This window comes from Urocitellus parryii, chromosome 3 (genome assembly GCF_045843805.1).
Source record: "Urocitellus parryii isolate mUroPar1 chromosome 3, mUroPar1.hap1, whole genome shotgun sequence".
NCBI classification, from domain to species: domain Eukaryota; kingdom Metazoa; phylum Chordata; class Mammalia; order Rodentia; family Sciuridae; genus Urocitellus; species Urocitellus parryii.
The window spans coordinates 197,966,244-198,037,121 of NC_135533.1; the positions used below are offsets into that span (position 1 = coordinate 197,966,244).

Sequence of the window (70,878 nt, forward strand, 5' to 3'; positions counted from 1 at the left end):
TATCAATTGCGGGGCTAGCACAATCATCCAGGAGATGGATAGTTGGTGGCTCTGTTCCAGGTGGTGGTGGAGAAAGAGGTGAAGAGAGGGCAAATTCCAAATGCATTTTGAAGCCAATCTGACAAAGAGGTTTGCTGAGGATTAGATGGAAGTTGAGAGGAGTCAAAGATCTTCCCAGGGCTTTTGACGTAAGCAGCTGGAAGGATGGAGTTGCCATCAGTTGAGTTGGGGAAGGTATTAGGTGGATAAAGTTTCAGGAGAAATCCATGAGTTGTAGTATATGCACAGTTGACTTTGAAATGTCACTAGGTGTCCAAGGGCAAATGATTCCAAATCTTTGCTCTTTGACTTGATTTATCACTTCCCCCTAAAATGAGGAAGCCTGATATCAGTCCCTTTCAGCTCTCATTTCAGCATCTCTGGTGCGCAGCACAGTGCCTGGACCACAATCATCTCAGAAAATAGCATTTGAGTGAATGGATGAAAAAAAAATTGTATACTGCAGAGGTTCCAATTGAGGCCAAAGTGTGTCTTATTCAAGCTCCAACTCCACACTTGTTTTCCAGTCAGGAAGTGAATAACCATTTGGTTCTGTAAACTGCAGCTTCTAGTGTTCACTGGAAACTCATCTTACTAGCTCATCACTTGTTAGTTGAAGTCCTTCTTCCCCGAAGTAGAGAGAAGCCTCTCAGAGAGAGACACAGGAGCTTTCTGTCCTTCTTTTATAAGTGTGGCCCAGCCTGGATTCTGCTGGAGACTTATTCAGTCAGAAGACAGGGCTTTGACAACATCTCAGCTCTAGGAGGGGCCGAGGGACTGAGGTGGAGCAGGAGATGCCTCCTCTTGGCTTCTTTCTTTGTGTGTGGATGTGCTGTTTGTGTTGTGCCCCCATCTCCTAGGAAACCTGAAGAACATTCTAGAACAAGTTCTCTGGGAGCTTTCCTCTCTGCTCAAGTTCAAATCCAAGTTATTACAGACTGTCTGTTGGACACTTGTCAGGGGACCACAGCCAGGTGCCTCCTTTGCCTGGTGTCCAGCACAGAATAGGAGGAGCCCTTCTGGACCCTCTGTTCTTTCACCTAAATTCAGGCAGCTCGGCCTTTTGCACCAGTGTGACTCTATAATGAGCTGCCTATCCAACACCTGACCTCTTGTGTCACCTACTTCATGGAGGTTTCCTTAACTAAAGATTGCCAAACAAACCTTAAAGCATCACTTGTTGTAAGGTGATCATTAGTTAGTGGCTCATGCCACCTGCAACTCCACCCAAGTGTTCCATGACACTTGAGCGGACCCACATGCTTGGTCATGTGCTTGGACTTCATGACAATGTTAATTGTCCAAAATGCATCTAACCATTTACTCTCAATTTCCATTCTTATCTCATTGTGGACAGTTTGCATACTGACATGAGCCCTCAGACCATTCTTCAGGTAGTGCTGGTGTGGGGACTTCCATGGTATAAAGCACCTTTTTGTTAAATATAATGAATTTCTGGTTAAGTGATGAAGCTTTTAAACATAATTTGTTATTTTTTGTTCTAGAAAAATCCCCCTCATGGCACAGAGCAGTGGGGAGAAGTTGATGCCTTGGGATGGGCCTTTCTTCTCTTATTTAACCTCAAAACAAACATCATCAGTGAACATTTCCACTTGATGATACAGCCACCCGTCATGCAAAGAAACATAAATGCATGGTTTTCTTCTAACAGAAGTCCAGGATCTATAGGAGATGTCCAGGCCACATCTTGTCCTTCTTGACCCTGACTTGATGAACTAGAATCTGTGGTTGCATTGTAGTGTTAACTGTGGAATTGTTTAAGTAGGGGATGGAAGATTGAAAAAGCAAAAGAGAAAATTGATAAAGCAATGGTACTGATAACCACGGGAATCAGAGCCCTCAATTCTGTAGGACTGGGGGAGCAAAGGAAATATGTGGCATTGTTTAGACAAAAAAGTCAATCTAATTATTAATTTACTGTCTCTTAGCTTTGAATTCACCATTATATACCCTGCTGAGGCTTCTGTGTCAGGTGCTGCAGATAGGGAGAACCATGAGGGCAGGAGGAGAAGCAGGAGACCTGTTTCTTCCTGCCTGTGAGCTGTCTCCCTCTGCAGCACTTCTCCACCCTGACATCAACATCGCTCTCCCTCATCCTAGACCTGCCTCAGCACAACACTCCTTCCTCCTGCTCAGGGAGGGAAGTGGAGACACACCCACCCCTCAGAGCTCTGGGTTCCCCTGCTCAGGACCCCCTGCTACGGCCTTCTCAGTTTATTTTATTCTAACCTGTTTCCTTTGCTCCCCAAGTCTTACAGAAGTAGGGGCTCTGATTCCTGTGGTTATCAGCACTATGTTTTCCCAACATTCCCTTTTGCTTTTTCAATCTTCCATCTCCTTCTTAAGCAATTCCCCATATTCCCTCTGTTGAAAAAGAGACAGTCCTTCCTACTGGTTGATAATTGTGATGACATTCCTCCAGCACCTAGTTCAACTTTGTCCTCCATTGGTTGGAATTCTTTGTGAGAGTAATGAAAATTTTCATTTTAGCAAGATCCAAACCATATGTGGCCAGGCCTATTAGACGGGCTTTCCAGGGTGGAAAATTCAGAGAAGGAAGGAAATCGTGATGATAAACCATGGCTCTGAGGCCTGTTTAGAAACAAAGATCCTAGCACATTGCTATGATGATGCATATAAACTCTAGAGTAGAGGCGGTCATATCAATTGCGGGGCTAGCACAATCATCCAGGAGACGGATAGTTCGTGGCTCTGTTCCAGGTGGTGGTGGAGAAAGAGGTGAAGAGAGGGCAAATTCTAAATGCATTTTGAAGCCAATCTGACAAAGAGGTTTGCTGAGGATTAGATGGAAGTTGAGAGGAGTCAAAGATCGTCCCAGGGCTTTTGACCTAAGCAGCTGGAAGGATGGAGTTGCCATCAGTTGAGTTGGGGAAGGTATTAGGTGGATAAAGTTTCAGGAGAAATCCATGAGTTGTAGTATATGCACAGTTGACTTTGAAAGGTCACTAGGTGTTCAAGTGCAAATGATTCCAAATCTTTGCTCTTTGACTTGATTTATCACTTCCCCCTAAAATGAGGAAGCCTGATGTCAGTCCCTTTCAGCTCTCATTTCAGCATCTCTGGTGCGCAGCACAGTGCCTGGACCACAATCATCTCAGAAAATAGCATTTGAGTGAATGGATGAAAAAAAAATGTATACTACAGAGGTTCTTATTGAGGCCAAAGTTTGTCTTATTCAAGCTCCAACTCCACACTTGTTTTCCAGTCAGGAAGAGAATAACCATTTGGTTTTGTAATCTGCAGCTTCTGGTGTTCACTGGAAACCCATCTTACTAGCTCATCACTTGTAATTTGAAGTCCTTCTTCCCCAAAGTAGAGAGAAACCTCTCAGAGAGAGACACAGGAGCTTTCTGTCCTTCTTTTATAAGTGTGGCCCAGCCTGGATTCTGCTGGAGACTTATTCAGTCAGAAGACAGGGCTTTGACAACATCTCGGCTCTAGGAGGGGCCGAGGGACTGAGGTGGAGCAGGAGATGCCTCCTCCTGGCTTCTTTCTTTGTGTGTGGATGTGCTGTTTGTGTTGTGCCCCCATCTCCTAGGAAACCTGAAGAACATTCTAGAACAAGTTCTCTGGGAGCTTTCCTCTCTGCTCAAGTTCAAATCCAAGTCATTACAGACTGTCTGTTGGACACTTGTCAGGGGACCACAGCCAGGTGCCTCCTTTGCCTGGTGTCCAGCACAGAATAGGAGGAGCCCTTCTGGACACTCTGTACTTTCACCTTAATTCAGCCAGCTCGGCCTTCTGCACCAGTGTGACTCTATAATGAGCTGCCTATCCAGCACCTGACCTCTGGTGTCACCTTCTTCATGGAGGTTTTCTTAACTCCCCAATTGAGTTTATGTCCTGGGCAGTGCTAGGGGAATTGTGAGTTCTGGGTCATTCTGAAAGCAAATGACAGAATCTGTTACCTGTGGGTAGCACTGAGAGAGAGAGAAGCCCAGAAAACTTTCAGGATTCCTGACAACACTTGATAGACCAGCCTTTTGACTTTAATTACTTCAATGAAGGCATATATGTCACTTTCTTTCTAGCTTACACATGTTCAAAGTGGAATTTTTCAAAGTGATTAACCAAATAAACCCTAACAGAATGTCATTAAATTCTTCCAGGAGACTCTAGATGAATCTAGAAAAGACATTGAGCTGATCTTGCATCCCCACTCCCCTACCCCAGTCTCTGAAGGTGAGCCTGAGTTTGTAGAATGACCCATCTCAGTTGCCTCTAGAATGGGAAGCTTTCTACTCAGGGCCCTGGGAGCAAGGGTCTGTGGTCACCATATGCCCCAGATAGTTACCCTTTACTCTTCCTGGATCTCCCAGATCCACATGCTGCAAAGCTCTGTGTGATAAGGGGACAGACCCTGAAAAAGATGAATTGACCCAGTGCTGTCATCCTTGTAACATTTCTGAGTCACCACCTTTGAAGGAAGGACATTCATCTTTGTGATTCACAATGTTCATCTGCAGAGACTCCAACACTCCCCACAAAAACACAAGGCAGGAAGGAGCCAAGGTTCTTGGTGGTGTCTCCCATCCCCTGGCTAATTTCTGACAGCTGTGATCAAGAGACTTGAATTGGCCTGACTTTTCTTTTTCCTTTGTTGTCAACTTCCAAGGAGTCATAGGTAAAGTTGACAATGGTTTAGCATTTAGATTTATTTATGGTTTGTTTTTTTTTAAGCAATTAAGTTACCGGATTAAGTTTGTGCAAAAATGAAGATGCTTATCTATGTAGTATCTACACAGTCAACCAAGGGCAACTGGCTGTGTTAGCCATCCTACCCCTGTCCTAGTGGCCATCTGGCAGGCAGGTGTCCTTGAAGAACAGTATCTGAGTGACTTGTGCTGAAAGGGTAGACAGTGCCCTCCCCACAGCTTTACAGGTAGAAGGTGAATCCAGGAAGTTCAAGGACCACCACTGGGTGCATCTTTGAGAAGTTGAACAGAAGCTATCATGCTGACAAACAACTTCTCTTGGAGGTCCGAGGGAGAGAGGGAACTGGTGATGGGACTAAAGTCCCAACCATAAGCACTGGCTTACGTAAAAAGGAAGGGAGCAGCTCCTGGTGGAAAGGAGCCAGGAAACTAGTCATGAGGACTAAAAAGTCACCATAGGCAGTGACCGTTCTTCCTAGGCCCTCCTTACTGAAACCTGCAGCAAATCCACCCCAGCAATGTTATTTGAGGTGAGGCATGCACAGTTACAGTTGAAACTGTAGAAGGGTCAGGCTCAAGATATGTGAATTCAAAAAGGAATTATCTAGGTTGTTAAAATTAATTTAGGGATGGTCTCATTGTTTGAATGACCTAGAGTTCTTTTGAACTTGTTTTCCTGATAAGACTCATCTCTAAAAGCTCATCAGAGGGGGAAGGATGTACTCTGATTTGGCTCTTTTTTTTCTCTGTTGGGAATGACAGAACCATTTTGATGTTTGGAATGTGGGAAGCATTTTACTCTGTACATAAATCATCCTCGAGGCTCCAGGTGGCTCTCTATATACAACCAGTGAGTCACAGGCAGACAGATGAGCCTCGGTGGGAAGACTTGGGGCATCCTCTGTTTGGGGATTTGTATCCATCTGGTCTGGTCTCTGCTTTGGTCCATCATCCACACTTAGCCACAGTCCTGGGATCCACCATTCTCTCCAGGAAAATTTCATAGGGAGAAATTTTGAAAACAAGTTGATTAACCTTTTTTCTTAACAACTGGTGTGATGGGCAAACTGGGAAGACTTGTATTTTAGGCACTTTTGTCTAGAGCTTGCTGTCCCATGTCAGGGGTGAGGGGAGTTTTGAGCACTGAAAAAATTTTATTAATATATTTTAATGTGTTATTTGAAGCATCACTTGGTGATTTTTTAAAATCCAATGTCTTTAAAATGATCCATGTTATTGTATTGTAAATAATTTAGATGATTAAAATGGATTGTTTTAAACAATATTTAGATTATAGTTTTACTTTATTTCAGTCACATGTTTTTTGTTCTAATTCACATAGGAAATGCACTTGATTAGAAACAGTCCATATCTTGTCCTGACAGTGTTCTGTATTTTAGATTTTTATGTGTAGGGAAGAGCCTCTATGTGGCATACGATTCAGAGTTAAGTTCACACAGTTAAGTCAGTAGTTGGCTGGCCGGATGGACCATTCAGGTGAATTATCTTGGATGCCTAGATCCTTAAAGGTGAAGAAAGTGTGAGATTAAAGCTAGGCCCACAGAAGATGTTGCAGGTCAGTCTATTCAGCATTTATACATATGGAGCCCTTTTACCTGGGGAAATATCTGGAATCATGCAGTCCTTGGCATCTGATCTGGTAGTGAGTGACCCTGTGTGTGCTTATGTGTGATATGTTTTCAGAAGAAAAAACCTGCAAGCCAACTACCTACAGTTTGCCAGCGTAGAAGAGTTTGAATAATCGAGGATTAACTGAATTTAAAACTTACCAAATTCCATATCAGCATCAGAATTCAGGGAGAGGAATAGCAATTGAATATAAGAAAAGTCTGGGGCTCTTTATTGGTAAATGTAAATTAATACATTTTAATCCCTGCACATTAATCGCATCTCAGCCTTTTGACTGAGATCAAGTGTAATACCTCCCCCATCCACTGTAGCACCCAGGAACTTTCTGGTCAGGTTGAGAGAGAGGAAGAATTTAAGTAGAGAAAGCATTAATTCTAAGAAGTCCTGTCCTTCATGTCCCCAAAGTGAGCAGCATGAGATGAACCCACATTACCATTCTCTGAAAAGAACTTGTTTAGAGGGGCAGGGGCTTTGGTGTGTGAAATAGTCTTGGTGACTTCCGGAGTGAACCCTCACCCTGAGCCCCTGCTGCCTGCCAAGGAGAAGGTTTTACGTGTCTCTTGCTTTGGGAATCTCCTCTCTTCCTGCACCCAGGGCTGTCGCAAGCATCCCTTTGCTTCTCTGTGGCAAGCACGAGGAGCTCTGGCAAGCCCATCCCCAGGTGACTCACTGTCTCTGTGTTGTGTCATCCCAAGGAAGGGAGGTGCAGCAGCGGCCAGGCCATCCATGGTGACATGGGAGAGCTCCCGCATCCAGGCATCCCAGTGGTATTTTGGAGGGGCCGAATCTCCCGCTTTGGCACTTTTGACCCTCGTTGATCTTCCTTGGTCTTCTAAAGCTATCCATTGCTCTGGGGAGTGGTGACTTCTGAATTTTTAGCAGCCTTTTCTTATCCCCAAAACCCATTTGTTTAAGATGGGTTTTGCTTCTGTTGATGCAACTGTATCTCTAAAACATCCTTCTTACCCTACCTGTTGTGATCAAAGATCTAATACTTAATGGGGTGGAGGAGAAAGTGTGCATTTGTGACCTTTTCATTTGATCTTCTGGCCATGTGTTTTGATGGGGGTATATTTCTAATGTTAAATTCAGCCTTGCCTTATTTGATTTTTTTTTTTAATGTTCTCTCTCTTTCACCTGTTTTGTCTTAATTCTACCTGTTGACTGCTTTTCCCCCCTCTCCTTCCTGAATAACCCATCATCCCTGATATTTGGGATGGCTTTTCCAGGCCTTCTGTTGCTTCTGTTTCTAGACCTTATCGCAGCAAGAGAATCGTGATTGTTAGGTTGCCTTCTCTTCATAGCTTCGTCCCATTTTTGTTTGGCTTGCAGCAATTTCTCGGTTATCTGAGTTCCTGAACCATTTCATTTATTGCTTGGGGAACAAAGATTCATAAAGCCTATTTTAAATGTTTTTTTCCCCCTCTCCCTCCCATTTGCCTGGAGTTCCCAGTGGCTGTGAGGCTGCTTGCCGTACCAGGCGCCACGGGAGCCTCCTTTGACACACAGAGCCCCACCAGACCACAGTTGGGGCATCGCAGTCTTGCCTTGCTCCTCTGGCCCCGCTCACCATTTTTGTGCTTTGGCTTTGTCCTCACTTCCTTCAATGTATGTGCCTCCCATTTTTTTTTTTGTTTTTTTGGTTATCATTTGTTGTTTGTTTCATCTGGTTCCTGGTTTTCTTTTATGACATAGTCAGCTGTGTGTGGATCTGTAGGGTTTGGGGCACCAATCAGTTATGTTTTGTTTGCCTTTTTCTTTTCTTTTCTTTTTTTTGTCAAACCCGAGAGAAAACGTCCCATAAGGAGCTAGAAGTTTCTAGTTCACAGCCTTTGGAATCTTCCTGGCCTTTGACTCCTCATGGCCCCTGAGATCCTAATCCGTTTTCTCCCAGGAGGTCTCTGGGGGGCTGAGCTGCTGCAGGGGCACAGGTGGGTAGGGAGGGTCGGGGGATCATCCCAGGACATCATTGTGCATGCTTTTTGGTGCAGCCTCTTTTTTTTTTTTTTCTCTTTTTCTTTTTTTTCCCCTAATGCTTGAGTTATGAATGAGGATGACCTCTACAATCATGATGTCTCATGACTACTTGTTCCTTCACCAGCTTTCTGATGCATGGTCTTAATACCTGTGAGTTTACTTTGCTCCAGACCACAATCTTCAGTCGCCTCAACAACCACCTATTAGAACATTAAAAGGAAATAAATTGAGGATCCCTTGTTGCTCTCTTGACTTCACTTGAAATCAGACATCCTAGAAATGGCAAGAAAGGAGCCAGGGGGAGGTGTCAAGGAGGGAGCAGTGATGCCACTTGCACCACTGTGTGTCAGACACTGTCCTGGAGCTGGGGCACCCCAGAGGGCCCTGAACTCTGGAACTCTTGCCAGGTTGCTGTTGAGGCTGCTGAGATGGCCACCTCCCACCATGTCAATCACAGGTGGACAGTAGTGGAGCCAGCTTCCCGCGCCCCTTTTTGTGTGAGCAGAAAAGGGAGCGGCACAAGCCTTGCCTAACTGCCAGGTGCCAAGTGCCTCTCCCCGCCCGCTCCATCCCCTCCCCTGGGCCGAGTTTTGGCACCTGTTTGCCCATGTAAAGCAACAAAAGAAGAAAGCAGATCCTGACCTCTGTGCAGGAAAACCAAATTTACCCCCAAGACCCATTAGCACCTCCCCCTGGAACTGGATCCACTACTGGCCCAGGAATATGATGAGGAACCCTGGCTGGATTGGGCCGGAAGCTGGGATCTGATGTTCTGCAGACCAGTGCTCAAAAATGTGGTCGTTTTTTGAGGGACCACCTTCCTCACCCAGATCCAGTTAACAAGGTAGCTCATCACTTCTTGCATCTGCTCAGGGCTGTGCTGGAGTTTTGTTTTTATCGTGGTATACTTGGATGCAAGGAATATGTTTTGTTCCCCGATTTAGCGCACCAGCCTGGGAAGTGCATGTCACAGACCAACTCCACCTTAAAAAGTATTTTTTGAGACCCTCAGGCTACTCACTGAGCTGAGGATGTTTGAAAAAGTCACTGTGACAGATGCAATGGCTGAAGACATGGAGAAACTGAGGCCCTGACTGAAGAAGGTCCACATCAGGGAATTGGTGCTTGCCATCACAATAATGCCTAAGATGCATAAGCTCATGTTCACCTGTGGGAGAAAGTGTCGCTGCAGCCATGCCCATCCACCTGCAGCTCCCCTTACAGCTCACCCAGGGACATAACTGTGGCAGCCAGACCCCTACTAAGATGGCACCACAGCCCATGGAGACTCAAAACAATCTAGGGCAGATTTTCACTTAACCCTCAGTGGGCAGCAGACCCATCTTCCAGACGGAACAGTCAGAGAAGACTCTTGCTGGCTGTGAAACACTAACCCAGAATTAGTATTTTCCTGTGAACACAGACCTCTCTTACTGGTCCCACAGGAACCAACGCTTGCAGACCACAGGGCCTGGTAGTTATTACTTGGTATGTGCTTATAAGTGTGTGTGGGGGGGAGTCCTTACTTCCCAGGATCAGGTAAGGCACAAATTGGCCATACCTCCCTCCACGAGGCACCCCAATCCCCAAGTTACAAGTTCATTCAGGCCAGCTCCTCAGGGCATTCCTGGGCCTCTTTTGTGCTAAGACTTTACCTGTGCAGGTGTTTTCGGTGCATTCTTGCTTATTCCTTAACTTCATTTTACAGATAAAGAACCAGGGGCACTGTATAACTTGCCTAAAGTGCCTCAGTATGAGAGCCCATAGGATTCAACCCTAGACACTGTAGTTCCACGCTTTTAACCAGGACACAGTCCTGACTGGGGATACACCATCGGAAGTGATGTAAGTCATTCCAAGCATCACTTCAAGGACCTAAAGAATTTTTTCTTTCTTCTTCTTCTTTTTTTTTTTTTTAAAGAAAAAACCTTGAGAGAAAAGGGAATCTTTAGAAGCCTCCTATACAAAACCTATATAGACCTTCTTGCTTGGCTGAGAATAAGGAAACTGCCTGCAGACATGCATGCCTCTTCCATGGATTGGGCCTATCTAGACCTCCTACTTATTTCTCTTAGGTTTACCAGAAGCTAAATATTTGAGAAAAGAGTGCCTTTTTTTTTTGGTGGTGGTGGTGTTGGGGATTGAACTCAGGGCTTTGTGCATACAAGGCAAGCACTCTACTAACTGAGAGTGCTTCCTTAGAATTTACACAAGGCATCTTATGGTCCAGTGGCAGCCTGCTGACATACAAGGTTATGAAGGCTGGGTGGCAACTGATAAAGACTAAAAAACTTCCCAGTCCACAGAGTCATTTGTTTTACTTTGGACCACTTACCCCAAGAATCACACTCCACAGTACACCAACTGCAAGCGTGGCAGCTCCCACTGACTTAGCCCTAAACAGACGGTCGGGTTTGAGCCCAACTCTGGGTTGGGGATGCAATGAGACTCCTCTATCAAGCAGAGACTGGGGATGGGAGGCGAAGGGGATGCACCTGAGCCCTGGAGGGAGGCTGCTGGGGGGGAGGGTTCTCAGTTCAGGGGAATTTCCAGACGGTTCTTTCCAGTATCCCCGTATGCCTAGGGTACCCCACACGCCCAATTTTCCTGGCAATAGGGTAGACCGGCCAGAACACCCGATAATGACAGAAGAGCGATGGGCAGCGGGTTTCTCACCTTGGAATCGCGTGCAGAGAAAGTCTGAGGCACAGGGGACTTAAAATGAGAGGTGGGAGGTGGCGGTCTCCCCCAGAGCGGAACTAGCCCAACCGCAGGGAAGGTTTTAGACCTGTCAGGAGGAGGCCTCGTCCGCCGTCTCTTACCGCCCGCGCGGGACCCGGGTCGGCGCGACTCGGGAGGAGGCCGCTCCCGCCTGCCCGGCTCACTGCGGCGCCGGCTGCAGGCCCCCCGCCCGCCCCGGAGCCCGCGGCGCCCGCCCGCCGCCCCCCGCCGCCCGCCCCGGGCTGCACCTCGCTGCCGAAGGCCAGCTTAGCGGCGGCGGCGGCCAGGGCCCCGAACGCGCCGGCGCACAGGCAGTTGAACGCGCCCCAGAAGCGGCGCCGCATCGCGCCGGCCTGCAGGTGCGGGGGCACCTCGGCTGGCGTGTCGGGGTAGGCGGTGGCCGACACGGCGCCCCTAGGGGGCTGCGGCTGTGGCTGCGGCAGCGACCGCGCCGCCATGATGCCTGCCACCCGCTGCCCGCCGCCGGCTGTCAGCCGCGCGCCCGCCCGCCGGAGCCCGAGCGCTGAGGACGTGCCCACGTGACGGTCCACGCTCCGGAGGCGGCCACGTGACGTGCTTACGTGAGCCCGTCGTCCGCAGCTCCCGTCTTACGCAGGGTGGTGCCGGGCCCGCAGTGTAGACGCCAGGTCCGGGGCCCGCGTGGCGGCTGTGGGTGCGGAACGACAGCCGCTTGCAACCTGCGGCCTCAACCCCGGCCACACAGCGCTGCCCTGCACCGACCCCCGCAGCGTATTCATGCCCAGTCCTGACTCGTCGGAACCGCGAGTCACCTGCATTCCCACGCCTCCTGCCCGCTCACCTGTTCTTTCTAGGTCCAGACACGTACAGTGAAGAGCTGCTTCGACAGAGGGCGCTGGACACCTCCGGACTGAGAAAGGAGGCTGGGGTGGAGAGAGGGTGGTGCGCCCTACGTGGGAAGTTAACCTGAGGGTAGGCAGTGAGAAGTCGTCCATATGCTCAGATCAACGTCACCTCTGATCTTCTATGCAATTATGTGTCTTTATGATGTCATTTAAAAATTGCATTTTCTTGAAATCATAGAACTGTTGGAATGTATGCTATTTCCACTCTCCAGGAAAATTAGTACTTTTTCTCTATGCATATTTAGTTATATAGAGTACAAATGTTAAAAGTATTTTATATATGGGATCCCCAGCCCACCCCATCCCCCAGCTTCCATGCTGAGAATTGAATCCCTCGCCTCCTCGCATGCTCAGCAGGTGAGGTGAACTACCTCGCCAGCCTGGGACTTTTCTAAAACACAAATGATTTCACAGCACACATAATGTTCAACAGCATTCTGTTCCCTGTTCTGGGAGTTTTCATTGGAAGTCTTTGTGTGCCACCTTGCTTCGCCCATAGAGTGGATTGTGGCTCAAATAAAGCTGTAGAAACTTCTTTCTACAGCTTTATTAAGAGGTATAACTCAAAAACTGTAAAATTCACTTATTTCTTTTCTTTTTGGCAGTATTAGTGATTGAACCCAGGGCTTCTTACAGTCTAGGCAAGTGCTCTTCAAATAAAAATAAAGTAAACCCCCGCTCAAAAAATGTTCCCCTTAAAATTCTTTACTTTGAATCTTCAAGAAATCAAGTGGTGTCTGCCTGATCAAGACTACATAATGTACAAGGGGTTCTCTTAGAACAAGCAATGTCTTTTCTAGGACTAGCAGTTGAGCATCTTCAAGCCACCTGCTCTGACATTTTCACCAGTCCTGTGGTGGTTCCTCTGGTTGTCTATCTGTACTAGCCTGCCAGCTCCTTGAGGATAGTTAATTACACATTCAGTTGTTTTCAGATGTCTAAGGCCTAGTGCAGGGCATTGCATTGAAGCTATCTGGAGCTGGACTGAGGCTCTAATGAGCTCCTCCAAGACAGTAGCAGTGCTACTGGTTAAAGGACCACACTGAGGAGCAAAGCTTTAAGTAACTGTTGTTCTAAGTGCACATGGGCATCCTGCAGCATACATGTCTCCTCACAGGACTTTGTCAGGGCAGAAAAATACATGCCTTTTTCTGTTCCTGCTGCAGCACTGGATAGTGCGACCAACTCATCTGTGACCTTTCTACAGATGTTTGAATACACTGTGGACAAACTTACTAAAAAACGATGCAAGCCAAAATTGCCTCAACTGGGTAAACGAGGGGAATCTCCCATTCCACATTTACTTAAAAAAAATTAAAACAAAACTTAAAGATGGCTTATAAGCAAAAAAATGATCCATTGAGTTCTGGGAAACCCTAGACTCCTCCTCACCTAGAAGAGCCAGATGTCATAATCTAAAAGGGGGCAAAGAGGGAATTTTAAAGCATGAAGCCCCTGGGGTGATGGTGGGGGCTTGATGACCTGGGCAATGAGTGCCTTCTGCCACCCTTTTTTCTCCAGCCTTGCCTCAGTGTCGTTTCTTTTCATGGTGTCCATTCCTCTGTGCCTGTCTTTTCTTCTGTTCAAACAAATGAGCACATAATCTGGGCCAGGCCCTTCCTGTTCCAAGCATCATAGTAACCTGGATGCGTAAGACCAGATCCCTGTACTCCTTGGGTTCTCAATCCTAACTCCATGTCCTGAGGACTACCTTGTCTTCTTTCCTTGCTATGAGTGATGTTACGGGTTAAATTGTGTCCCCTAAAAAGATAGGTTAAGGTCTTAACTGCTGGTAGCTGTAAGCGTGACTTTATTTGGAAATAGGGTAATTGCACATGTAATCGCAATAATCTAATCCAATATGACTGGGTCCTCATAAGAAAAGCGGTGCAGGGGCGTGTGCAGCTTGGTGGTAGGGTGATTATCTAGCATGCATAAGGTCTTGGGTTTGATAAAAGGCGGGGAGCAGTAGGGAGAACCCCATGATATATGTGATACTGTGAATGGAGTGACACTTCTACAAGCAAAGGAATACAAAGGATTGTTGGCAACACCAGGAACTGAGAGAATGGCATGGGACATATGCTCTTCCGGGCCAACACACCTTGATTTTGGACTTCTGGCCCCAGAACTGTGAGAAAATAAACTGTTGCTTTAAGTCACCCAGTCTGTCATTTGTTATGGCAGCCCTAGCTAACACAGGTGATAAGACCCAAGCCTCTTCACTACCAATGTCAGTACTCTACCTTCTCCCTCCAAGGCAGTTGCTACCTTTTAAATTCCTTTTACATACCCGGCCCTTAGGGATTTACTACTATTCCTTGAGACTTCAAACATACATTAAATTTAAACTTCTTTCTACAGCTTTATTAAGAGGCATAACTCAAAAACTGTAAAATTCACTTATTTCTTTTCTTTTTGGCAGTATTAGTGATTGAACCCAGGGCTTCTTACAGTCTAGGCAAGTGCTCTTCAACTGAGTTATATCCCCAATTCTTTAAAAAAATTTTTTTAAATGTATGTGTTTGTTGGTACTTTGGATGAACCTAGGGGTTTTCTAACATTGAGCTTCATCCCCAGCACAATTTTTATTTTGAGATAGGGTCTTGATAAGTTGGCTCATGATGGTCATGAATTTGCAGTCCTCCTACCTCAGCCTCCCAAGTGTCTGGGTGTGTATGACCATGCTTGGCAAAATTCACTCAAGTGTACAATTCAATCTTTAGTCATTTACAGTTGCATAGCCATGTCCACAAACTACATTTCTGCCACTTGAAAAAGTTCCCTCATGGCATACAGTCTTTCATACTCCAAGTCAAGCAACCAATGATCTGCTTCCCATTGTTTTGCATTTTCTGAACATTTCACATAAACTGTGGGGAGCCATTCTCACACGTGATCGGGTGCCTCCCATTAAGGGTCTGAGGCACTTTGGCAAAAGTCGAACTTTTTCCCGACCCTTTCCTGATGAGAGAGCCCATCCGTGTGGGGGTGTGCCTGACCACTGACCCAGGGGACCCAATCACTGACCCTGACCTTGGAGTGCAGCCCCCCCTCAACCTTCATTGGATGGAATTCTCCCCTGAATCTCTTGTTCCCTAATAAAAGGCTAGTCCCCAGCATGCTCTCTCTCTCTCTCTCTCTCCTGCTAGCCCTGAGTAATTCCTGCTGTCCTGCTGGGCAGTTTAGAGGAGCGAACCAGAGAGGGGAGCCTTCTCGGACCTAGCAATAGAAATAAGGTAATGGAGTCTTGTGTTTTTATTTCGATCTCTTCTAACTAACGTTATGCCTAGAACCTCATTAATGAAACCACTGAGCAAGCCGCGTGGTAGAATTTCCTGTAGCCAGTAGAGGGCACTTGGAGACAGCAGAAAACTTGAAGGAATTGGCTCTAATGATGGAAGCACAAGATCAGGTATGTGTGGTTTGCTTTCCTAAGAAGAGATCCAGGGTAGGAGCTGAACCTCCCAACCCCTCTACACCACCACCTGCCAGGAAACAGTTTGTCATGGGTGCACGGTGGGAGGAAATGCCAATGGAGGAGACTCGGCCCCTCACATTCCGGATCCTTTCTAGAGCGTCAGTGGTTTCTGGAGGCTACAGTTGCCTGGGGGTCGGTGGGCAATGCCAGACCAGCAAGGACTCCCTAGGTTGCAGGTCTTCCCACCCGATTCAGGGTTCTTCCCACTCTTCCCACTCAGTCATATCTCAGTTCCATGCTCCTCTGGGGATCCAGAGAGGGCCTCCCTGTGCATGGGCAGTTGAACTGGTCATGGGCACATTTGAATGAGTCCCTCTGCTTTGGGGGCAGGAAGTTGGGAGGCCTGGTTGATGTCCTCCAGGTGAAGTGCAGGGAGGCATGTCTGGCCAAGAAGAACACTTACCCACGGGTGTGGATGGAAGAGAAGAAACATCACAGATTGAGAGGAAACCACTTGCACACCCTCCTGCCATACCCAGGATCAAAGGAAAGCATCTTAAAAAATAGTTTACAAAATGCTCTGTGTTATTAGGGTATTTCCCACCTTTTGAAATTAGCCCACCTAATTAATGCATCTTCCTTTTATACCCCCACCCCAAACATTTGCAAATAAGTTACAGGCATTATGACCCTTTTCCTCCTTAGCATTTAAATATTTTTTTGTAGTTGTAGATGGATAGAATGCCTTTATTTTAATTATTTTTATGTGATGCTGAGGATTGAACCCAGTGCCTCATGCATGCTAGGCAGGCACTCTACCACGGAGCTACAGCCCCAGCCCTCGCCTTAACATTTAGCCTGTATTTTCCAAGCCCCATAAAGCCCAGCACAGTGATTAAATCCAGGACTAAAATGTTTGTTGAATAGTATCTAGCAGACACCATGCTAGGCTAATCTTGCTCTGAAGCCCCGAAGAACTTAAACCAGTGAGGGAAATCTGGACCTGTAGCTTAGATCAGCAACTTGGGGACCAGCAGCTCAGCAACGCATAGCAGATGAGACAAATCCAGGAAAAGGAAGCAAGAGAGGAACCTGGAACATGAAAGGCAAGGCAGAATCCATCAAGGTTTCCATGAGTTTCCAGGGAAGCCATTGGAAGAGGAGATTTCTGAACTACAGGCAAAGGTTTAGGGACCTCTTTTTAGAAGAGAAAGAACAGAAAAGAGAGGTGTTGTTCTTCCACATCCCAAAATATATAAGCCCACAGTCCTCCTCGGTTCCTCTATTACCTGTGACACTAAGGCCTTGAATAGCTGTAGCCATATCCAACCCCTGCCTCTCCTGGGTGCCTGACCCCAACAGTGGTGTCTCCTGCCACCCTCAGGCCCCGAAAAAGCAACTGTACTGTATTCTCAGCTGTTCTGGTGTTCTGCAGAAACTGGAACCGACCAGCCAAAGCAGGTAAAGTTGCAGGGCTCAGGAACCAGGTAAGTAGGCCCCTCAGCCCATCAGCTGTGGTCTAGCCCCTGGTCTCTGTCAGTGGCTGTGCTCTCAAGGATGGAATCCCCACCCACCATAATTGTCCCAGGGATGAAGAGGGAAGGCTCAGCCAGATGACAACAGCCAGCCAAGCCTCGGGGGCTTTACAGACATATATGAGTGGTACTTCTCAACTCTCAGTGATAACTGGTTGGTCATATTTTGCATTTTTATCAATTCATCATGAGTCAATATTTTTATAAAATACCATAACACCAAATTATGAGAAAAAATAAAATGCAAAGGAAACTAAAATCTAATATCAAATTTTATTGGATTTAACAGACATTAAATTGCATTTTAAAATATAGGAACAAACATAGGGAAAACTAAAAGCATTATGAAGACAGTACCCATTATTCATTGAAAATGTGCCTAGGGCATTTAGCATGGAGACTCGTTGTTAAATTCAACTTTCATAGTTCGGCAGCTATAACTAACCAAATAGTAAAAAGATAGGTAAGTGGTGATTTTCTGTACTAAACACTGAGACCCGCATTTGAATGAATACTGTTTTATCAGTATTAAGGTTTATAATATAATAAATGAGTATGATTCTTTTAATTTTTTTTTCAGCTAGCTCAGGTTGATAACTGTCCCATTTACAAGGGATAATGTATAAGCTTCTCAGCTCTCTTTTACTAACACTCCAGATTGAAGCTGATATATCTAATTTCTTGACAAAAAATTTCCAGTGAGGTTTGTTTTCCAATCTATAATTCAGGCTGAAGGCTACACAATGCAAATTTTTATGCCTCCAAGTTAGATATTAATGTAAAGCTTTAAATTTTGAAAGGCTTGATAAGAATTAACTTCATGGTAAAAGAAAGAAATTAGAAAAATATACACTTACAGTTGCTCATATTTTTAGGCATTTTTGGCTAAAGATTGCCAAACAAACCTTAAAGCATCACTTGTTGTAATGTGATCATTAGTTAGTGGCTCATGCCACCTGCAACTCAACACAAGGGTTCCATGACACTTGAGCAGACCCACATGCTTGGTCATGTGCTTGGACTTCATGACAATGTTAATTGTCCAAAATGCATCTGACCATTTACTCTCAATTTCCCTTCTTATCTCATTGTGGACAGTTTGCAGATTGATGTGGGCCCTCAGACCATTCTTCAGGTAGTGCTGGTGTGGGGACTTCTATGGTATAAAGCACCTTTTTGTTAAATTTAATGAATTTCTGGTTAAGTGCTGAAGCTTTTTAAAATAATTTGTTATTTTTCCTTCTAGAAAAATCCCCCTCATGGCACAGATCAGTGGGGAGAAGTTGATGCCTTGGGATGGGCCCTTCTTCTCTTACTTAACCTCAAAACAAACACCATCAGTGAACATTTCCCTTGATGATACAGCCACCCCTCATGCAAAGAAACATAAATGCATGGTTTTCTTCAAACAGAAGTCCAGGATCTATAGGAGATGTCCAGGCCACATCTTGTCCTTCTTGACCCTGACTTGATGAACTAGAATCTGTGGTTGCATTGTAGTGTTAACTGTGGAATTGTTTAAGTAGGGGATGGAAGATTGAAAAAGCAAAAGGGAAAATTGATAAAGCAATGGTACTGATAACCACGGGAATCAGAGCCCTCAATTCTGTAGGACTGGGGGAGCAAAGGAAATATGTGGCATTGTTTAGACAAAAAAAAAATCAGGGGAAAATCTAATGATTAAGTTACTGTCTCTTAGCTCTGAATTCGCCATTATATACCCTGCTGAGGCTTCTGTGTCAGGTGCTGCAGATAGGGAGACCCCTGAGGGCAGGAGGAGAAGCAGGAGACCTGTTTCTTCCTGCCTTTGAGCTGTCTCCCTCTACAGCACTTCTCCATCCTGACATCAACATCCCTCTTCCTCATCCTAGACCTGCCTCAGCACAACACTCCTTCCTCCTGCTCAGGGAGGGAAGTGGAGACGCACCCTCCCCTCAGAGCTCTGGGTTCCCCTGCTCAGGACCCCCTTCTACGGCCTTCTCAGTTTATTTTATTCTAACCTGTTTCCTTTGCTCCCCAAGTCTTACAGAAGTGGGGGCTCTGATTCCTGTGGTTATCAGCACTATGTTTTCCCAATGTTCCCTTTTGCTTTTTCAATCTTCCATCCCCTTCTTAAGCAATTCCCCATATTCCCTCTGTTGAAAAAGAGACAGTCCTTCCTACTGGTTGATAATTGTGACTCATTCCTCCAGCACCTAGTTCAACTTTGTCCTCCATTGGTCGGAATTCTTTGTGAGAGTAATGAAAATTTTCATTTTAGCAAGATCCAAACCATATGTGGCCAGGCCTATTAGATGGGCTTTCCAGGGACGCAAATACAGTGAAGGAAGGAAACCGTGATGATAAACCATGGCCCTGAGGCCGGTTTACAAACAAAGACCCTAGCACATTGCTATGATGATGCATATAAACTCTAGAGCAGAGGCAGTCATATCAATTGCGGGGCTAGCACAATCATCCAGGAGACGGATAGTTGGTGGCTCTGTTCCAGGTGGTGGTGGAGAAAGAGGTGAAGAGAGGGCAAATTCTAAATGCATTTTGAAGCCAATCTGACAATGAGGTTTGCTGAGGATCAGACGGAAGTTGAGAGGAGTCAAAGATCTTCCCAGGGCTTTTGACATAAGCAGCTGGAAGGATGGAGTTGCCATCAGTTGAGTTGGGGACAGTATTAGGTGGATAAAGTTTCAGGAGAAATCCATGAGTTGAAGTATATGCACAGTTGACTTTGAAATGTCACTAGGTGTCCAAGTGCAAATGATTCCAAATCATTGCTCTTTGACTTGATTTATCACTTCCCCCTAAAATGAGGAAGCCTGATATCAGTCCCTTTCAGCTCTCATTTCAGCATCTCTGGTGCGCAGCACAGTGCCTAGACCACAATCATCTCAGAAAATAGCATTTGAGTGAATGGATGAAAAAAAAATTGTATACTGCAGAGGTTCCAATTGAGGCCAAAGTGTGTCTTATTCAAGCTCCAACTCCACACTTGTTTTCCAGTCAGGAAGTGAATAACCATTTGGTTCTGTAAACTGCAGCTTCTGGTGTTCACTGGATACCCATCTTACTAGCTCATCACTTGTAAGTTGAAGTCCTTCTTCCCCAAAGTAGAGAGAAACCTCTCAGAGAGAGACACAGGAGCTTTCTGTCCTTCTTTTATAAGTGTGGCCCAGCCTGGATTCTGCTGGAGACTTATTCAGTCAGAAGACAGGGCTTTGACAACATCTCAGCTCTAGGAGGGGCCGAGGGACTGAGGTGGAGCAGGAGATGACCCTTCCTTGCTTCTTTCTTTGTGTGTGGATGTGCTGTTTGTGTTGTGCCTCCATCTCCTAGGAAACCTGAAGAACATTCTAGAACAAGTTCTCTGGGTGCTTCCCTCTCTGCTCAAGTTCAAATCCAAGTCATTACAGACTGTCTGTTGGACACTTCTCAGGGGACCACAGCCAGGTGCCTCCTTTGCCTGGTGTCCAGCACAGAATAGGAGGAGCCCTTCTGGACACTCTGTACTTTCACCTAAATTCAGCTCGGCCTTTTGCACCAGTGTGACTCTATAATGAGCTGCCTATCCAGCACCTGACCTCTGGTGTCACCTTCTTCATGGAGGTTTCCTTAACTAAAGATTGCCAAACAAACCTTAAAGCATCACTTGTTGTAATGTGGTCATTAGTTAGTGGCTCATGCCACCAGCAACTCAACACAAGGGTTCCATGACACTTGAGCAGACCCACATGCTTGGTCATGTGCTTGGACTTCATGACAATGTTAATTGTCCAAAATGCATCTGACCATTTACTCTCAATTTCCATTCTTATCTCATTGTGGACAGTTTGCAGACTGATGTGAGCCCTCAGACCATTCTTCAGGTAGTGTTGGTGTGGGGACTTCTATGGTATAAAGCACCTTTTTGTTAAATTTAATGAATTTCTGGTTAAGTGATGAAGCTTTTAAACATAATTTGTTATTTTTGTTTCTAGAAAAATCCCCCTCATGGCACAGATCAGTGGGGAGAAGTTGATGCCTTGGGATGGGCCCTTCTTCTCTTACTTAACCTCAAAACAAACATCATCAGTGAACATTTCCCTTGATGATACAGCCACCCCTCATGCAAAGAAACATAAATGCATGGTTTCTTCAAACAGAAGTGCAGGATCTATAGGAGATGTCCAGGCCACATCTTGTCCTTCTTGACCCTGACTTGATGAACTGGAACCTGTGGTTGCATTGTAGTGTTAACTGTGGAATTGTTTAAGTAGGGGATGGAAGATTGAAAAAGCAAAAGGGAAAATTGATGAAGCATTGACGGGAATCAGAGCTCTCACTTCTGCAGGACTGGGGGAGCAAAGGAAATATGTGGCATTGTTTAGACAAAAAAAAATCAATCTAATGATTAAGTTACTGTCTCTTAGCTCTGAATTCACCATTATATACCCTGCTGTGGCTTCTGTGTCAGGTGCTGCAGATATGGAGACCCCTGAGGGCAGGAGGAGAAGCAGGAGACCTGTTTCTTCCTGCCTGTGAGCTGTCTCCCTCAGCAGCGCTTCTCCACCCTGGCAACAGCATCGCTCTCCCTCATCCTAGACCTGCCTCAGCACAACACTCCTTCCTCCTGCTCAGGGAGGGAAGTGGAGACGCACCCTCCCCTCAGAGCTCTGGGTTCCCCTGCTCAGGACCCCCTCCTACGGCCTTCTCAGTTTATTTTATTCTAACCTGTTTCCTTTGCTCCCCAAGTCTTACAGAAGTGGGGGCTCTGATTCCTGTGGTTATCAGCACTATGTTTTCCCAATGTTCCCTTTTGCTTCTTCAATCTTCCATCCCCTTCTTAAGCAATTCCCCATATTCCCTCTGTTGAAAAAGAGACATTCCTTCCTACTGGTTGATAATTGTGACTCATTCCTCCAGCACCTAGTTCAACTTTGTTCTCCGTTGGTCGGAATTCTTTGTGAGAGTAATGAAAATTTTCATTTTAGCAAGATCCAAACCATATGTGGCCAGGCCTATTAGATGGGCTTTCCAGGGTCGAAAATTCAGAGAAGGAAGGAAACCGTGTTGATAAACCATGGCCCTGAGGCCTGTTTAGAAACAAAGACCCTAGCACATTGCTATGATGATGCATATAAACTCTAGAGCAGAGGCAGTCATATCAATTGGGGGGCTAGCACAATCATCCAGGAGACGGATATTGGTGGCTCTGTTCCAGGTGGTGGTGGAGAAAGAGGTGAAGAGAGGGCAAATTCTAAATGCATTTTGAAGCCAATCTGACAAAGAGGTTTGCTGAGGATTAGATGGAAGTTGAGAGGAGTCAAAGATCGTCCCAGGGCTTTTGACCTAAGCAGCTGGAAGGATGGAGTTGCCATCAGTTGAGTTGGGGAAGGTATTAGGTGGATAAAGTTTCAGGAGAAATCCATGAGTTGATGTATGCACAGTTGACTTTGAAATGTCACTAGGTGTCCAAGTGCAAATGATTCCAAATCTTTGCTCTTTGACTTGATTTATCACTTCCCACTAGAATGAGGAAGCCTGATGTCAGTCCCTTTCAGCTCTCATTTCAGCATCTCTGGTGCGCAGCACAGTGCCTAGACCACAATCATCTCAGAAAATAGCATTTGAGTGAATGGATGAAAAAAAAATGTATACTGCAGAGGTTCCAATTGAGGCCAAAGTTTGTCTTATTCAAGCTCCAACTCCACACTTGTTTTCCAGTCAGGAAGAGAATAACCATTTGGTTCTGTAAACTGCAGCTTCTAGTGTTCACTGGAAACCCATCTTACTAGCTCATCACTTGTAAGTTGAAGTCCTTCTTCCCCGGAGTAGAGAGAAACCTCTCAGAGAGAGACACAGGAGCTTTCTGTCCTTCTTTTATAAGTGTGGCCCAGCCTGGATTCTGCTGGAAACTTATTCAGTCAGAAGACAGGGCTTTGACAACATCTCGGCTCTAGGAGTGGCCGAGGGACTGAGGTGGAGCAGGAGATGCCTCCTCCTGGCTTCTTTCTTTGTGTGTGGATATGCTGTTTGTGTTGTGCCCCCATCTCCTAGGAAACCTGAAGAACATTCTAGAACAAGTTCTCTGGGAGCTTCCCTCTCTGCTCAAGTTCAAATCCAAGTCATTACAGACTGTCTGTTGGACACTTGTCAGGGGACCACAGCCAGGTGCCTCCTTTGCCTGGTGTCCAGCACAGAATAGGAGGAGCCCTTCTGGACACTCTGTACTTTCACCTTAATTCAGCCAGCTCGGCCTTCTGCACCAGTGTGACTCTATAATGAGCTGCCTATCCAGCACCTGACCTCTGGTGTCACCTTCTTCATGGAGGTTTTCTTAACTCCCCATTTGAATTTATGACCTGGGCAGTGCTAGGGGAATTGTGAGTTCTGGGTCATTCTGAAAGCAAATGACAGAATCTGTTACCTGTGGGTTGCACTGAGAGAGAGAGAAGCCCAGAAAACTTTCAGGATTCCAGACAACACTTGATAGACCAGCCTTTTGACTTTAATGTGGTAAATGCTCAAAAAAGTAATGTCATCTTTGCTAGTATCACCTTTAGTATACAACTGTGCATTACAGTCTTGGAATCAGTGAGTGTTGAGTCTTCTGGCTTCACTTTATGAAGGAGGCACCCAACACCCTAAGAAAGATGTTGAAAGCACAGGATATAGTAGACTGCTCAGGGGTTTCTTGAGGGCCAGGTGTCTTTGTGGGCCATCAGTTGGTCTTTTGTGGGAGATCTAACTTGCTTACTCATGGATGTTGTGTGTTCTCTGCAGTCACCAGAAGCGTGTCTTTGAGACTGTGAGAAACATCAACCAGGTTGTCAAGCAGAGGTCACTGACCCCTTCTCCCATGAACATCCCTGGCTCCAACCAGTCCTCAGCCATGAACTCCCTCCTGTCCAGCTGTGTCAGCACCCCCCGGTCCAGCTTCTATGGCAGTGATGTTGGCAATGTTGTCCTTGATAACAAGACCAACAGCATTATCTTGGAAACTGAAGCAGCAGATCTGGGGTGAGTGAGCTGGGAGTTTTCTGTGTCTGTTTTGGAGAGAAGAGGGGTAGTATGGGTTGAACCAGAGGCTCATTAGTCATCAGAGGGAGCTTGATGAGAATTGCCTGGAAAATTAGACCTGTACTTCTCCAAATACATTCTACAAACCCACCAAGCTCATCCTTATCCTTGAGACTGATATTTTACCCAGTTGAAAGAGGTGTAACAAGTTGATGCTTTTCTGTTGAAGAAGAGGATTGATAAATATGTTTTTCCATTAATCATCACTGACATTTGTTTTGTGAACCCCTTTGTAGTTGAATGTTGAAAATGCTTAGGACTCAGGCTCTCTGTCTTGTTTGTTGTGGAGGTGGGGTGCAGGCATCCCAGTCACCTAGCAAATGTCTGCCATGTTGTGGGTCTGCAGGTTGGGCGCTTTGTGCAGTGGTCAGTTCCTCCCTGTCCTGAAGTCCTGCAGATCCTGACCCCAACCCTGCACTGCCTACTTTCTACACCCTTGTCCTCTTATTTATCAAAACTGATTCTTCTGGACCAACAGAGTAAGACAGATGAGAAGCTCCTTGATCAGAGCTGATTTCCTTTAGAGTTAAAATTCAGCTCCTTTAATTCAAGAGGAAAGAGAAGCCTCTTCTTGAACTAGCTGGCTGCCCTTCTGGTAGCGAGGAACTGCAGCCTATGGAAGGTTTCTTCCTGCAGGCTCAGGAGGGAGATGCTACTAGGGGGTGAATTTTACTTCAGTTTTCATTCTACCCTAGTGCCATGGCCCTTCTGAAAAAAAAACACTAATTCACACCCACAGAGTGAAGTAGTTCTTGGCGACAGGCATTTGTTTCTCCATTCTTGCCTCCATTTCAGCCGCTGGCCTTGGTTTCCTTAGTCCTGCGTGCAGAGCCAAGCTGCCCGCCCTGGAGCTGTCCTCTGGGTCTGTCCCATCTCAACAGTCCTGCCGGCTGCCCCGCTGCACCCTCATGGCATTTCTTCTTGCAGGAACGAGGAGCGGAGCAAGAAGCCAGGCACACCAGGCACGCCCGGCTCCCATGACCTGGAGACGGCCCTGCGGCGGCTGTCTCTCCGCCGGGAGAACTACCTGTCCGAGCGGAGGTTCTTCGAGGAGGAGCAGGAGAGGAAGCTGCGGGAGCTGGCGGAGAAGGGCGAGCTGCGCAGCGGCTCCCTCACGCCCACCGAGAGCATCATGTCGCTGGGCACGCACTCGCGCTGCTCCGAGTTCACTGGCTTCTCGGGCATGTCCTTCAGCAGCCGCTCCTACCTGCCCGAGAAGCTGCAGATCGTCAAGCCGCTGGAAGGTGATCGCAAGGGGCCACGGCCCCTCTCTGTCCTCCTGAGCGACTCCCTGTGGTCCCTCATCCACCACAGTAGGCGTGGCCACCGCTGCCACACCTACTCCTTTTTCTTCCGTGACAGCCACCCACGCTGCTGGTTCGAGTTCCTCTGAGGGTGGCCCATAACCTGGCCTTGTTGCTGCCTCAGTGGGTTTGGCAGTGCATGCCCCGGCCACCGAAGTAACCCCAGGGAGATGCACACAGTAGCCTTCTAATTCTCTTGCTTTTGCCTTAGTGCCTTAGATATGAGACCTTTTGGAGAGGCAGAGGCACTGCTGACAGACCCCGAAAATCATTAGCCATGCCTGAGGATTATAGGGAGCTCACACTTTCACTTGTTAGACATTTTGCCATCAAGGAGTAGTGCCAAGCAACTACCATAATTTTTTTCTTTTTTCTTTTTCAATAACCATGTGAAAATGATCTGTGGGCTCATGTGTTCTGATTTGATCTTCATACAAAGAGTATGGCTTTCTACAGATGCAGTGTTCCGAGCAAGACTCCTAGAGTCTGCAGTTTGGTAACCAGGAAAGGGTAGCTGTGTAGACCAGTGAGCTTTTGTAGCTCTCTAGTTTAAGCCACCCTTTTGCAGGGGCAGTTCACTTTTTAGTGTCAGGGCTTCTTGGTTGATTAGACTCATGGAAAAACTCAACTTTTGTTTTCTTTCTCCTTTTTTCATTTTTTGCTTTGGGTATTATAAAACATTTTCCCTGTGCCTACTGCTACCTGCCAAGAGCCACCATGTTTGTAGTTTTCATTTTTCACTCCTTTAGTGTGGAAACCCACAGAGACTTTGAGAAGGTGTTTTAGAATTCTGCATTATATTTCTGATGCAAAGCCAAAATTTCTGTGAGTCAATACTTCTCAACATTTATTACCTCTTTAAGAACCATTTTTAGACACTTTTACCTAATTGCACCCACCATGCAATTTTAATATCACAGAAATATCATTTATGTACTCCATATATAATCTATATGTAGATATATGTCAAATATAAAAATATATATTCTGTGCCTAAAAGGAGTATAATTTTTCTCACCTCAAAGACATCTGTTTTTTCCCTGTTGAAAATGCAGGCTGTAAGATTAGGTTGTGCTTGTTAAAGATTCAAGACATGACAAAATCCTTTATTTTCCAAAGGAGGGAAGACAATGGGCTGTTTTTTGTCTCCATGGTAATTTTTAATTGTATAATTTAGGGCCTTTCTAGATTTCAGAAAAGGGATGGCTCATTCTTTTTTTAAAATTATTTATTCAGTTGTAAGCTTGGCAATTGTTTTCTGATTTTCAATTATGTCTGTTTTCCTTTCAATAAAATCTTCCATTTCTGCAATTTTCCTTTCTGCCTTTCTTTTCTTTTCCTTCCTTTGTCTCTCAAAGATCATTGGATGTTATCATCTCTATCCTTTCCTTTCTTTATTTTACTGTATTTCATTGGATCATCTAAGAATATGTTTTTTTGGATTAATTTCCCAAGTATATTGCAGAATGAGATTTTTAAAAATTTATTTTGACCAATTCATCTTTATTTCTTCTAACCTCTGACTTAGAAATATTTTTGTGATAAGTTAATAGAATAAGAGAAAATCCCACTTGATATGCAAGATAAATTTCATTTGTAGCACCCTGTTCCCAAGAAGCTAAATTACTACCATTAAAAAGTCATGTCTTATCACTACACCCTGTAACTCATCCTCATGATAAAGATCCTTTGGGCTCCATTTTGTAGTTCTCTGATTTCTTAGCTGTTTAAAATACAAGCAATATTTTATTACTCCTTCTATAATTGTTGTGTTACTGTGTTTAATTTGATAAGGGGGGATGTGACATAGAAGTCTGCCTGACGCTTAGCTTCTGTACCCTGTAACTATAGTATTTGATAAGATAACCCATCTATTTAGCTGTTTTCCTTATTTGTGAAATAGGCTTATAGTCGTTAAATAGATTGTGGTGAAGAGTTAATGCAGTGTGTTTTGTATTGTGCCTAGCACCCAACAGATACTTATTAAAACTTAGGCACCTCAAATTTACTCTAGTTCCAGCAGCTCAGGTCTCAAGGGCCCAGGTATCAGTGTTGAGACCTGGGCCAGCATTGTGCTGGGATCATGTTCCTACATTATCCTTTTCCATTGACCCAGATGAGAACCTGACAGGATTCCCTTGATCTCCATCTACCAGCCTAGGTGAAGGCATCTAGGCTGAAGCCCTTGGAGAGTGCTAGGTGGGATCTTAGCAGACAGACCATTTCTTACCCATTTGATTAATCTTGCCATCTGCTTATTGTGTCAACCGAAATAGCTGAGCTAGATGTTTAAGAATGCTAGCCTAGCACTCTTAGGTCTGCATCTTATGAGTTTTAAGCAGGTAAAAGAACAAACAAAATATTCCAACTGGAAAGAGGGATAAATCAGTGTTAAAAAGACTGAGGAAGGTGGTGTTTCTTCCCTCTGTTTTGTTCTTCTTTCTGATTCATTATAACTGAGGCGATACTTCCAAAGAAACGACTTACTATGTAATGAGGGAAAGCATACACTTCTAAGCTGTGTGTTATCCTGCAGGTTTTATTCTGACTTTTAAGCCCCAATGCTCTTCTGACATAGTAGATTTGGTTTTCTTCTCTTTAGAGGAAAACTTTTCAGATAAAACAGTGGGGTGTGGAAGAAAGCAGACAGAGGGAAGGGGGCCGTGACCATAATTATGTTTTCCCTGCTCTCCACACCCTTGTTCTGTAGAACTCTTTGGTTTTGGTGCCAACCAGGAACTCAAAGTTTGCCTCTTTCCCCAGCCTGTAATCATGAGGGTGGGAAGAGTAAGCAGGTCCTAGGTCCTAGGTGATATTAGCTAATAGCACAGTGCTTCTCCTGCTCTGTAAAGGAAGCTAGGCAAGGTAGTGAACTGGAAAAAAAAGAGGCCTAGGAAATTGGCAACCTGGGATCAGCTCTGAATATGTGATTCATGTTTACTCTTTAATTTTCATGCCTCTTTGTGTCACATGAAAGATTTCAGGCAGCCAGGAGATGGATAGAATTCCTAGGTGTGGGTTCTGGCTGGGGATATGGCAGGGCTGGGAGGCAGGAGGTGTTCTGCACAGGTGCTAGGTTCAGCAAACCCTGCTAGAGCCTGAAAACTAGCAAGGAGTAAAGGGTTCCTGAGCCCCACAGCCTGGCATATCTGAAATTGAACAGCTGGGCTGGAGATGGCTTTCACCAGGAGTCACTTGTGCAGCATATAAAACGCCTGCATGGGGACTGGAGAGCCCAATCAGGGACGTTATTTTCTAGACTCCTGAGGCTTTACATATATGAGGCTGCCTCATTGCTGAGAGGCCTTCTACATGATTAAGAGAATGGACACGTTCCCCGTCTCAGTTTCAGGCCCGGATGAGCTGCTTGCCACCTGTGTGCCTTCTGAAAGTTACTTTTACTTCCCTGTGCTCAGTGTCCTTGTCTGTAAAATAGAGATGACAGGGTTATCGTGAAAATTAAACAACTTATAGACATAGACCTCTCAGAAGAGTGTTTGACACTTAAGTGGTCAGTAAAGGTCGACTGTTCTTATGTGAGTAGGGGATGCCCAAGGCATGGGGTAAAAATTGAAGTATGATACACCATTCAGCATATTTCAGGGGAAATTGTACGGAGTTTCTTAGGCTATGTGGTTTCAGGGAATGGATTAATTCCATGCATTTCTGTAGCCTCCTTAAATCCAAACAAAAGACCCACTGTAGCCTCATTTCTAGAGCCCTATCCATGGGTGGGTGGGTGAGGGGTAACCTGTGAAACAGGTGGAAGATCCAAGCCTATGGGACTCTTTCTAGGGCTTAGTCCTCCAGCTTCCCTGAGTCCTTTCCCAGTGGATTTTAAGCATCCTGAGCCCCTTTTAGGAGGAATGAGGAAAGCTGACACTTCCTTTCCACTGTTCTTCACTTTCCAGAGTCTCTTGGCCTCCCTTCCACAGGTCGAGGAGACATGGACATGTTGTACTAGGAATTTCTTGTCAGCGTTTAAGACCCTAGGGTGCAGTCCCATGTTAGACAGGACAGTGGCTTAAGTCTTCTCCCTGATACTGTTTTATTGCTAGGAAATGTGCCGGCACAGCCAGTGGGCCCTTGGATAGTATGAATGGGAGTCCCAATAGTGGCAGAGAAGCCCCTGGCCCCCACAGGAACGTGTGGGTCTCCTGCTGGGACCTAGACACCCACCTGGGAATTTTGCTGTTGACTTTTTAATGCAGCTGGGGGCCAGCCACTGCTGCTCACCTTGCCCGGCTTCCTGGCCAGAACACTGATGCCCTAGCTTGTTCTCAGACCTGTACATTAGGGAGGGGGCAGTGTAAGAACCTGGCCTTTGTCACTGAATCCTGGCTCTGCCATAACTAATTGATTTTGAAAAATCATCAAACTTCAGGAATGCTCCATTTTCCACCTGGCATGTGTGAGTGAGTGATAATTCTTGCTGCCTAGGGTGGTTTTGAGGAGTGAATTAATGGACTCATATGTAAAACCATTTAGTTGATATGATGCATGTCAAAGCACTGAGACAGGCGTACAGATGTGTCTCGATACAAGGTAGCTTTATAAAACAGATGCTGTAGCACTGGGCACTTGGGATCCCTCTGAACCCCTGACCATATCTGCATAGCGTTGCTGGCACTTTAGGGTCTGCGGCCTCCTTCAGATTCTCAGGAGATCTGAACATTAAGAACCACAGCTCCAGAACAGGACTTCTCAGTCTCATTGCTGGTGACATTTGGGACTGGATCATTCTTTGTGGTGGAACTGTCCTGTGCAGTTTAGGATGTTCAGCACCATCTCTGGCCTCTGCCCACGAGGTGTCATAAGCATCCTTCTCTCCCTTCACAGTTGTGACAACCAAAAATGTCTCCAGACTTGGGCAACTGATCCCTAGGGGGGCAGGCAGAATTGTCCCCAGTTGAGAACAACTGCTTTAGATGTTCTGACAGGTCTGGGATATAACTTCTTTTGTTATGTTCACCTCTGTGTTAGCTTTTTCCTTTTTTGCACGTAGAATATTTTTTAATTTATAGTCAGTAGATGCAGGTTAAGTGGGTTGCCTTCCTACCTGTGCACATATAAGGCTGGGGCAGATCTTGAGGTGGGTATCTAAGAGCACTTTCAATGCCTCTCTAAACACCTCTGTCTTGAACATTGGGTATTTATTTGTGTGGCTATGTTTGGGTGACTCCTGTCCTTATATAGTAGATCCTGAACTCCCAGTCTCCCAGGTTGTCCCCAGAACGCTGGTTTCATGTGAGGCATGACTAAGTGTTTCAAGGGGAGAAAAGGCTTGTTCTATCAAATAGGCTGGGCAGAAACTCAAGCCACCAGAGCAGGTGGTGAGATGTTCTTCCCCAAACACACCTCTGAACCTAGGTTTCCCAAGCATGCTTGGCCTTGGAACACTTATCTTTGTACCGCACCTGGGACACCTTGAAGTCCTCAAAGACACACTCCGGTGTTATTACAGACCTTCCACAATGTCATCTGAGTCCCAGGGTCTGGTATCACTGAAGAGATTGGCTGCTTGGCTTTAGACCTCTGTGCAGACTTACCGTGTTCTTAAATCACACCTCTCTCCACCCAGTTCCCCCTCCCTAACCCTGCAGCCTTTCAAGGTTGCTGGCAGAATGCAGATAACCCAAGTAAAGGAGGTGACAATCAGACTATCACTTACCTCCGTGTGCTTTAATTTCCTTTTGCTTTTCTCTGTGTGTCTCCCGGGGTGGATTTTGTATAGTCTCAGCCTTCCTTGTTCCCAGCGGTCTGTATTTGGCACGAAATTGGTATATATGCACCCCCAGCCCCATGTTTTTTCCCTCTTGTATTTGTAAAATGATGCTGTGTTGGTTTGGGGCGTTGGCATTGGTTGATTAAAATAAAGAGCATCACCAAACATCCTTGACATACAGTGTAACATTTTACTTAAAAAATTGTTTGAGCCCAGCATGGTGGTGCACACCTATAATACCAGCTACTCAGGAGGCTGAAGGAGGTTTGCAAGTTTGAGGTCAGCCTGGGCAACTTAGCAAGACCCTGTTTTAAAATAAAAATTAAGAAGCTGGGAGTGTTGCTCGGTGATAGAGCTTTTGTCTGACATGTGTGATGCCGAGGGTTCAACCCCTAGTACCCCCCTCCCAAATAAAAGGTTGATTGCTTAAATTGGTGCCCCCTCCGGGTGTGGTGGGGATTAGTGACTGTTTCACAGCAGGAAGGGTTAAGGCAGCTATAATGATATGCCTTCTGCAGTCCCAGAGCAGGCTAGGCCCTACCCTGGGTTCACACTAAGCATCATTACTCTTCCTGGATCTCCCAGATCCACATGTTGCAAAGCTCTGTGTGATAAGGGGACAGACCCTGAAAAAGAGGAATTGTCCCAGTGCTGTCCTCCTTGCCACAGTATCTTAGAGTCCATCCTAAATCTCCCCCTTACCCCCTCCTTCTCTCTCTCTCTCTTTTTTTTTTCCTGCAAGGTTCTGCCACCCTTCACCACTGGCAGCAGCTGGCCCAGCCTCACCTTGGGGGCATCCTGGACCCCCGGCCCGGTGTGGTCACCAAGGGCTTCCGGACACTGGATGTTGACCTGGATGAAGTGTACTGCCTTAATGACTTTGAAGAAGATGACACAGGTGACCACATTTCTCTCCCGGGCCTAGCTACCTCCACGCCAGTTCAGCACCCAGAGACCTCAGGTGAGAGGTCCCGAGCACACGTGACTGTCTCAGGCAGCAGAAGTTACCCGAGCCGGCCTCAGGCTTCCCCAGAGGAGATGCAGGAGATGCCAGCAGCCAAGGAGGAGGAGGAGGAGGAGGGGTCTGGTGAGGGCACCACAATAAGTCCTGTAACCTGGCACCTTTACCAGAGGCAGAGTTCTGGGCCATTCTCACTTCTGTTCCGGGCATCATCTGTAGTGGCTCTTTGTCTGTAGCTTCCGCTCGTCTGTGTGGGTGACAATTAAAGCATTCCCATTGTGCCGTTCTGTTTTTTAATACAGAGTCTCTTGCCTCCTTTTTATAACAAATGGGCATAGCCCCTGCCCATCTTGGAGGTGCAGGGATTTTTAAATGGGAGCAGGAGAGGCTGCTAAAAAGAAGTGGGTTACTGGCCTCCCAAGAACATCAGGACCCTTCTTCCTGTTATCGGTATCGCCCCATGTCTGAGGGGCAGATTCTAGAGTGATTTCCTGACTGATCGGGGCTGACCTGAGCAGCGCTAGGGGAATTGTGAGTTCTGGGTCATTCTGAAAGCACATGACAAATCTGTTACCTGTGGGTTGCACTGAGAGAGAGAGAAGCCCAGAAAATGTTCAGGATCCAGACAACACTTGATAGACCAGCCTTTTGACTTTAATTACTTCAATGAAAGCATATATGTCACTTTCTTTCTAGCTTACACATGTTCAAAGTGGAATTTTTCAAAGTGCTTAACCAAATAAACCCTAACAGAATGTCATTAAGTTCTTCCAGAGGACTCTAGATGAATTTAGAAAAGACATTGAGCTGATCTTGCCTCCCGACTCCCCTACCTCAGTCTCCGAAGGTGAGACTGAGTTTGTAAAATGACCCACATCTCAGTTGCCCCTAGAATGGGAAGCTTTCTACTCAGGGCCCTAGGAGCATGGGTCTGTGGTCACCATATGCCCCAGATAGTTACCCTTTACTCTTCCTGGATCTCCCAGATCCACATGCTGCAAAGCTCTGTGTGATAAGGGGACAGACCCTGAAAAAGATGAATTGTCCCAGTGCTGTCATCCTTGTAACATTTCTGAGTCACCACGTTGGAAGGAAGGACATTCATCTTTGTGATTCACAATTTTCATCTGCAGAGACTCCAACACTTCCCACAAAAACACAAGGCAGGAAGGAAACAAGGTTCTTGGTGGTGTCTCCCATCCCCTGGCTAATTTCTGACAGCTGTGGTCAAGAGACTTGATTTGGGCCTGACTTTTCTTTCTCCTTTGTTGTCAACTTCCAAGGAGTCATAGGTAAAGTTGACAATTGTTCAGCATTTAGATTTATTTATGGTTTGATTTTTTTTAAGCAATTAAGTTACTGGATTAAGTTTGTGCAAAAATGAAGATGCTTATCTATGTAGTATCTACACAGTCAACAAAGGGCAACTGGCTGTGTTAGCCATCCTACCCCTGTCCTAGTGGCCATCTGGCAGGCAGGTGTCCTTGAAGAACAGTATCTGAGTGACTTGTGCTGAAAGGGTAGACAGTGCCCTCCCCACAGCTTTACAGGTAGAAGGTGAATCCAGGAAGTTCAAGGACCACCACTGGGTGCATCTTTGAGAAGTTGAACAGAAGCTATCATGTTGACAAACAACTTCTCTTGGAGGACCGAGGGAGAGAGGGAACTGGTGATGGGACTAAAGTCCCAACCATAAGCACTGGCTTACGTAAAAAGGAAGGGAGCAGCTCCTGGTGGAAAGGAGCCAGGAAACTAGTCATGAGGACGAAAAAGTCACCATAGGCAGTGACCGTTCCTCCTAGGCCCTCCTTACTGAAAACTGCAGCAAATCCACCCCAGCAACGTTATTTGAGGTGAGACATGCACAGTTACAGTTGAAAGTGTAGAAGGGTCAGGCTCAAAATATGTGAATTCAAAAAGGAATTATCTGGGTTGCTGAAAGTAATTAAGGGATGGTCTCATTGTTTGAATGACCTAGAGTTCTTTTGAGCTTGTTTTCCTGATAAGACTCATCTCTAAAAGCTCATCAGAGGGGGAAGGATGTACTCTGATTTGGCTCTTTTTTTCTCTGTTGGGAATGACAGAACCATTTTGATGTTTGGAATGTGGAAAGCATTTTACTCTGTACATAAATCATCCTCGAGGCTCCAGGTGGCTCTCTGTATACAACCAGTGAGTCACAGGCAGACAGATGAGCCTCGGTGGGAAGACTTGGGGCATCCTCTGTTTGGGGATTTGTATCCAGCTGGTCTGGTCTCTGCTTTGGTCCATCATCCACACTTAGCCACAGTCCTGGGATCCGCCATTCTGTCCAGGAAGATTTCATAGGGAGAAATTTTGAAAACAAGTTGATTAACCTTTTTTCTTAACAACTGGTGTGATGGGCAAACTGGGAAGACTTGTATTTTAGGCACTTTTGACTAGAGCCTGCTGTCCCATGTCAGGGGTGGGGGGAGTTTTGAGCACTGAAAAAATTTTATTAATATATTTTAATGTGTTATTTGAAGTATCACTTGGTGATTTTTTAAAATCCAATGTCTTTAAAAGGATCCATGTTATTGTATTGTAAATAATTTAGATGATTAAAATGGATTGTTTTAAACAATATTTAGATTATAGTTTTACTTTATTTCAATGACGTGTTTTTTGTTCTGATTCACATAGGAAATACACTGAATTAGAAACAGTCCATATCTTGTCCTGACAGTGTTCTGTATTTTAGATTTTTATGTGTAGGGAAGAGCCTCTATGTGGCAGATGATTCAGAGTTAAGTTCACACAGTTAAGTCAGTAGTTGGCTGGCCGGATTAACCATTCAGGTGAATTATCTTGGATTCCTTGATCCTTAAAGGTGAAGAAAGTGTGGGATTAAAGCTATGCCCACAGAAGATGTTGCAGGTCAGTCTATTCAGCATTTATACACATGGAGCCTATTTGACCTTGGGAAACGAATCATGCAGACCAGGGCATCTGATCTGGTAGTGAGTGACCCTGCAGTAGAGATATGTCATAACTGGGGCTGAGATCCTGAAGTTGGTATTGGAAGGCGGTCACACTTGGTCAAAACAGGCCTTGAAAATTTCCCTAAGTCTCCAACACCTGGCCACCAGAGGTGAGAGCCAAGAATCAGCTTTCCTCACATCTTAGTTTTATGCATAGGTCCAAATTCCATTCAGGAGCAGTTACAGAGTGTGGGGAAAGGGAACAGAATAGGTCCTGGTGGATAGGAGCCAGACAGAAAGTTCTGGCAGCCATGTGTTCCTATAGCTTCATCACAGGGCAGGGGCCAGTTGCAGTACACCTTCATCAGCTTGTGTCCTGTCTTGCTTTCAGTCAGTCTCACTCATGTCCACAGAAGTGGGTCCAGAGAAGCTCGTGAAGGAAAGGTGGCCCAGGGACCCAGCAGAACCAGACAGAAAAGGCTGGTACACTGGTTGACAGGCCTTCAGATATCTTTGCTGTAGGGAAGTTCCTTCCCAGTGTCTTGTGGGAGGAAGCGCTTTTTGATCCAGCCTGGCTCTACTGCAGTCTGCCCACACCCGCCCACATCAGGACCTGCGGAGGAAGCCCCTGTGCTCTTGCATCAGCATGTATGTGAAACCAGAGCGGATCAAACCAACTGCAGCCTGGAAGTTGAATAATGAAGAAGGAGAATCAAAAACCAACAGCATAGAGCCAGCCCTGCTTAGAACTTCCAGAGCACAGCGCACTTGCTGAAAGCAGTTTCTTTATGGTGTCCTTACCTGGGAGAACCACAGGAGGTCCCTCCAGAGTCTAGAGGCTCCCACATGGGTGCTGACTGGTGGGCATCAGCCCTGACTCTTCTTACATGGAGGGGCCTTTGTGGAAGCACTTGCCTGTCAGGGTTCAGTGCGAGGGAGGAGTGCCCTCTTGGACTGGCTTTGAAGACGCTAGCAGGAAAGGTCTCCAGACAGCTCAGCCAGGCAAGCTCCCCTGCTTCTTGGTGTCAGCCACAGAGAGAAGGACAGAAAGACAGAGGGCATGCAGGTCAGCTTGTTGACATCCAAAGGATCCATGGAGATTTTTGTACTTGTCCTTTTAACAGCATTCTAAAAAAATCTCTTCTCTAGATGATACCCCAGGGGCACTTGAGAGATTTTCTGGCCCTCTGCACAGTGCTGTGAAATTGTTCACCTCTTAAATCACATACTTTGTAGATGAAAGACAGTAGATAGCTTGGTGTAGTAGGATGACTAGACTTTTAATTTTGTAGGAACCAAGAATAAGTTGTACAGAAACTGGAAAAAGATTCTATGCTGATGAGGTTTAAAATCTCCATGTGCCTGACCAGCAGGGGCCCTGGAGTTTCCTCTGAGTTACAGGACCAGATCAGGGCTGTGTCCAAGCAATGTTTGAGAAGCAGAGAAGAGTTACCTGGCCCATGTGAGGCCTGGAACGCAAGGGCTAAAAAAGTATCATTATAGAGTTCTATAGCACTTTTTTAGTTTAAAGTCACTTTTTATCTTATTTTTTTTTAAAGTGATGAGCCACTTTATCTGAACCTACTCTTCATAATATCCCCTACTCCAAGGGAAATGAAGTTGAAACCACATTGCTCGCTCTTACCATATTGGTATTAATGATGGATTGTTGGGCACATGAGAGTTTATGGAGCTTTTTGTGGATGAATTCATCATGGAACTTTTTTTCCCCCAGAAAAATTCATAGGCAGAGTTATATAATGAAGTGACAGGAAAATCTTTAAAGCATTTTTATATGCCCTGGTATTTTAGTCTTTTAGGCAGAAATTCTAAGGCATTGCTTTGCCTTTTTTGTGTGTGTGTGGGGGGGGGAGAGGTTAATGGAAAGGGAGATATTTCTCATGTAGCTGACACGCAGGGAGATATCCTTCTTCTCCCCTCCTCTTCCCCTTAAGCAAAATTCAAATCCCTACAAGCCAAGCATTTTAAATAGATGTCCTGATATTCTTGGGGCTTACTTCAAGCCGTACCTTTAAGTTGGGTTGACAGTGGCTTTTACTGACAGTAGCTTTGTTTTTGCTTGGATAGAAAAGCCTGGCCCCTGGTTGCCACCCTTAATGTGGCAGCTACTGGAATAACCGGTGCAGGGAGGAGTGTATGCGTATGTTGGTTATGAATTTATAGAAATTACAAAGACCCAAGTCCTGACAGCAGCTTCAACACTACATGGTCAGGTTAAGAAAAGGGAAAAAAGCTCCAGATCATTTCCTTCATTTCACACAAGTTGGTCCTTTCCATGAAGAGTGGGGAAGAGAAAATAGAAGGCCTCCGTGCACCACAAAGACAGGGTCCCTGTTTCCAAGATTTTGAGATGCATTTGAAAAGAAATATGCACCACAGGTATTTTTAGAAATTATTTATGTGCCTTTAAAAAAATGGTTTGGGTGCATGGCATGGCCAGTATTTCTCCATCTCAAAGACCTCTCTTGAAGCAGCTGGGTGTGTGCTGCATCTCCCCAGAGACACACTCAGTGAATGTTGCTCTCTCCCATAGCTCTGTGTCTCATGCAGGGCTCTTTGAAGGACTAGATTCTGTGATGGCTTTTAGAGAGCAAAAAACTTTTGTTGAACCTAGCACGTTTCAAATTTGCCCTTCCCAGAGGATGGGAGGGGAGCGCCACTGGGACTGATTAAAATGTATGAGTCAATGTGTTTTGTGGGCAAGCAGATGGAGTCGTCCTTCAGCCGTTGTGGAGATTCTGGGCCCACCAGAGCATCCCCAGCCTTGTGTGTGTTCCTCTCCTCTGTTTTGGGCTGTAGAGAGGCAGTGGGCTTTCTAGCCTGAGTCTTCAGGAGGCCTGATTGCTCCCCAAGGCAGCAGCCATCCAGATTTATATGGCAACTCCACTGCTGTGTTCCTACCACTGGTGGCAGCCAAAGAATCCCAGTTACTCAGTTCTCCAGTCAGGACCAGGCATCATGGAACGTGGGCAGTCAACGCCACTTACCAAGTGGACCACTCCAGGCAGAAAACGCACCAGGGTTGCATCAGAGAACAGGAGAGAAGGGTGACTTTCACTCGTAGGAAGCCCTCAGTGTGTGAACCTGCTGCTCGCCAAAGACGTGTGCTTATGTGTGATGTGTTTTCAGAAGAAAAAACCTGCAAGCCAACTACCTACAGTTTGCCAGCGTAGAAGAGTTTGAATAATCGAGGATTAACTGAGTTTAAAACTTACCAAATTCTATATCAGCATCAGAATTCAGGGAGAGGAATAGCAATTGAATATAAGAAAAGTCTGGAGCTCTTTATTGGTAAATGTAAATTAATACATTTTAATCCCTGCACATTAATCGCATATCAGCCTTTTGACTGAGATCAAGTGTAATACCTCCCCCATCCACTGTAGCACCCAGAAACCTTCTTGTCAGGTTGAGAGAGAGGAAGACTTTGTAGAGAAAGCATTAATTCTAAGAAGTGCTGTCCTTCGTGTCCCCAAAGTGAGCAGCATGAGATGAACCCACATTACCATTCTCTGAAAAGAACTTGTTTAGAGGGGCAGGGGCTTTGGTGTGTGAAATAGTCTTGGTGACTTCCGGAGTGAACCCTCACCCTGAGCCCCTGCTGCCTGCCAAGGAGAAGGTTTTACGTGTCTCTTGCTTTGGGAATCTCCTCTCTTCCTGCACCCAGGGCTGTCGCAAGCATCCCTTTGCTTCTCTGTGGCAAGCACGAGGAGCTCTGGCAAGCCCATCCCCAGGTGGCTCACTGTCTCTGTGTTGTGTCATCCCAAGGAAGGGAGGTGCAGCAGCGGCCAGGCCATCCATGGTGACATGGGAGAGTTCCCTCATCCAGGCATCCCAGTGGTATTTTGGAGGGGCCGAATCTCCCGCTTTGGCACTTTTGACCCTCGTTGATCTTCCTTGGTCTTCTAAAGCTATCCATTGCTCTGGGGAGTGGTGACTTCTGAATTTTTAGCAGCCTTTTCTTATCCCCAAAACCCATTTGTTTAAGATGGGTTTTGCTTCTGTTGATGCAACTGTATCTCTAAAACATCCTTCTTACCCTACCTGTTGTGATCAAAGATCTAATACTTAATGGGGTCTAGGAGAAAGTGTGCATTTGTGACCTTTTCATTTGACCTCCTGGCCATGTGTTTTGATGGGGGTATATTTCTAATGTTAAATTCAGCCTTGCCTTATTTGATTTTTTTTTTAATGTTCTCTCTCTTTCAACTGTTTTGTCTTAATTCTACCTGTTGACTGCTTTTTCCCCCTCTCCTTCCTGAATAACCCATCATCCCTGATATTTGGGATGGCTTTTTCCAGGCCTTCTGTTGCTTCTGTTTCTAGACCTTATTGCAGCAAGAGAATCGTGATTGTTCGGTTGCCTTCTCTTCATAGCTTCGTCCATTTTTGTTTGGCTTGCAGCAATTTCTCGGTTATCTGAGTTCCTGAACCATTTCATTTATTGCTTGAGGAACAAAGATTCATAAAGCCTATTTTAAATGTTTTTTTCCCCCTCTCCCTCCCATTTGCCTGGAGCTCCCAGTGGCTGTGAGGCTGCTTGCCGTACCAGGCGCCACGGGAGCCTCCTTTGACACACAGAGCCCCACCAGACCACAGTTGGGGCATCGCAGTCTTGCCTTGCTCCTCTGGCCCCGCTCACCATTTTTGTGCTTTGGCTTTGTCCTCACTTCCTTCAATGTATGTGCCTCCCATTTTTTTTTTTTTTTTTTTGGTTATCATTTGTTGTTTGTTTCATCTGGTTCCTGGTTTTCTTTTATGACACAGTCAGCTGTGTGTGGATCTGTAGGGTTTGGGGCACCAATCAGTTATGTTTTGTTTGCCTTTTTCTTTTCTCTTCTTCTTTTTTTTTTTTTTGTCAAACCCGAGAGAAAACGTCCCATAAGGAGCTAGAAGTTTCTAGTTCACAGCCTTTGGAATCTTCCTGGCCTTTGACTCCTCATGGCCTCTGAGATCCTAATCCGTTTTCTCCCAGGAGGTCTCTGGGGGGCTGAGCTGCTGCAGGGGCACAGGTGGGTGGGGAGGGTCGGGGGATCATCCCAGGACATCATTGTGCATGCTTTTTGGTGCAGCCTCTTTTTTTTCCTTTTTTCCCCTAATGCTTGAGTTATGAATGAGGCTGACCTCTACAATCATGATGTCTCATGACTACTTGTTCCTTCACCAGCTTTCTGATGCATGGTCTTAATACCTGTGAGTTTACTTTGCTCCAGACCACAATCTTCAGCCGCCTCAACAACCACCTATTAGAACATTAAAAGGAAATAAATTGAGGATCCCTTGTTGCTGTCTCGACTTCACTTGAAATCAGACATCCTAGAAATGGCAAGAAAGGAGCCAGGGGGAGGTGTCAAGGAGGGAGCAGTGATGCCACTTGCACCACTGTGTGTCAGACACTGTCCTGGAGCTGGGGCACCCCAGGGGGCCCTGAACTCTGGAACTCTTGCCAGGTTGCTGTTGAGGCTGCTGAGATGGCCACCTCCCACCATGTCAATCACAGGTGGACAGTAGTGGAGCCAGCTTCCCGCGCCCCTTTTTGTGTGAGCAGAAAAGGGAGCAGCACAAGCCTTGCCTAACTGCCAGGTGCCAAGTGCCTCTCCCCGCCCGCTCCATCCCCTCCCCTGGGCCGAGTTTTGGCACCTGTTTGCCCATGTAAAGCAACAAAAGAAGAAAGCAGATCCTGACCTCTGTGCAGGAAAACCAAATTTACCCCCAAGACCCATTAGCACCTCCCCCTGGAACTGGATCCACTACTGGCCCAGGAATATGATGAGGAACCCTGTCTGGATTGGGCCGGAAGCTGGGATCCGATGTTCTGCAGACCAGTGCTCAAAAATGTGGTCGTTTTTTGAGGGACCACCTTCCTCACCCAGATCCAGTTAACAAGGTAGCTCATCACTTCTTGCATCTGCTCAGGGCTGTGCTGGAGTTTTGTTTTTACCGTGGTATATTTGGATGCAAGGAATATGTTTTGTTCCCCGATTTAGCGCACCACCCTGGGAAGTGCATGTCACAGACCAACTCCACCTTCACCTTCACCACCTGTCGCATCCTGCATCCTTCAGACGAGCTCACGCGGGTCACACCAAGGTAAGGGTCCCTGGCCCCTGGTGGGCAGAGGTGGGGTGAACCCAGACACTCCCTTTCCTGCAAGGCTTCCTATGGAGCAAAGTGAGGTCAAGGTGCTCATTCAAAAGCCAACTCTAGCCAGCTTGAGCATTTTAGGAGCATTTATAGTCACCTGTGCTGAGTCAGATCTTTGCTTTTGAGTTGAAGCTCCTGTTGATTCAGATGCAGCGCACATGCAGAAACCTCAACCCACCTTTCATTGCCCTTTTCTTGGCCCTGGAAATACTCTCAGGCCCTTCCCTAACAGGCGAACAATTGAAATCCAACAGACCTGCAGCCAAATCTGCTGGATGTTTGCCCCAGAGCTTGCCAGTAGAGCATGGCGTTCTTTCATGGTGGAGTTACGGAGCTCTGTGGAAGCCCTTGTACCTCTGGCACAGGCCCCAGGAACCATGCACCACAGCCAGACTATAATGACACAAATGATAAAACTCCAAGACCAAGCCAGAGCCCAGCATGGTCAATTCCTTCTAGTGCAGCATCTGGAAAGAGGCCTTGTATGTCGTGGGTTGGTCTGTTTGGCTTGATCAGCTGCACAACTTCCCTCCACACCTTCCAGTGAAAGGGAAAGTGGTCTCCCCAACATAACAGAATGCCCCCCTCAGCCGTTCCCTCTGTGGTGCAGTCAAGCAAGATTCTGAGGTTTATGGAAGGTAAGGCTAAAAGGGAGGGAGGTGAGAAGGGCCAGCTTAGAGGGAGCAGCCATCCCCAGGAGCACCTTCAACTATGAATAATTCTCCGCAGGTCATGTGAGGAGGACCACGAAGCAGCCCTGTGCCCCGCTGAGCTGAGAGGAGATGTAGGGCAGAGAGTCTGAGCCCACGGGCGAGGCAGGGGGTGAGCACACGGCCAGTAGTGCCTGCCCTGGCAGGTCACATGGAAAGAGCTGTGTGTGCACGCGTGGCCGCCACTAACCCGGGGACTGAGGCTTGGATGTGTCTCTGTGGTTGTGCCTGGCTAACAGAGCCTTGACCGTCCACACCCCTAACCCTCTAAACTGCCCCAGCAAGTCGAGTGCCAGCGCTAATACAGGCCTAACCCGAAGGTCTCATCATCCTGTGGATCTCTAAATTTTAGTTCTGTCTTCTCCATCTCCCCTCTGGCCCAGAAGAACCTGGTTTTCCCATCCTGTGGCTCTCTGTTTGGAAAAAGCCACAGAACTCAGCTCCCCAATGAAGGCTGGTGCAGGGCAACTAGATGCCCTTTCTAACTACAGCCTCACAATGCAGACTGCACCCAAGTGGATCTTCATCTGGAAGACCACCCAGCTGTGTCCCAGACCAGGAAAACCATAGGAAGTCAGGAGTATGGAAGGGCTTTCTTACCAGAGTTGGAAAGAAAGGTAGCCAGAAACACAATTAAATTTCCCTCAGGATGGTCACACAAGGTTTTATGTCTAGAATTTTTTTTTTTTTTTACCCTGTCTTAAGGATACATCAACATTAGTAAAATTCTCCCTGTGCCTTTACAAAATCCACATTTTCAACCACAGGAATATGCTGTGGTTTCTAACCTCACATTTCTCAGAGTACTCCTGATCGCCCTGTTACTCCCACCTTAGCTTGTGGGAGATGGCCCTGGTCTGTGGTCACTGCCCTTGCTGATTGGCCAGTGGGGAGGTCACCTGAGTGTGGAGCCACAGGGTGTTTCCAGCCTGTATTTCCGGTTGAACTGTTTCCCAGGAAGGGCCCCTTTGGTCACTCCAGGGACCTGCTCCAGAAGGGGTCCCCTACCTTCCCTTTATGTGGTTGGTGCTCTGCCCATGGTATTTGGGCCTCCTCTGGCCAGGCTGGGGACACTCACCTGACCTGCCCCTGCCAAATCGGAGGGCAGGTCCCAGGAGACCTTTGGAAGGAGGTACTCCTTTGCCCTTGGCTGCTCATTCAGAAGCAGGGCAGGGCTAGTGCCTATTTGCCCCCCCCCCGCCCCATCCCTGGAGCAGCTGTTAAAAATCAGTCTTCCTTGTTTTCATAAGCAGACCCAGAAGCCTTTCCCCCTGCTTCCCCTCCTGTAGACTTCTTTGTCTGCTGGGCCCCTAGGAGTCTTCAGCATGACACTGAGTGAAGGAAGGATCTTTCAGCTTTCCTTTAGTCACTCAGGAGCCTGAAGCTGGGAAACTCTGTAAATGAAGGTCCCATAATACAGGGCATGGCTTCCTTCCACTGACCCCATAACTCCGCTCATCAAAATGGGTTTGGACAGCATGTGAAGGTGGTGAGGGGCAAGAAGGTGCAGAGGAGGGAGCTCTGTCCTAGTGGTCAGGAGGCTGAGGTGCTCGCCACCTGGCCTTGGCCCACGCCTGGGGCCATTTTTGCCATTTCTAAAATAAGCCATTGTAACCCATGGTTCTGGTTAGTGTCTTGCCTGAGGGAGAAGTAGGGATTAGGAGGGAACACTGGAACTTGAGTGGATTTGGTGGGGGAGGAAGGCCTCTTTGCCAATGAACTTCTTTCCCCATCTGAGAGCATTGGGGTCACTCAGACTTTAAATCAGGGTTATCCACTTAATACCCAGGTGTGACTAAGAAGCCACCTAAACTTGGAGCTGTTTCTTGGTCTGCAAAGGGAACAGTTATACCATCCAGCAGAGGAGAGCAAAGAGAATCACATGCATCTTCCATCCACTCACACCAGGGCCCTACTTGAGGGATTGCCAAGCCTCCATGGGTGAGGGGAAGAAACAGATGTGGACAGAGGTGTCTGGGGCTCCCATTGCACGGAGTCCTCCTATTATGTCCCAGGTCCAACCCTATGGAATGACCACTGACCCTTCCCCTGGTGCTCACGGGCATTTCTGATGGTAACCTGTCATCTTTTCCTTTCAGCCTTAACTCGGCCCCGACTCCAGCTTGTGGCAGCACTAGCCACTTGAAGTCCACACCAGTGGCCACGCCGTGCACTCCGCGGAGACTGAGCCTGGCCGAGTCCTTCACTAACATCCGGGAGTCCACGACCACCATGAGCACATCCCTGGGGCTGGTGTGGCTGCTCAAGGAGCGGGGCATTTCTGCGGCTGTGTATGACCCACAGAGCTGGGACAGGGCCGCCCGGGGCTCCCTCCTGCACTCCTACACTCCCAAGATGGCCGTGATCCCCTCTACCCCTCCGAACTCGCCTATGCAGACGCCCACGTCCTCCCCGCCTTCCTTTGAGTTCAAGTGCACGAGCCCTCCCTACGACAACTTCCTGGCTTCCAAGCCAGCCAGCTCCATCCTGAGGGAGGTGAGAGAGAAGAAGAACGTCAGGAGCAGCGAGAGCCAGACGGACGTGTCCGTCTCCAACCTCAACCTCGTGGACAAAGTCAGGAGGTTTGGGGTGGCCAAAGTGGTGAACTCAGGGCGAGCCCATGTCCCCACCTTGACTGAAGATCAGGGACCTCTCCTCTGTGGGCCCCCAGGGCCAGCACAAGCCCTTGTTCCTGGAGGCGGGTACCCGAGGGCCTGCCTCTCGGATGTCCCACCGTCACCAGTGCCATCGGTGGACTGCAGCTCAGCAGTGGCATCCGACGGAATCGCAGCTTCCCCACCATGGTGGGATCCAGCATGCACATGAAAGCCCCTGTGACTCTCACCTCGGGCATCTTGATGGGTGCTAAGCTCCCCAAACAAACTAGCTTGCGGTGAGGTTGGGGGGCCTGTGTCCCGGAGGAGATGGGCATTCTCCACCCTGTTCCCTGCCTCCCCTTCCCCCTGCAGCGCACTCTCCCCCTCTTCCCGTCCCTGTCCACCTCCTGAGCTAGACAAATCAACCTTGTGCCTAAGGGGGAAGAGTGGAACTTTGTCAAGTGTGTACATAGGACTTGGAGACCTTGTGTCTGCCCCGCCCTTTCTTCCAGTCCCACAGGAAGTGCCCCCGCGCTGTCCTCTGGTGAGGACTTCACCTGTGGAGTCTGGGAATGGTGGTGTCCTTTCTTCTTTCCTTTTGAGAAGCACTGAAACTCCCAAGTGTGTTCTTATCCCATGGCTAGGAACCAGTGAATCCCGGGTCAGACAGCTCCCCACCGCACCCCAGGGGCTGTCCAGCAGCCCAGGTCATAATGCATCTTGGGCCCCGGGGTGTCCTTGGATGCCTCACCCACCCTAAGAGCCTAAGGGGCCTCCATCCTGGCCACACACACCTGGCTTAGCTTTTCACAATCGAGAGCTTTTCTTTCTTTTACGGGTGGCCCAGCTTCTTCAAGACCGTCACTACTCTGCCTCAGTGGACAGTTGTTTCCCTTTTCTAGGTGAGATCTTTTCTTTTCATGCCTACGACTTGAAGTCATCCTGTGTTTTTTAATCAGCTGTCAGGCCCCACGGCTGACCCGGAAGAGAATGTATTCACACTCCCACCGCTTTGTTCAGCAGTCCCTCTGTGTTCTGTGTGACCTTTTGTTTTATTTTTTCCATTTTTTTTATTCATACACCCAGGGAAGCCATGGTACCGACAGTGTCTGTTGTCTGTTTGGTTCCATGACACCAAAATGCAAATTTCAAACACACCGAGTTGCTAATGAGAGAGCAGCGTATTCCTGGGACCCAGTGTCACAAGCAGGTTAATTGAAGGCCAGACCCAAGACAACTCTAACAGCAGGACTGAGGAAAGGGGATAGGAAAAAGACTTCTTCAAGAAATTTGCCAACCGTAAAGGGAAAGGAGAAGAAACCCAGCTAAACCGTACCCACCTGGTCAGGGCAGGAATCGGGCATCGGCCTTCTGCTGGCTCAAGCTCTTGCTCTGAAATGGGCAACCCACTCTTACTCATCGGGTCGCCATTCAGTGCCCACACATTTGCCCTCTTGTTTCACAACAGGATGGTCACAGTGAGATAGTTTCTTCCCCCAAAGCCCTTGGTCTCCTGGTGCCTCCTTTTGTGCTTAGGGAGAGATTAGAGGTGCTTATGAGAAGGACCTCCAGCCCACGAGAGAGCCTGGTCCTGTGGCTGTAGCCGATTAAGTTGTGAACTTTTATTTATTACCCGTGTGTGCCGTGTTTTAAGCACATACCATTCCAGCTCCAGTCGTGTGTCTGTGGCATTGCAGTCCAAGCAGATAACTTATTTATTCTCATCTGGGAACACTGCCCACCAAGGTGTTCCATGACCACCCGGATATTTGTGGAAGGATAACATCCTCTATACATGAAATTGTCATTCTGTGCCCTCCCTCCCAGATAAAGATGTGAGCTTCAGTTGAGTGAGTTTAACCTCACGTCCACCAAGGATTCTTTGAGGAAGTCCCTGAGGAGGAAGCTTCGGTCCCATGATTTCAAAACCATTTGTCCTCTGACTGTGAGAGCGCTGGTTATGTTCTCAATTTCCCCTCACCCTAGTGTGTCCGTACTCTCTGCAAGTAGCTTACACCTTTTTATTTGAATGTATTTTAAAGCAGTAGGTTGAATAACAAAGGAATATGAAAAACCATGGACTGATCGGACCACTTTATGTATTCAGAGAGGACCCACGCATCAGGAACACCAGTGTGAAAATGGGCAATTCAGAGGTTTCAGTATTTAGTATAATAAATACATTAAATGATCAACATCATGCAACCACTACCAAAAAGTGAGTTGTAATGCATCAAAAAAAATCAATAAAATTTTATTCGCTAACGAGTATCAATAAAATAAATTCAAATGATGGAAACCACCCTAGTTTCCTGACTAGTGTCTTCTCATCATCCAGGAGATGGGTTTCTCAGACTTGAGGGTGTTCATCTCTTTTGGGGAAAGTAAATGAAAGGCATACACCGCCCGTGCTGCGATCGCCTCCCTTACTTCCTACAGGAGACCATATCTTATGGTGAGACACTTTCCCAAACTCTGATTCCCTTCTCAGGGCTACACCCTGTTCCTCTGTGCAGTACAGATGGTCATGGAGTCAGTTCTAATCTTTGGCTATCACAGCACTGGAGTGGAAAAAGCTTGCATCTATGTGATTTCCCACAGATGTGAGCACGTCTGTGAAACCAGTTCCCAAACATTACCAACTGCTTTCTGGGGAGTCGTGTTAAGAGACTTAAGAACCAAGAACAGTGGAGGCCCACCCGAGGGGCAGTTGAGAGAAGAAGGAAAGGGTCGGATGCAACTTATTCTGCCACCTTGGTAGGTGAAGGCTGTGAAACCCTGCCAGCGCTAGTGGGACATGGCACATAGATTAAAACCAGGTACCACCATTCGGTATTGGTGCGACCTCAGGGAAACCACTTGTCCTCTTTGGGCCTTCCCTTTTGAATCTGTTAAATGGGGATAGTAATCGACCTTGGGGTTCATCAGTTGACAATGTATTTTTTGAGCATTTACCACGTACCAGATGTTTTAGGTACTAGAGGGACAGTGATGAACAAGAGGAGTCCTGCTGTCATGGAGTATGCAATCTACCGAATGGAGAAGGACAACACCGGACAGAATAACAAGGGCTATGCAGAGAATTACAGCAGAGGGGCATGAGGGAGGGGCAGCCACTTCTGATTGGGCAGTCAGGGAAAGCCTCTCCAGGGAGGGGCATTGAATCAGCCATGTGAGATCTGGCCTGGGTGTGTTTGGGCAGAGAGAGGAGCTGGTGCAAAGACCCATGGATAGAAGAGTGAGGATCACAGAAAGAAGGCCCATGTGGTCATTTGCTGGTAGGATAATGGAATGCTGTGGGGTCAAAGAAACCATGATACTCACCAAAGAGTCCATCTGATCACCATATTTCCCAGCCACTGCCATTGAGCAGGCCAGTGGGCTGTGAGCAGCAGGAATCCCAGGCACGGTTCTGCATGCTCCTCTCTTCCTGTGGGTTAAAGCTCAAAGCCATACACTGGAATGGTGGAGTCTCCATCATCCAGCATCTCCAAGTACGTAAATGAGTATTCCCCATGAACCTGTGTTAGACCTGTCATGTGAAAGTTAACTAAGCCTTTGTGTCAAACCAGTAAAATTTTTGGAGGGCGTCCCAGAATCCCCAGGGGAGTGAACAGGGAGCTGTTTTAAAAGCCCTCCAGGTGATTCTAGGGCACACTGAAGTCTGAGAAGTGCTGTGTAGGGTGGGAGTTCTGTGCAGGAGGGCTGGTTCCCTGCCCAGGCTCTCCTTGAGAAGGCCAGACAACTTCATTCTAACTTGCCTGAAGGGTAGAGAAAGAATGGGTGGTTTATGTGCTCAGCAGGGGCAGGCAAGGCTTTGGGGCCTGATGACCTGGTGTTGGGTCTTCCCACTTTGCCAAGTGAGAATTTAGAAAGAGCTACCATATGCAGCTATAATTCTCATACCTAATTCAGACAGGAATGGATACTAAAACCATTGGGTGAGAATTTGTTAGGGAGCAGGAGAGTCATATCTTCCTACAGAATGTTTGTTAATTTACAAAAGGCCGGGGCTAGCATCTTTGCAGTGGAGAGAATTGTGACACCCCACTTTAAGTTCATCATGAAGTGTAAGGTTCATTACCCCAAAATGGGACAAAGTGATACTAGTGTCCCCTGATGTGTGACATATTAGAAGGCACACACATTATTTCTGTGCTGTTCCTGCCACAAATGCAAAACCTGAATCATGAAGGTGATACAATATTGTGTTTTTGAAAACGGCAATGACCTGAAAGAAAGGTGGAAACGTTCTGGATTAAAGGAGGATAAAGAGACAACTAACACAACTCAGATCCGAATTGGATACTGAGCTGGAAAAGATGCTTTAAAAAGATAATGTTGGGACAGTCCGAGAAATTTGAATATAGAGCATATATTTTAAAATATTACATCAATATGAAATTTCAATAATTTATACTGTGGATATATGAGAGCCTGGCCTGTTTCCTAGGACATGGGTGCTAATGAATTAAGATAAAGGCACTTCATGTCCACAAGTCACTTTCAAGCTTATTTGGAAAAAAAGCAAAAAAAAAAAAAAAGTTTTTCAAAAAGAAGATGCAAAAAAATAAATGTTAATCTTAAAAAGTTGGAAGCACCCTAATTGAGGTTTCACAGTCTACAAAGTGCATTCTTCTGTCGTGTGGGTGTGGCAGGAGGATGTCTGAGGTGGTTCTGTTTCTTTCCTGTTCACTGCTGAATTTCTTTGTGTGGGTCCCAAGCAACCCCCCTGCCCAGAGAGTTCAATCAGGGGATGCTGTGGCTCCAGGGGGGAATTGTCAAAGAGACTGTTGCTAGGACCCAAAAATAAAGATGTCAAATTCTTGGTTTCTGGTTATGATGAAAGAAAAACCCAAGTGTATGTTTGGAGTAAGACCAAACAATCTGGAAGGGAAACTTGCTGAGCCAGTTCTTTTCTTTGCTTATTTGACCCTGCTCATCCCACTTGCCAATCACCTAGGACAAGAACTGGATAAATGTTCTTCAAGTAGACAAGGGAAGGAGGAGTTTGGAGAAGGATTCCACTTACATCAGATGTAAGAGCCCTTCACCTATCCCTGTCCATGAGCTGAGTCCAAGGTAATAGGAGAAGCCCCGGATGAGTCTGAGGATCCAAGGACAGATGAGCTAGTTTTGCAGGGAGCCTGGGAAAGTGAGGATGTTCTAGAACCCTTCCTGCATGGGTGACTCTCACCGATCACGGGGCAGCAACCACATTGGGCAATGAGAAAGTTAGAAATGGCAGCAGGTGGGCCTCAGCAGGGAAGTACCAGGAGATCTCAAAGTACCTGGCCCCAGATCCCTGTGGGAGTCACTTCCATGCATTGCCTAGGAGCAGGTGGGCAGGCAGGTATGTCCCAGGGGGCCTTGCAAACAGTACAAAGGAAATAACACAGCCTCCCCCACAGCTCTAGCAAGTGCCTCCACCCAGATATGATACCACCCGGGGAAAAGTTGGTGGAGAGGAAAAGTCTGTCTGAATTATCTGAACTGATTGCAAGGCTCATATTAGGGATTGAATTGAGGTGGTGTGTGTGGGGGGGGGGGAGGGGTGTAATTTTAAAATCATGGGAGAATATATTTCCTGTAGCCAGTAGAGGGCACTTGCAGACAGCAGAAAACTTGAAGGAATTGGCTCTAATGATTAAAGCACAAGATCAGGTATGTGGGGTTTGCTTTCCTAAGAAGAAGAGATCCAGGGCAGGAGCTGAACCTCCCAACCCCTCTACACCACCACCTGCCAGGAAACAGTTTGTCATGGGTGCACGGTGGGAGGAAATGCCAATGGAGGAGACTCGGCCCCTCACATTCCGGATCCTTTCTAGAGCGTCAGTGGGTTCTCCAGGCTGCAGTTGCCTGGGGGTAGGTGGGCAATGCCAGACCAGCAAGGACTCCCTAGGTTGCAGGTCTTCCCACCCGATTCAGGGTTCTTCCCACTCTTCCCACTCAGTCATATCTCAGTTCCATGCTCCTCTGGGGATCCAGAGAGGGCCTCCCTGTGCATGGGCAGTTGAACTGGTCATGGGGACATTTGAATGAGTCCCTCTGCTTTGGGGGCAGGAAGTTGGGAGGCCTGGTTGATGTCCTCCAGGTGAAGTGCAGGGAGGCATGTCTGGCCAAGAAGAACACTTACCCACGGGTGTGGATGGAAGAGAAGAAACATCACAGATTGAGAGGAAACCACTTGCACACCCTCCTGCCATACCCAGGATCAAAGGAAAGCATCTTAAAAAATAGTTTACAAAATGCTCTGTGTTATTAGAGTATTTCCCACCTTTTGAAATTAGCCCACCTAATTAATGCATCTTCCTTTTACACCCCCACCCCAAACATTTGCAAATAAGTTATAGGCATTATGACCCTTTTCCTCCTTAACATTTAAATTTTTTTGTAGTTGTAGATGGATAGAATGCCTTTATTGTATTTATTTTTATGTGATGCTGAGGATGGAACCCAGTGCCTCATGCATGCTAGGCAGGCACTCTACCACGGAACTACAGCCCCAGCCCTCGCCTTAACATTTAGCCTGTATTTTCCAAGCCCCATAAAGCCTAGCACAGTGATTAAATCCAGGACTAAAATGTTTGTTGAATAGTATCTAGCAGACACCATGCTAGGCTCATCTTGCTCTGAAGCCCCGAAGAACTTAAACCAGTGAGGGAAATCTGGACCTGTAGCTTAGATCAGCAACTTGGGGACCAGTAGCTCAGCAACGCATAGAAGATGAGACAAATCCAGGAAAAGGAAGCAAGAGAAGAACCTGGAACATGAAAGGCAAGGCAGAATCCATCAAGGTTTCCATGAGTTTCCAGGGAAGCCATTGGAAGAGGATATTTCTGAACTACAGCCAAAGGTTTAGGGACCTCTTCTTAGAAGAGAAAGAACAGAAAAGAGATGTGTTGTTCTTCCACATCCCAAAATATATAAGCCCACAGTCCTCCTCGGGGCCTCTATTACCTGTGACACTAAGGCCTTGAATAGCTGTAGCCATATCCAACCCCTGCCTCTTCTGGGTGCCTGACCCCCAACAGTGGTGTCTCCTGCCACCCTCAGGCCCCGGAAAAAGCAACTGTACTGTATTCTCAGCTGTTCTGGTGTTCTGCAGAAACTGGAACCGACCAGCCAAAGCAGGTAAAGTTGCAGGGCTCAGGAACCAGGTAAGTAGGCCCCTCAGCCCATCAGCTGTGGTCTAGCCCCTGGTCCCTGTCAGTGGCTGTGCTCTCAAGGATGGAATCCCCACCCACCATAATTGTCCCAGGGATGAAGAGGGAGGGCTCAGCCAGATGACAACAGCCAGCCAAGCCTCTGGGGCTTTACAGACACATAGAGTGGTACTTCTCAACTCTCAGTGATAACTGTTTGGTCATATTTTGCATTTTTATCAATTCATCATGAGTCAATATTTTTATAAAATACCATAACACCAAATTATGAGAAAAAATAAAATGCAAAGCAAAGGAAACTAAAATATAATATCAAATTTTATTGGATTCAACAGACATTAAATTGCATTTTAAAATATAGGAACAAACATAGGGAAAACTAAAAGCATTATGAAGACAGTACCCATTATTCATTGAAAATGTGCCTAGGGCATTTAGCATGGAGACTCGTTGTTAAATTCAACTTTCATAGTTCGGCAGCTATAACTAACCAAATAGTAAAAAGATAGGTAAGTGGTGATTTTCTGTACTAAACACTGAGACCCGCTTTTGAATGAATACTGTTTTCTCAGTATTAAGGTTTATAATATAATAAATGAGTAAGATTCTTTTAATTTTTTTTCAGCTAGCTCAGGTTGATAACTGTCCCATTTACAAGGGATAATGTATAAGCTTCTCAGCTCTCTTTTACTAACACTCCAGATTGAAGCTGATATATCTAATTTCTTGACAAAAAATTTCCAGTGAGGTTTGTTTTCCAGTCTATAATTCAGGCTGGAGGCTACACAATGCAAATTTTTATGCCTCCAAGTTAGATAATAATGTTAACCTTTAAATTTTGAAAGGCTTGATAAGTATTAACTTCATGGTAAAAGAAACAAATTAGAAAAATAAATATACACTTACAGTTGCTCAGATTTTTAGGCATTTTTGGCTAAAGATTGCCAAACAAACCTTAAAGCATCACTTGTTGTAATGTGATTATTAGTTAGTGGCTCATGCCACCTGCAACTCAACCCAAGTGTTCCATGACACTTGAGCGGACCCAACTGCTTGGTCATGTGCTTGGACTTCATGACAATGTTAATTGTCCAAAATGCATCTGACCATTTACTCTCAATTTCACTTCTTATCTCATTGTGGACAGTTTGCAGACTGACATGAGCCCTCAGACCATTCTTCAGGTAGTGCTGGTGTGGGGACTTCAAGTATAAAGCACCTTTTTGTTAAATTTAATGAATTTCTAGTTAAGTGTTGAAGCTTTTAAAATAATTTGTTATTTTTGCTTCTAGAAAAATCCCCCTCATGGCACAGATCATTGGGGAGAAGTTGATGCCTTGGGATGGGCCCTTCTTCTCTTACTTAACCTCAAAACAAACATCATCAGTGAACATTTCCCTTGATGATACAGCCACCCCTCATGCAAAGAAACATAAATGCATGGTATTCTTCAAACAGAAGTGTAGGATCTATAGGAGATGTCCAGACCATATATTGTCCTTCTTGACCCTGGCTTGATGAACTAGAATCTGTGGTTGCATTGTAGTGTTAACTGTGGAATTGTTTAAGTAGGGGATGGAAGATTGAAAAAGCAAAAGGGAAAATTGATAAAGCAATAGTACTGATAACCACGGGAATCAGAGCCCTCAATTCTGTAGGACTGGGGGAGCAAAGGAAAAAATCAGGGGAAAATCTAATGATTAAGTTACTGTCTCTTAGCTCTGAATTCACCATTATATACCCTGATGAGGCTTCTGTGTCAGGTGCTGCAGATAGGGAGACCCCTGAGGGCAGGAAGAAGCAGGAGACCTGTTTCTTCCTGCCTGTGAGCTGTCTCCCTCAGCAACGCTTCTCCACCCTGGCATCAACATCGCTCTCCCTCATCCTAGACCTGCCTCAGCACAACACTCCTTCCTCCTGCTCAGGGAGGGAAGTGGAGACCCACCCTCCCCTCAGAGCTCTGCTCAGGACCCCCTCCTACGGCCTTCTCAGTTTAATTTATTCTAATCTGTTTCCTTTGCTCCCCAAGTCTTACAGAAGTGGGGGCTCTGATTCCTGTGGTTATCAGCACTATGTTTTCCCAATGTTCCCTTTTGCTTTTTCAATCTTCCATCCCCTTCTTAAGCAATTCCCCATATTCCCTCTGTTGAAAAAGAGACAGTCCTTCCTACTGGTTGATAATTGTGATGACATTCCTCCAGCACCTAGTTCAACTTTGTCCTCCATTGGTCGGAATTCTTTGTGAGAGTAATGAAAATTTTCATTTTAGCAAGATCCAAACCATATGTGGCCAGGCCTATTAGATGGGCTTTCTTGGGACGCAAATGCAGTAAAGGAAGGAAACCGTGATGATAAACCATGGCTCTGAGGCCTGTTTACAAACAAAGACCCTAGCACATTGCTATGATGATGCATGTAAACTGTAGAGTAGAGGCGGTCATATCAATTGCGGGGCTAGCACATTAATCCAGGAGACGGATAGTTGGTGGCTTTGTTCCAGGTGGTGGTGGAGAAAGAGGTGAAGAGAGGGTTAATTCTAAATGCATTGTGAAGCCAATCTGACAAAGAGGTTTGCTGAGAATTAGATGGAAGTTGAGAGGAGTCAAAGATCGTCCCAGGGCTTTTGACCTTAGCAGCTGGAAGGATGGAGTTGCCATCAGTTGAGTTGGGGACGGTATTAGGTGGATAAAGTTTCAGGAGAAATCCATGAGTTGAAGTATATGCACAGATGACTTTGAAAAGTCACTGGGTGTCCAAGTGCAAATGATTCCAAATCTTTGCTCTTTGACTTGATTTATCACTTCCCACTAGAATGAGGAAGCCTGATGTCAGTCCCTTTCAGCTCTCATTTCAGCATCTCTGGTGGGCAGCACAGTGCCTGGACCACAATCATCTCAGAAAATAACATTTGAGTGAATGGATGAAAAAAAAAATTGTATACTGCAGAGGTTCCAATTGAGGCCAAAGTTTGTCTTATTCAAGCTCCAACTCCACACTTGTTTTCCAGTCAGGAAGAGAATAACCATTTGGTTCTGTGAACTGCAGCTTCTAGTGTTCACTGGATACCCATCTTACTAGCTTATCACTTGTTAGTTGAAGTCCTTCTTCCCCGGAGAGAAACCTCTCAGAGACACAGGAGCTTTCTGTCCTTCTTTTATAAGTGTGGCCCAGCCTGGATTCTGCTGGAGACTTATTCAGTCAGAAAACAGGGCTTTGACAACATCTCAGCTCTAGGAGGGGCCGAGGGACTGAGGTGGAGCAGGAGATGACCCTTCCTTGCTTCTTTCTTTGTGTGTGGATGTGCTGTTTGTGTTGTGCCTCCATCTCCTAGGAAACCTGAAGAACATTCTAGAACAAGTTCTCTGGGTGCTTCCCTCTCTGCTCAAGTTCAAATCCAAGTCATTACAGACTGTCTGTTGGACAGTTGTCAGGGGACCACAGCCAGGTGCCTCCTTTGCCTGGTGTCCAGCACAGAATAGGAAGAGCCCTTCTGGACACTCTGTACTTTCATCTTAATTCAGCCAGCTCGGCCTTTTGCACCAGTGTGACTCTATAATGAGATGCCTATCCAGCACCTGACCTCTGGTTTCACCTTCTTCATGGAGGTTTCCTTAACTAAAGATTGCCAAACAAACCTTAAAGCATCACTTGTTGTAATGTGATTATTAGTTAGTGGCTCATGCCACCTGCAACTCAACCCAAGTGTTCCATGACACTGGAGCGGACCCACATGCTTGGTCATGTGCTTGGACTTCATGACAATGTTAATTGTCCAAAATGCATCTGACCATTTACTCTCAATTTCCATTCTTATCTCATTGTGGACAGTTTGCAGACTGACGGGAGCCCTCAGACCATTCTTCAGGTAGTGCTGGTGTGGGGACTTCTATGGTATAAAGTACCTTTTTGTTAAATATAATGAATTTCTGGTTAAGTGATGAATCTTTTAAACATAATTTGTTATTTTTCCTTCTGGAAAAATCCCCCTCATGGCACAGAGCAGTGGGGAGAAGTTGATGCCTTGGGATGGGCCCTTCTTCTCTTACTTAACCTCAAAACAAACATCATCAGTGAACATTTCCACTTGATGATACAGCCACCCCTCATGCAAAGAAACAGAAATTCATGTTTTTCTTCAAACAGAAGTGCAGGATCTATAGGAGATGTCCAGGCCACATCTTGTCCTTCTTGACCCTGACTTGATGAACTGGAACCTGTGGTTGCATTGTAGTGTTAACTGTGGAATTGTTTAAGTAGGGGATGGAAGATTGAAAAAGCAAAAGGGAAAATTGATAAAGCAATGGTACTGATAACCACGGGAATCAGAGCCCTCAATTCTGTAGGACTGGGGGAGCAAAGGAAATATGTGGCATTGTTTAGACAAAAAAAAATCAGGGGAAAATCTAATGATTAAGTTACTGTCTCTTAGCTCTGAATTCACCATTATATACCCTGATGAGGCTTCTGTGTCAGGTGCTGCAGATAGGGAGACCCCTGAGGGCAGGAGGAGAAGCAGGAGACCTGTTTCTTCCTGCCTGTGAGCTGTCTCCCTCAGCAGCACTTCTCCACCCTGGCAACAGCATCGCTCTCCCTCATCCTAGACCTGCCTCAGCACAACACTCCTTCCTCCTGCTCAGGGAGGGAAGTGGAGACGCACCCTCCCCTCAGAGCTCTGGGTTCCCCTGCTCAGGACCCCCTCCTACGGCCTTCTCAGTTTATTTTATTCTAACCTGTTTCCTTTGCTCCCCAAGTCTTACAGAAGTGGGGGCTCTGATTCCTGTGGTTATCAGCACTGTCTTATCCCAATGTTCCCTTTTGCTTTTTCAATCTTCCATCTCCTTCTTAAGCAATTCCCCATATTCCCTCTGTTGAAAAAGAGACAGTCCTTCCTACTGGTTGATAATTGTGATGACATTCCTCCAGCACCTAGTTCAACTTTGTCCTCCTTTGGTCGGAATTCTTTGTGAGAGTAATGAAAATTTGCATTTTAGCAAGATCCAAACCATATGTGGCCAGGCCTATTAGATGGGCTTTCCAGCGTCGAAAATGCAGTGAAGGAAGGAAACCGTGATGATAAACCATGGCTCTGAGGCCTGTTTAGAAACAAAGACCCTAGCACATTGCTATGATGATGCATATAAACTCTAGAGTAGAGACAGTCATATCAATTTCGGGGCTAGCACAATCATCCAGGAGACGGATAGTTGGTGGCTCTGTTCCAGGTGGTGGTGGAGAAAGAGGTGAAGAGAGGGTTAATTCTAAATGCATTTTGAAGCCAATCTGACAAAGAGGTTTGCTGAGGATTAGATGGAAGTTGAGAGGAGTCAAAGATCGTCCCAGGGCTTTTGACCTAAGCAGCTGGAAGGATGGAGTTGCCATCAGTTGAATTGGGGAAGGTATTAGGTGGATAAAGTTTCAGGAGAAATCCATGAGTTGAAGTATATGCACAGTTTACTTTGAAATGTCACTAGGTGTCCAAGTGCAAATGATTCCAAATCTTTGCTCTTTGACTTGATTTATCACTTCCCACTAGAATGAGGAAGCCTGATGTCAGTCCCTTTCAGCTCTCATTTCAGCATCTCTGGTGGGCAGCACAGTGCCTGGACCACAATCATCTCAGAAAATAGCATTTGAGTGAATGGATGAAAAAAAAAATTGTATACTGCAGAGGTTCCAATTGAGGCCAAAGTTTGTCTTATTCAATCTCCAACTCCACACTTGTTTTCCAGTCAGGAAGAGAATAACCATTTGGTTCTGTAAATTGCAGCTTCTGGTGTTCACTGGAAACCCATCTTACTAGCTCATCATTTGTAAGTTGAGGTCCTTCTTCCCCGAAGTAGAGAGAAACCTCTCAGAGAGAGACACAGGAGCTTTCTGTCCTTCTTTTATAAGTGTGGCCCAGCCTGGATTCTGCTGGAGACTTATTCAGTCAGAAAACAGGGCTTTGACAACATCTCGGCCCTAGGAGGGGCCGAGGGACTGAGGTGGAGCAGGAGATGCCTCCTCCTGGCTTCTTTCTTTGTGTGTGGATGTGCTGTTTGTGTTGTGCCCCCATCTCCTAGGAAACCTGAAGAACATTCTAGAACAAGTTCTCTGGGAGCTTCCCTCTCTGCTCAAGTTCAAATCCAAGTCATTACAGACTGCCTGTTGGACACTTGTCAGGGGACCACAGCCAGGTGCCTCCTTTGCCTGGTGTCCAGCACAGAATAGGAGGAGCCCTTCTGGACACTCTGTACTTTCACCTTAATTCAGCCAGCTCAGCCTTCTGCACCAGTGTGACTCTACAATGAGCTGCCTATCCAGCACCTGACCTCTGGTGTCACCTTCTTCATGGAGGTTTTCTTAACTCCCCATTTGAGTTCATGAGTCCCTGTTGTGCAGAGAGAGACAGAGAAAGTGAAGGTGAAGGTGGAGAAGGCTGATTTGATATTAGCCAACTTGATCTTGTTGTTATGTTCAGAATACAAGACTACATGCACTTGGTGGAGCTTAGCATTTTTACTTATTTGGTATTGTTTTTCCTTTCACTTTTCCTTCACTCAAATCTGGAAAGCATAAGGTGCTCACTAATTAGAGGTAACCATAGTTACCAAGTTGTCTTCTAATTGTCTTGAAGAGGACTTTTTTCCCCCCTCTTGGTTTTAATTCTACAAAAGGCATTTTACATGTCAGTCAACCTTATTCTATATTCAGTTTCACTGGATGATTTTCCTAACTCAGGAGTCTTTTGGTAGCCATATTAAAAGTTCAAAAGTAAAATAACAAAATAATAAAGCCAACCATTCATTCTTAGAAAAGAGTTTCAGGTCCTGAATTGTCTGATTTTAATATTTCAGCTGATTGGGTGGCAAGAAGAAATGAGCCCGGACCCTGGGGAGTTCAATGTGTACAGGGCGAGTCGCCTCAACAGAAGTTGGCACCTGGAGGAGTGGTTTTAAAATGTCCACTTGGGGGGGCTGTGGTATTCTGTAGGAGCAGAACCAAGGTCCATTTCTCTGGTTAGGTAAGTTACTGAGTATGAAATTTCACAGACACTCAGGTTCCAATGAGCCACAGTGGTGATTAGATACCCTCAGAGACTAACTGGCTTCCTCTTCATCCAGTCAGCCCTGTTGTTCTGCTCATTACCTTCATAGTTTTTGCTGCATTGTATTTCCACTGCCAGCTCTTCCGACTCCACCTCGTGGCTGTATCTCTGTACCAGCTACATCAACACAGTGCCTGGCACACAGATGCATTTCTGTGTGTGTTGCTGAGCCTGTGTAGGGCTCAAAATGGTCCCTGTGAGCTAAGAAGGGAGAGCAATTGAATCTTTTCTGGAACGGGACTTAGATCAAGCATGTTGAAATCATTCTGGCTGCAGCCCAGGGGAGTCTGGGCAGGTATGACTTGAACAACTGCTAATTGTACCTGTTCCTATTTGCATATTAGCCACAAGAAGAAAAAGATAGAAAAGGTATTGTTCTTGGAACTCAGTTAGATGTGCCTTATTTCATTTGTCAGTAACTCTTGTTCCTTCTGGAAAATTTCCAAACCAGAAGCATCTTGGGAGTCCTGGTAATGGACACAAAATTAAGACAATAGAAAAGCCTCCCATTCTTACAGAAGAACATGATACCATGAATGACTGGGGTTTAAAATTTCAGCACATCTTGAGAAAATATTTCATCAATATTTTAGAGTCCCAACAGAGCCTGCCAAGACTTGGTTGGTAGGTTGAGAAGCCAAGGGTAAGCCCCAAAGTCTGTACTGGTGCCTTTCTCAAAGGTAGGTGACAGGGAGACAACCATAGGGTGAGTCCAAGCAGGCATAGCTGGACTTAATCACTCAAGAGTTAAGCCTTGGTCCTGAGTGAGGAGCAGGAGTGAGAGAACCAACATAAAAGGGAGCAGAGAGAGGTGGAGGGAGATCTAGGCAGAGACTCCACAAGGGGCAGAGCACAGTAGAAGAGGTTTCGGGCCAGAGTGCAGAGAAATTAACCTGGACTAGAGGCTGGGAAAGCAGGAAAGAGCTGGCAACATAAAGGTCTGATGAACTAAGAGGCAGATATGCAGCTGAGCCCAGGTGATACCCACCCAGCTTCCCTCTGGAAATATTAGTTTCAATCTCCCCTAAGATAAGGTGGCAAAATAACACAATGTGTGAAGTTGCTCTGTGGGAGAGGGCATGCCAACCGTTGGCCTCCATACTGTTACCCTGCCGAAAAGCAGGCTCATCATTGTGAGACTTTGAGAAGAAGTTGGGATTTTTGGGGGAAATTTCTATATTTTAAAAATATGAGCACTCTGGTTCCAGGAAAGATAAGAGTAAGCACAGTTCACACATCTTCCAGCTGATGATAGCTCCAGGAGAGACTACATAGATCAGCTATTTGAAGACAATGGAAGGAAAAGAGCAGCAAGCAGATTGGGGAAGAAGACCAGAAAAGGAGGGACATCAAGCCAGTAGTGAGTTTATATTTCACCTGCTCTGGTGTCCTCCTGGTTTGAACATAGCAGAGCAGGAGACTGCAAGTGGGCTCCTGGGAGAAGTCCCCGAATTTTGGTTCAAGAAGTGAAATTTGGGACTACTAATGCCCAGAGAGAGAGAGAGCATGAATGCTCCTGGTTTTCTTCCTTTCTTAGCTTTCTCTACTCTCTAGATAGAGCATGTCTGTGGTGGCAGCACTCAGTAATGGAACTGGCAGAACCAAAATTCTGAGGAAGGGCAAATCTGCTGTTTGATCCGAAGGATTGCCATCTCAAGAGGGTGAACTCATTGCTTTTTTTTCTCTATGTTCTCCTACCACTGAGACCTGAACATGGCCCCAAATATGGCAGTGTAAAGCAGACCAGAGTAACCAGAATCCTAAGTTCCTAAGTGAAGGACCCGAAAGGGAAGCCTCCAAGAACACAAAGCACTGGAGAGGTTAAAGAGGAGGAAAGGGACCTCCATGTGTTTATGAACTCCAAGGTTTCCTATTGTCGCTACTCCACTGCAGCCAGACATGTTTAGATCTGGTCCTAACTAGCATACTAAAGACTTAGAGAACTGAAGTAATGGAGAGATCACCATCCAGTTCCCAGCCTGGCCAATGAGTGATTGATGAATGCCTGAAATGGAGCCAACAAGGAGTATAAACTCTTTGAAAACAACTGACATTGTCATCAGAGCCCGTAAGGTTGGGTTGTCCTTGATGCCAGGACCTGACCAGGTGGATAACCTGCCAAAATAAAAATATCACCTTTTTTTTACACGATTTAAATAAGCTGCAGTCTCATAATTTTCACATTGTCCAGAATATAAAATCAAAATTACTGAGCGTACAAAAAAAAAAAAAAACATGAACATTTAAATTGTCCTTGGAAAAGACAGTCAACAGATGCCGGTGATGAAATTTCACAGATGTTAAAATTATCAAAGTCCTTAAAGCAGCTATGATAAAAGTGCTCAAATGAGCAATTGCGACCATTCTTGAAACAAGGTTTAAAATAGAAAATCTCAGCAAAGACATGAGAGATAAAAGTAGAAATCTGAGAATTTAGAAATACAAAGCCAAACAAAGGAAGTCACTGGATGGACTCATTAGCAGAATTGAAACGACAGAGGGAAGAGTCAGTGAATTTGAAGATAAATAGAAATTATCCAATATAAACCATAGAGAGGAAGAAAAGGATATAAAAAATGAACACAGCCTCTCTGACATATGGGAAGGAAAAAAAAAGGAGGGGATGTCTAACATTTGTGTCATCAGATCCCAGAGAAAGAGAAATACACACACACACACACACACACACACACACACACATATATCCTTGTATGTGCATATATATACTTATATATGTACATATAGGTTTGTATATATGTATGTATGTATATAAGTGTATGTGTTTAAGACCTAAACAGACCACAAACAGAGCAAAAGAAATCTACACCCAGACACACCACAATCAAACCACTGAACACTAAAGACAAAGGAAAATCTTGAAAATAGAGAAAAATGGCATTGTTTTTAGTGGGAAAATGGTTTGAGTGACTCTAGATTTCTCATTGGAAACCATAGAGGTCATAGAAAGGAATACAGTATTTTTAAAAGAGCTAAAGGGGAAAAAAAAGTTAGTCTAGAATTCTAAATTTGGCAAAAATATCTTTCAGGAATGAAGGGAAAATAAAGACATTCTCTGGTGAAGGAAAACTAAGAAAATTCACAGGAGCCAACCTGTTCTAAAGGGATTGATCATATTCCTCAGACAGAAAGGTATGTCTGGGCTCCGTCCCACAGCTGAACTGGTGGCCCCTTGGCATCAAGAATGGACCACTCATGTATCTCAGGCGACTATTTTCAATTTGCAAGGTAAATGCAGGGATTTGGGATGAGCAAAGTGACCTTCAGAAGCCAATTTTGGAAACATTCCAGCAGGAGTGAGGAGTGGCAGCTCAACTTCCTGACTGGGGAGACTAGTGTCTCTAAAACGAGTGCTTATAGGAAAACGTCCCGTGGTGTTCAGGCCCCATAGGTATCTTAAAAACTGTGAAGACAAAATGGTAGTAGTGTGGTCCAGGCTCCCACCCTGAGGAAGGAATCACCAGAAGCTCTAGACACTGAGCCAGAACCTGGGGATGGGCAGAGCAGATGGAATACTCTGCCCACAGAGGTGGTATTTTCAGGGGGCTTCCTGGCATTAATGAGACAGCCATGGAGGGGAACATGGTGGACACTGGGTAGCCACCCAGGTGACAAAACTCAGTGATTATCATAATCATCAGGGGAGACCTGGGGTATTTCTTCAGTAAAGAATTTGGATGAAGAAGTAGTTTGGGGGCCATTCTTATGACTCTGTGTCTCTCTGTAAACTGTCACAACAAGGAGAATATGAGCCATAGTTGTTAGAAGGATGATCTACAAACATTGTAAGAAGTTTGGAGAAGAGGAAGAACAATACTTGTGACCCCAAACTCTGGACACGACTATCTTCATTCTCATATCGTCCCATGAATAGATAAATAATGTGAACAGAGGACTTTCCACTTTACATGGGTGTTCTGGAACAATCTGGTTCCAGTGTATGGAAACCAGTCCCAAAATACAGTGAGACTAAAGAAAGAGGCAGATCCAGGACTGCACTGGTGCAATTTATTGGAGACCCACTGACAAAAGCATAGAGGGGAATATTACAGGGTGGAGAGGAGTAAGTGAAGGAGATCGGGGAAGGAGTTGAGGAAAGGAAGTGGAAGAGAAGGAGGAAGGAAGGGAAGGGAAGAGGGCAGGGCTTTCTGGTGGGCATGGGTTCCTCAGATCCTTCTCAAATGGGGCTTGAAGAGCTGTTGGCTTCTGTGAGAGCTGCTCAGCTCAACTGTAGGAGATCCATGTGATCCCCCCCGCCGAGGGCTGAGGAAGATCCGGGATATGCCAGTTCCTGGGTCCCTGTAACAGCATGTGGCATGGAGGTGAGAGCAGGGACACTGCAGTTAGAAGGTGGCCAGAGGTGGTGCTGAAAGCATTGGGAAGCAGGTCTTTAGGCTCCCTCCCACCCCTTCCCAGGAGGAGCTATCAGATCCCCTCAAAGGCTCCAGAAGCATCACTCATGCTGATTTAGCAGTTTCTGTGCAGGCACAGTTTCCAAACAAGTCTCCAGCTCTCCTCCAAGTCGCCAGCTCTCCTCCAAGGCTCCGCATCTCCTCATTGAGGTCTGGAACCACTAGCTGCTTAAATCCTGGCACTGCCACTTGTGGGCAGTGTATGGATCCATCAGTCATTTAGCTTCTTGAAGTTCTGGTTTCCTCTTGGAGAAGCAGGATCATGATCACCTTGGAAGATTGGGACAGTTTCCTGAGCTGATGCCCATGAGTTTCTTTGTACAGCGTCCAGTACCTAAGAGGAGTTCTTAGGGATTGTTCTCTCCTTCCCTTTTCCATATTAGGAAAATTTCCAAGGGACTTTGAAGAGGGCAGAGGTGATTACTGGGCATTCTTTCAGTGCTCTTGACAGCTGTCTTTGAGCTACTTACACTAGGTAAGCCCTAGAAAATGGATAGTAATGCAAACAGAAACATAAGGAAAAACTGTCCCCTAAAGACATAAAAAATGTCTGTTCTGGGTAACATTCCAAACATGACATTTTATTGACCTATAGTCATGAACCCATTTTTCGTTTTTTTTTTTTTATTGTTGGTTGTTCAAAACATTACATAGTTCTTGACATATCATATTAAAGGGCATTCCATATGCACCTTTTCTTTCTTTTTTAAAATATGGTTTTAGTTGTAGATTGTCACAATGTCTTTATTTTCATGTGGTGCTGAGGATTGAACACAGGGCCTCACGCGTGCGAGGCCAGTGCTCTACCACTAAGCTACAACCCCAGCCCATCCGTTTTGAGTATATTAGCAAATCATTTCCCCATCCTGACTACCTGTGTATGTCTGTCCTTGAGTTCTCCTTTTGAAATGGTGGTGACATCTTACTAGTTCCTTTATTAATGGAAGCTTTGACATGTGTTGATTTTAAATTTACATGAGCCATGACTTTACCTTTGAAAATGTAACACCTACTTCCTTGATGATTCACAAATCAGTAATTCAGATAAGACCTTCTTCATCCCTTCTCCACTGATTTTATATTAAATTCCAAGTTCCTCATCATGCCCTCCATAAAACACAAACAATACACATCCACACTCGTGTGTGTACCCACACAGGGTCATGCTGCCATCCCCATACCTACCCAGTACCCTCTACATGCCCACAAAATAGTGATCTTTGCTGGAGAGGGTTGCTAAAAACACAGGCATCTGAATATTTTGGACTGAATGGGAATTGGATACCTAACATATGAGATGATTGGAAACCAGATTGCAGGGACTAAATAAATGAAGTAGTAACCTTAGCAGGGAATGATATAGAGTGCTATCTATTTGGAGTCTACACTGAATCCTAACTTCAGTTCAAGTGTAAAAATTGCACTGACTTGATCCTTTGGGGTCCCTCTTTGAGGACTTGCTTGCCATTCTCTTTCCACCCTTAAGGAAGGTGCACTGAGTATCCACAGTGATGGTGGTCTGGGTAGAGTCCCTCTGGGACCTGTTATATATTTGCCAATATTGTTTTCAATGTCTGTTCCTTTTGTGCTGCCATGTTCTATGTCAGACCTAGAGCCATAGCTGGTTGATGATCTGAGATTGTTGGAGCCTCGGCTGGGAGGCATGGAAGGTCTGTCTGCACTGTGGGTGGTAGTTATTAGATCATCTCTGCTGTCCCTGTGTACTCACTTGTTCCCTTTACTGATCGCTATAGAGGACCAACAGACAGATTGACTTCTGCTCTGGATAACTACCAGAGTCCTCCCAATATGCTTACTAAGTGAAAAACAGCAGAACTCCTGGCAAAGCAATCACAGGCTCTTCTCTACTCCAGCAAAAACGCTGGGTCCTGTGGCATTGACCACTTGGGAGCTTCCCAGGAACTGGCTCAGGCTTTCTAAATCAGAATATACAGTTTAGCAAGAGTACTCTGGTGAATCTTGTGCACTTTCAGAGTTTGAGAAATGCTAAGAGTGACAGAGGTCCCACTAGCACAGGAACATTAAGCCCTCAAGTCTGTGACTCTAGTTGGTAGGTGCACTGGTCATGTTCACCTCTCAGAGACAGCTTCCTCATCCATAAAGGAAGGACAATAATCTCTGTGCCACAGGCCATGGAATGATCAAATACTTGCAAAGGCAGGGTAAGGCACTGCCCTATAGCTTATTTAAAGAGAGAAAACTTATGGGGGGCAGTAGGGTTGGCAAAAGAGATCAGGAGTCAGGGTTTTCAGGGCTGGGCTATAGACCTGCCTTCTGTGGACACCTTCCAGCCACGTTGCCTCAGCAGGGGGTCAGCTCCATGCCTAGTACTCATTTCCCAAGCTGTGTCTGGGACCATCTACTGCAGGGATTCCCTGGGCACTGCAGATCAGACTTCCTTCCTTGCATGGTCTGAGGACCCTCAGTAGATTCAAGGAATGAGGAGTCAGAATGAAATCACTTTAATAGCATAGCAACATGTTAGGACCAGAAGTCACAGAGTTAGGAAACATCATATTCTTCAATTGCACAATTCTGCTGAGGTGTGTGGTTGCACAGGACAATCTTAATAGAAGGATTTTTCACATTGAGAACTTAATAAATAAGATACTTAAAATGTCAAACTTCAGAGACAATGAGTTATGAGCATGATTGTTTTCTTATTCTGCCTCCTCTAAGTCAGGTGGATGGAGGCTGGTCTTCTAAGAGGGATATTCATATTCCTCAGCACTGCGCCGGCCAAAATCCATCCAGCCCATGTAGTCCCGGTCACTTATCCTGTGGCTGGGGTCCAGGTTCTGCAGGTTCTTAATGATGGACATGCGGCCAGAGGGAGCTACAAGGGACAGAGAAAAAGAAAAGAAGAGCATTATATCTAAGTATACAACCAGTTCAATTTGTGAAGGCAAACAACAGAAAAGGCCAAATGAAATATATACATTTATATTCTTAAAGGTATTACAGACAAAGATGAAAGAGGAGAAAGACCTATGTCTGCATAAATGGATAAAAGTGATGTTCACTAGTTATGGGTGTGTTTTGTGTTCACAGGTTATTTAGATGGGTTCATTTTGTCCTGCCTTATACAAACTGAGGAATTGCCTCAATTTTTCTTTGTCTCCCCTACCCTTAACAGTATTTTCCTTGTGTATTTGGCCCTCAGCAGAAAGCAAGAATTTCCCTAGTACTTGCTCATTTCTAAATTTCATTGCTTAACATCCCTGACCATACCCAACTTGTCCAGAGAGCTTTAAGGTAGTGCAATCACAATATCTTGATATTGGAATGGCTTTAAAAGATGGGGTCAAGTCCCAATGATAATCAAACAATGTTTTGAAATTATTAATTTGAAAGCTACTTTCTTTTCTTAAAAATAAAGAGAACCCGAAAAATATACACCATCAGATTAAAATCTTGGCATCTCAGTAATAGTCCAAGAAGGATGCGAGAATAAAAGAGGTAAATGAAGTCAGACATTTTGACCTAAAATCAATAACTGAAATTGAATGGGTGCCATGCCCTTGGGAACAGGATTATTCTTGCCTAGAACCCCCATTGAGTGGGCAGAAGTATGACAAGGTAGATGCTTGGGAGGCATGTGACACAGTGCCTCTCAGAGATCACAGACAGTGATCTGTGCAAAAGAAGGGTTAAACACAGCACTTCAGGGCCATGAATGGGCAAAGTCCAGGCCAGCTCCTGAGTAGAGAAATAGAGGAAGAAATAGAGGAAGACAGGTAAACTTGGAGCTGTTTCTTGGTCTGCAAAGGGAACAGTTATACCATCCAGCAGAGGAGAGCAAAGAGAATCACATGCATCTTCCATCCACTCACACCAGGGCCCTACTTGAGGGATTCCCAAGCCTTCATGGGTGAGGGGAAGAAACAGATGTGGACAGAGGTGTCTGGGGCTCCCATTGCAGGGAGTCCTCCTATTATGTCCCAGGTCCAACCCTATGGAATGACCACTGACCCTTCCCCTGGTGCTCACGGGCATTTCTGGTGGGTAACCTGTCATCTTTTCCTTTCAGCCTTAACTCGGCCCCGACACCAGCTTGTGGCAGCACTAGCCACTTGAAGTCCACACCAGTGGCCACTCCGTGCACCCCACAGAGACTGAGCCTGGCCGAGTCCTTCACTAACATCCAGGAGTCCACGACCACCATGAGCACATCCCTGGGGCTGGTGTGGCTGCTCAAGGAGCGGGGCATTTCTGCGGCTGTGTATGACCCACAGAGCTGGGACAGGGCCGCCCGGGGCTCCCTCCTGCACTCCTACACTCCCAAGATGGCCGTGATCCCCTCTACCCCCCCGAACTCGCCTAGGCAGACGCCCACGTCCTCCCCGCCTTCCTTTGAGTTCAAGTGCACGAGCCCTCCCTACGACAACTTCCTGGCTTCCAAGCCAGCCAGCTCCATCCTGAGGGAGGTGAGAGAAAAGAAGAACATCAGGAGCAGCGAGAGCCAGACGGACGTGTCCGTCTCCAACCTCAACCTCGTGGACAAAGTCAGGAGGTTTGGGGTGGCCAAAGTGGTGAACTCAGGGCGAGCCCATGTCCCCACCTTGACTGAAGATCAGGGACCTCTCCTCTGTGGGCCCCCAGGGCCAGCACAAGCCCTTGTTCCTGGAGGCCTGGTACCCGAGGGCCTGCCTCTCGGATGTCCCACCGTCACCAGTGCCATCGGTGGACTGCAGCTCAGCAGTGGCATCCGACGGAATCGCAGCTTCCCCACCATGGTGGGATCCAGCATGCACATGAAAGCCCCTGTGACTCTCACCTCGGGCATCTTGATGGGTGCTAAGCTCCCCAAACAAACTAGCTTGCGGTGAGGTTGGGGGGCCTGTGCCCCGGAGGAGATGGGCATTCTCCACCCTGTTCCCTGCCTCCCCTTCCCCCTGCAGCGCACTCTCCCCCTCTTCCCGTCCCTGTCCACCTCCTGAGCTAGACAAATCAACCTTGTGCCTAAGGGGGAAGAGTGGAACTTTGTCAAGTGTGTACATAGGACTTGGAGACCTTGTGTCTGCCCCGCCCTTTCTTCCAGTCCCACAGGAAGTGCCCCCGCGCTGTCCTCTGGTGAGGACTTCACCTGTGGAGTCTGGGAATGGTGGTGTCCTTTCTTCTTTTCTTTTGAGAAGCACTGAAACTCCCAAGTGTGTTCTTATCCCATGGCTAGGAACCAGTGAATCCCGGGTCAGACAGCTCCCCACCGCACCCCAGGGGCTGTCCAGCAGCCCAGGTCATAATGCATCTTGGGCCCCGGGGTGTCCTTGGATGCCTCACCCACCCTAAGAGCCTAAGGGGCCTCCATCCTGGCCACACACACCTGGCTTAGCTTTTCACAATCGAGAGCTTTTCTTTCTTTTACGGGTGGCCCAGCTTCTTCAAGACCGTCACTACTCTGCCTCAGTGGACAGTTGTTTCCCTTTTCTAGGTGAGATCTTTTCTTTTCATGCTTACGACTTGAAGTCATCCTGTGTTTTTTAATCAGCTGTCAGGCCCCACGGCTGACCCGGAAGAGAATGTATTCACACTCCCACCGCTTTGTTCAGCAGTCCCTCTGTGTTCTGTGTGACCTTTTGTTTTATTTTTTCCATTTTTTTTATTCATACACGCAGGGAAGCCATGGTACCGACAGTGTCTGTTGTCTGTTTGGTTCCATGACACCAAAATGCAAATTTCAAACACACCGAGTTGCTAATGAGAGAGCAGCGTATTCCTGGGACCCAGTGTCACAAGCAGGTTAATTGAAGGCCAGACCCAAGACAACTCTAACAGCAGGACTGAGGAAAGGGGATAGGAAAAAGACTTCTTCAAGAAATTTGCCAACCGTAAAGGGAAAGGAGAAGAAACCCAGCTAAACCGTACCCACCTGGTCAGGGCAGGAATCCGGCATCGGCCTTCTGCTGGCTCAAGCTCTTGCTCTGAAATGGGCAACCCACTCTTACTCATCGGGTCGCCATTCAGTGCCCACACATTTGCCCTCTTGTTTCACAACAGGATGGTCACAGTGAGATAGTTTCTTCCCCCAAAGCCCTTGGTCTCCTGGTGCCTCCTTTTGTGCTTAGGGAGAGATTAGAGGTGCTTATGAGAAGGACCTCCAGCCCACGAGAGAGCCTGGTCCTGTGGCTGTAGCCGATTAAGTTGTGAACTTTTATTTATTACCCGTGTGTGCCGTGTTTTAAGCACATACCCTTCCAGCTCCAGTCGTGTGTCTGTGGCATTGCAGTCCAAGCAGATAACTTATTTATTCTCATCTGGGAACACTGCCCACCAAGGTGTTCCATGACCACCCGGATATTTGTGGAAGGATAACATCCTCTATACATGAAATTGTCATTCTGTGCCCTCCCTCCCAGCTAAAGATGTGAGCTTCAGTTGAGTGAGTTTAACCTCACGTCCACCAAGGATTCTTTGAGGAAGTCCCTGAGGAGGAAGCTTCGGTCCCATGATTTCAAAACCATTTGTCCTCTGACTGTGAGAGCGCTGGTTATGTTCTCAATTTCCCCTCACCCTAGTGTGTCCGTACTCTCTGCAAGTAGCTTACACCTTTTTATTTGAATGTATTTTAAAGCAGTAGGTTGAATAACAAAGGAATATGAAAAACCATGGACTGATCGGACCACTTTATGTATTCAGAGAGGACCCACGCATCAGGAACACCAGTGTGAAAATGGGCAATTCAGAGGTTTCAGTATTTAGTATAATAAATACATTAAATGATCAACATCATGCAACCACTACCAAAAAGTGAGTTGTAATGCATCAAAAAAAATCAATAAAATTTTATTCGCTAACGAGTATCAATAAAATAAATTCAAATGATGGAAACCACCCTAGTTTCCTGACTAGTGTCTTCTCATCATCCAGGAGATGGGTTTCTCAGACTTGAGGGTGTTCATCTCTTTTGGGGAAAGTAAATGAAAGGCATACACCGCCCGTGCTGCGATCGCCTCCCTTACTTCCTACAGGAGACCATATCTTATGGTGAGACACTTTCCCAAACTCTGATTCCCTTCTCAGGGCTACACCCTGTTCCTCTGTGCAGTACAGATGGTCATGGAGTCAGTTCTAATCTTTGGCTATCACAGCACTGGAGTGGAAAAAGCTTGCATCTATGTGATTTCCCACAGATGTGAGCACGTCTGTGAAACCAGTTCCCAAACATTACCAACTGCTTTCTGGGGAGTCGTGTTAAGAGACTTAAGAACCAAGAACAGTGGAGGCCCACCCGAGGGGCAGTTGAGAGAAGAAGGAAAGGGTCGGATGCAACTTATTCTGCCACCTTGGTAGGTGAAGGCTGTGAAACCCTGCCAGCGCTAGTGGGACATGGCACATAGATTAAAACCAGGTACCACCATTCGGTATTGGTGCGACCTCAGGGAAACCACTTGTCCTCTTTGGGCCTTCCCTTTTGAATCTGTTAAATGGGGATAGTAATCGACCTTGGGGTTCATCAGTTGACAATGTATTTTTTGAGCATTTACCACGTACCAGATGTTTTAGGTACTAGAGGGACAGTGATGAACAAGAGGAGTCCTGCTGTCATGGAGTATGCAATCTACCGAATGGAGAAGGACAACACCGGACAGAATAACAAGGGCTATGCAGAGAATTACAGCAGAGGGGCATGAGGGAGGGGCAGCCACTTCTGATTGGGCAGTCAGGGAAAGCCTCTCCAGGGAGGGGCATTGAATCAGCCATGTGAGATCTGGCCTGGGTGTGTTTGGGCAGAGAGAGGAGCTGGTGCAAAGACCCATGGATAGAAGAGTGAGGATCACAGAAAGAAGGCCCAT

The 70,878-nt window shown here is 46.2% G+C and overlaps 3 protein-coding genes across 3 annotated transcripts; 2 read left to right on the top strand and 1 right to left on the bottom strand.

The window, feature by feature from the left end:
• Positions 1-6,574: 6,574 nt before the first annotated feature.
• On the bottom strand, positions 6,575-11,587 carry LOC144253680 (transmembrane protein 42-like). Its single transcript, XM_077796281.1, has 3 exons — positions 11,333-11,587; positions 9,385-9,531; positions 6,575-8,563 (listed from the first exon to the last, which is right to left on the bottom strand). The coding sequence occupies exons 1-3, from the start codon at positions 11,540-11,542 to the stop codon at positions 8,453-8,455; spliced, it is 468 nt and encodes a 155-aa protein (XP_077652407.1). The 5' UTR covers positions 11,543-11,587; the 3' UTR covers positions 6,575-8,452.
• Positions 11,588-16,488: 4,901 nt separating this feature from the next.
• On the top strand, positions 16,489-44,682 carry LOC144253815 (trafficking kinesin-binding protein 1-like). Its single transcript, XM_077796479.1, is given in 8 exon segments — positions 16,489-16,495; positions 16,825-16,876; positions 23,681-23,917; positions 24,905-25,221; positions 31,749-31,967; positions 40,918-41,020; positions 43,884-44,482; positions 44,485-44,682. Coding segments are annotated over 8 exon segments (1,731 nt in total). The 3' UTR covers position 44,682.
• A 22,075-nt stretch (positions 44,683-66,757) lies between these two features.
• Positions 66,758-68,187, top strand: LOC144253816 (trafficking kinesin-binding protein 1-like). Its single transcript, XM_077796480.1, has 2 exons — positions 66,758-66,822; positions 67,116-68,187. Exons 1-2 carry the CDS (start codon positions 66,758-66,760, stop codon positions 67,912-67,914), a joined length of 864 nt encoding a protein of 287 aa, XP_077652606.1. The 3' UTR covers positions 67,915-68,187.
• The last annotated feature ends 2,691 nt before the right edge of the window (positions 68,188-70,878 follow it).

Excerpts from the sequence above, each read along its gene's own strand:
- LOC144253680 (XM_077796281.1), bottom strand. The coding sequence starts at position 11,542 with ATGGCGGCGCGGTCGCTGCCGCAGCCACAGCCGCAGCCCCCTAGGGGC. Across the intron at positions 9,532-11,332 it reads AGCTGGCCTTCGGCAGCGAG|GTGAACATGAGCTTATGCAT; the intron begins GTGCAGCCCGGG and ends TTTCTCCCACAG. Across the intron at positions 8,564-9,384 it reads TTTCAAACATCCTCAGCTCA|GTGGTTGTTGAGGCGACTGA; the intron begins GTGAGTAGCCTG and ends ATGTTCTAATAG.
- LOC144253816 (XM_077796480.1), top strand. The coding sequence starts at position 66,758 with ATGAATGGGCAAAGTCCAGGCCAGCTCCTGAGTAGAGAAATAGAGGAA. Across the intron at positions 66,823-67,115 it reads GAAGAAATAGAGGAAGACAG|CCTTAACTCGGCCCCGACAC; the intron begins GTAAACTTGGAG and ends TTTTCCTTTCAG.